Source organism: Canis aureus, chromosome 28 (assembly GCF_053574225.1).
Source record: "Canis aureus isolate CA01 chromosome 28, VMU_Caureus_v.1.0, whole genome shotgun sequence".
Classification (NCBI taxonomy): Eukaryota; Metazoa; Chordata; class Mammalia; order Carnivora; family Canidae; genus Canis; species Canis aureus.
The window spans coordinates 17,738,636-17,810,724 of NC_135638.1; the positions used below are offsets into that span (position 1 = coordinate 17,738,636).

At 33.4% G+C, this 72,089-nt stretch overlaps 1 long non-coding RNA gene across 1 annotated transcript; it reads right to left on the reverse strand.

Annotated features, from left to right (window-relative positions):
* Positions 1 to 21,852: 21,852 nt before the first annotated feature.
* Positions 21,853 to 24,745, reverse strand: LOC144300197 (uncharacterized). Its single transcript, XR_013366788.1, has 2 exons — positions 24,506 to 24,745; positions 21,853 to 22,616 (listed from the first exon to the last, which is right to left on the reverse strand). It is a non-coding gene; the product is annotated as an uncharacterized LOC144300197 (long non-coding RNA).
* Between the last annotated feature and the right edge of the window lie 47,344 nt (positions 24,746 to 72,089).

The following is a 72,089-nucleotide window of genomic DNA, read 5'->3' on the forward strand; positions in this document are numbered from 1 at the left end:
TACATCTCAGTCAAGCAGCATTGTAGAGATCAAACATTATTGTTTGCAAATCTGTTTACTCATGAATGTTACAGCTGAAATATCTCAGAAGATTACTAGTTCTAGCCCAAGGCTTCAAACAAATATAGTATTTGTATTTTTATTACGTAGAAATACTTGAGGACCAGGGAGTTGCAAAAAATAATTATAGCAACAAAAATAGCTACTAAACATATAGCCGATATTAATAATAATAGCATTAAAACAATAATAACTAACACATATACCTTCATAAATACATATCTTTATTTAATGCCATTTGGCATGAGTTTTCAAAGAAAAGATATTACCAGATAATTGCTTTAGCCAGATTCTGCATCTAATTTTTGTCAAGATACTTTGGATCTCTGCTCTTTAGAAATTTTGTTAAGCCAGTTTGTAGGGGGTTAATAAGGCAGCTGCAGCTAACGACAGGTTGTCACTTGAATAATTTGTCCTAGTGTATTCTAGTTCATGTCATTCTAGTTATGTCACCCACAAAACCTCTAACAAACTAGGCACCCTGCATGGATGCTGGACAAGAGCCTATCTCTAAACTAAAAGTGATCAGCAGACTCAATTGTTTACTCCAGAAGTGTTTGTTGAAACACTCCATAAGTCCATGATCGTATGTTATGTAAACTCACAAGAACTTTGCAAATAAATGATACGCCCACTTCACAAATGAGGAAGTTTAGGCTCAGTGAAAGGCAAGAGACTTACTGTTGGTCACAAACCCAGTGAGTGGCCACTAGCTTGTGGGACATAAGAACCCTCGGTTTTTCTGCAAGCCCATGCAACCTTCCATCACCATTGCCAATCATCCTCTGGAATTCTTTCCTCTATTAGTTATCTGATGATACAATCTTATAGTAATGAAACTTTGAGCCTAACACCTTTGTCAACAGGAGTATAAAAAGAAGATATTACAGGACTGATTAAAAATCTATGGATTACTATAAACAATTTTAGATGCTTTAAAAATGAAGAGTAAGAAACTCAAAATGACCAAAATATAATTTTTAGATGAGTAATAGAGTGACTTAAATAACATAATGTTATCACATTGCAAATAATAATAATACACACATATATACATATATATAAACATATACATGTAAATATACATACACATACATATTCTCACACACACATATATATTTTGCTCATTCCTTGAAACCTTATATATTTTTCTTCAAGATAAGATTTTTGTTGTACACATTGGGGATGAGAAAAGAAAAAAAACACCCATATATATATTGACTAGTATGATGCTAAAGAAAGAACCTAGATTTTAAATACCTTACTTTTCAAACTCTATACAAACTATTCAATTTCTAAAAAATGAGAAACCATCAGACAATCTCTTAACCTCTGGTAGTCTCCCTTTCCATATCCATAAAACTAAGATAATATTTAGATCTAGAAGATAATTGTGAAGCTTCTACATAGCACATAATAGGTGTTCAATAAAGAGTAGGTTTCCTTTTCCTTCTTCTTATTTTATCAGTTACCACATTGTTAAGAAGTGAACATTTTTTCTCTGCTTGTTTGGTGTAGGTCAGGAAAGGGGATCCATTCACGTTACCAGCTTAAGTCCTATCATGTTGTATTATCAGTAAAATTGACAAATAAGAAATTACCTTCTGAACTTTTGGACAAGGCCATCCAAAGTATTTTTTTTTTTTTTTATGATAGTCACACACACAGAGAGAGAGAGAGAGAGGCAGAGGCACAGGCAGAGGGAGAAGCAGGCTCCACGCACCGGGAGCCTGACATGGGATTCTATCCTGGGTCTCCAGGATCGCGCTATGGGCCAAAGGCAGGCGCTAAACCGCTGCGCCACCCAGGGATCCCCCATCCAAAGTATTAATTCTAAAAAGAGCAGATAGAAAACATTTGCAGGGAAGGAAGAAGGAAAGCTAAAAGAATGAGAGCCATTCTTTGCTAAAATTATGGCCAATGCCTGAAATTAAAGGAGTCTGGCATAGCCTCTCTTTCCATGGCAAAACCAGCAGCACACAGATCAGTGGAAAATTTTTCTCAGAAAGTGGAGACACCTATACAATTTAGTCACAATTTTTGTTTGACTATTTGGTCTTATGTTTACTTACAAGCCTGAATTTTTTGTTCAAGAGGAAAAGAAAATGGAAAAGCACAATTATTTATGTATTAATTAGTTCAAAATTATGCTGAGACTGTTATGTGGTAGGTATCACAAATGATATTAAAGAGTTGGCACACACCATCTACTAATTTTCATGGAGAATCTGGGAATAATTAAAAAAGAAGAGAATCCCAAACTAAGGGAAACATTCACGTATGGATGAACTGATTCTTTAATATTAGACACAACTTTTTATTTTTCTAAGAATTACATTTAAGGGATGCCTGGGTGGCTCAGCGGTTGAGCATCTGCCTTCAGCTCAAGGTGTGATCCCAGGTCCTGGATCCTGCATTGGGCTCCCTGAGAGGAAACTGCTTCTCCCTCTGCCAGTGTTTCTGCCTCTCTCTCTCTCTCTGGGTCTCTCATGAATAAGAAAATAAAATCTTAAAAAAAAAATTACACTTAAGCATATGTTCAGAATAAGGTTTATAGTTAATATATCATTCCCTAAATATTAATTCTTAAATCTCAATTTATAAACTCTACTCCACACATTCTCAGTTCATTTGCTTAGATTGTTAGAAACATGATTTCTATTAAGGTGAATGGAAAAAGTGTGGCTTCAAGCTCCAAACAATGCTTTGATAAATTACTCCTAAGTATTACAAGTCTTTCCAACTGCTGATATTAATATTTACCAAAAGCTAAATTTAGAAAATGTCCACAGATGTAAACAATTTTATCAGAATTTCCTTTATCTTTTTTTGTCGATCATTTGAAGAGTGTTTTCAAGTAAGTTAAATTTTTTCATAGGTCAAAAATTGCTCTTTTTTACAACTTAGCAATTTTCCTGTCCAAACAGGAAAAATATGTATACATAAAAACAATAGCAAATACTAATTTTATATAATCTAAAGACAAAAATTAAAATATATCAGAAACACATTCTCAAAAATTTATTACACTTGAAAAACTTTTCCAGAAATTGCATGGAATTTCTACATCTGAAAATAAAGACAGAAATTGTTTCGTATTCTTATGAAGATACTAGAATGTATTTTCAAGGGAGGATTTAAGGAATCGGTGCCTTCCCTTCTTAAGACGGAGATGCCTTAAAATAGGGAATTCAAGGTGATAAGTTAACATCAAGTAAGTTCCCATCATGATCGTGAATGTAGAGAATGACAAACGTTTATTGTACAATTTTAAAAGTTAATGATACGTTACTAATCCACAGTGTTTGTTCTGCTCATATCCATTTCCTCTTCAGGGCTAACCAAGTAGCACTTTTCAAGCAGACAATGGATCCCATTGTATAATTTAGTAATAGTAATGGCAACAACATTTTTTTTTTGTATTTATATAGTCCATTGCCATTTACAAGCATTTTCTTTTGGTTGCAGTTTTTCAAAGAATCCTTTCAAGAACAACTCAAGTCACTGCATATGGCTGCAGTTAGGTCATGTTCAGACTCCGGGGCAAACAGTGATACCTAGAATTGCATAACCTGAAAGCTGCACTTTCAGGCCCAGCCTCACCTTCCTGCTTTGCCCAACACTTCTATGTACTTCGATGTCCTGCTTCCACCTCTGCACTTCAGTAGCCCTTACTAGTATATGATTATGAACGTTGGCTAAATTTATATCTGTCTTACCAACCACACTGTATGATTCTTGAGTCTGGGTGCCACATATTTTTCTTAAGTATCCTATATATTTATTCTAGGAACATAGTAGACTTGAAAGTTTAGTAGAACAAATATAAATCCTTAATTTTCAGGTGAGGAAATAAAGACTAACGGGGACAAAAGACCCATTTCCAATACCAATTAATTGTTAGTCCTTTAGCTCTTTGAGATGTATAGCTGGCTGCTTTTCAACATGGAATTAGGGGCTCAGGCTCAGTTGCTTTGGCTCAGGTGATGATCCTGAAGTCCCAGGATCGAGCCCCAGGATCAAGTTCTGCTTCAGGCTCTCTGCTCAATGGGGGGTCTGCTTCTCTCTCTTCCTCTGCTCCCCCTACTCCAGTTCCTGTACTCTCTGTCTTGCTCACACTCTCTCTCAAATAAATAAATAAAATCCCTAAAAAATATATGGAATTAATTTCATGTGGAAACTGGATTCTTAGGATCCAATGAACTCAAATAATGTGACAAAAGAAAACAAATGTATGAATTTTATCAAATATTTATGCTATTTACGGGTATCCAACAATTTTGCAAACTTCAACTTTACACTTACCTTAGGTCATCAACTTTGGTCATTTGTTTGCTGTGGCATGTTGTAAGCTCTAAGATCAAATTCTCTGGGGTCACAACTTGGTTTTGACATTAACTGTTGGATCTTGGACAAACTACTTAACTTCTATGTGTCCCAATTTTCTCATATATAAAATATGAAAACTAATATTATCTTCTTCCTCAGATTGTTGTGAGGATTCCTTAAATTAATACATGAAATATTATACAAAATAGTATACTTGGCAAACAGAAAACTTTCAATAAATCCTAGCTATTATACTTACCATTTTTAATTTATTTTTCTCAGTTTCAATACTTCAGATGACCTTGGATTTGAACTACATCTGACTTTTCCAATTAGCTGTTGCTAAATATTCTCAGAAAGGTAGCCAACTATATCTAATGCTGACCCTAGAGAAATTCAGTATACTTGTGCCCAGTGGCAGGATTTTCTATTCTGAACATTTTTCTTTTTGAAAACTTGCAGTACGGGCTAATTTCAATCAGAGTTTTAGGAAGTTGTGTTTCCATTATTAAAGTAGAGGTGAAGGTGGAGAACTTTCATATCATTATAGGTGAATTGTTTGTATCCATGTTTCAAACTTACATCAGTAAAATCCCATTTAGTTTTAATTTGAACTATGTCACTTTAAAAGCTCATATGGATGCTTTAAGATTGTACTCAACTTTCTCTTTGCCTTGAAATTATTTTCTCAACTGGAAAGGTAATAAATAAATTCACCTGAGTCCACATAACATCTGTAATTTGAAATGGAAAAATAAAAGTCTGTATCTCCAAAGTTGTTACTAATAGCTCACTTGATAGCCATATTTTTATTTTCTTGTATCTTTTACTTCAATTTAGTCAAGATCATCTCATTTTGAAAGATATCAATTTATGTAAGTCCTTTTTTTTTTTTTGCCTTTATTAGTTTGAGACAACATGCAACATTATTTAAGTCAATTTTGTCTTTAAATTGAGTGTATATTAAGTAGATCAAGGTTACCAAAAGATTCTTGGACTACACATTATGTTTTTACCGTAGGTTTGCATTATATTTTGGAAGACATTAGGAGAGGCCTTAATCAATTTAAATATCCTAAATAGGGCAGCCTGGGTGACTCAGTGGTTTAGCACCACCTTCAGCCCAGGGTGTGATCCTGGATACCTGGGATGGAGTCCCACATCAGGCTCCCTGCATGGAGCCTGCTTCTCTCACTGCCTGTGTCTCTGCCTCTCTCTTTCTCTCTGTGTCTCTCATGAATAAATAAATAAAATCTTAAAAAAAAATCCTAAATGAAAGGTTAAAATAAAGTCATTCATCTAGATATATGATCTATATTACATGAACCAACTGGATTGTCTAAAATACCTGGTCGACTATTGGACTTCATCACTTGTTTAGCTATTTGACTTTACATGAGCCTATTCTTAAAGGGTGTTGATCACTTGAGGATATAAAAGAAATTTATTTTCGACAGAGTAAATAAAAATACAAGTTAGACATTCCATCCAATGGAATTTGTTGTAATCATAAGACAATGAGTTAAGTGTACAAGATCCTTTAATGATGAAGGGAACAGAATGTCATTGTCTTTTTTAGTATAATGAATATTTATTCGGAACTGTCAGGAATGCTTACTACCCACTATGTCATGTTCATTAAACATGTTCTACAGCAGTCTGTCAGGGAAAGAATCAAAAGATCGGCTAGAGAAAAATATGCTTCACAAGCAACAGAGATCATCATTAATTCAAAAACAGAATACTCCATTCAAAACAGTATTTTTTTTCCTGCTTCTTACCCAGCCCCCAACCTTCAAAATTCGGTAAGATGGTATCAAATATAAAATGTACAGTGGATACAATCCCAAATCTTCCCTTGATACATATTAGAAAATTGTAACAGGATGGCTACATTCCTGATAGTTGAAGGCTTTAGTACACAAGATACACAAAAAGAAAAAATATATATATTTTATACAGTAGTGATGGCTAAAAATAACTAATAATGAGGGAGCATTGCCCCAATCCAGTTCTCCAAATTATATCATCATCATCATCATCATAAAATATTGACAGGAATGGAAGAAGAAGGGGAAAAAAAGGAGGAAGAAGAGGAAAAAGGCAAGGAAAAAAGAAAGTATGTACTATTAAAATCTCTACAGCAGAATATAGACTGAGTTTCCATCATCTTATGACTCAATCTGTTGAAGAATAAATAATATGAAATAACCTATTTGAAAATTGAAATAAAAAGGAGAAAGCCACTCATAAATAAGTTTACATTTTCTTTTTCTTAAGTTTTTTTTTTTTTAAGTTTACATTTTCAAAGCAATTCTGTTAATCTTTAATTTTTATATCCTGAGCATGGTATATTTATAATTTACTACTTTAACCAGTTAGGTTCTATGCATACTGAAAAAGTCATTTCCTTTGCTTTCAAATTTATCTTTAATTTCTTTTTTTTTTTAAGATTTTATTTATTTATTTGTGTGTGTGAGAGAGAGAGCATAAGTGGGAGAAACAGACTCCTCAGTGAGCAGGGAATCCATCTCTGGTTCCATCACAGGACCCCGAGATCATGACCTGAGCCAAAGGCAAACATTTAACAGACTGAGCCACTCAGGTTCCCCAAAATTTATCTTTAACTTCTAAAAGAAAAATAAAAAAAGGTCTGTGAGATGTTCAAAAGCTACCAACTTAGGATGTTTTAAAAGTCAGAATGGGAGTCTTAGGAAGAGGTATGAAATAATTCCTATAGACCAAAGTAAACCATTCTTAGGGCTTTTTGGGAGTCAGAGAGTTGCATTTGTGAAAAGCTATTTAATAGCAGTAAAAAAGTATTAGTAACACTTCCTCTTCTTCTTTCCCCAGGGCTCACCCACATTTGTTGATTTTTTTTTTTTTTTCTGCCAAGAATGGCTACAATGCAGAAAATTAGAAGATGTAAGTGTTTAGGCCACTCACCAGTCATGAGGATGTGGACATTTTTTACAGAAGTTCACTTTTCTTGATCTGAAAGTGGAGACAATCATATTTTTCCTACTCACAAAAGCTAACTTCCAGGATGTTACGTTGATATAATACATGCAAATATACAAAAAATAATCTATAATTTGTATCAAAAATATGCAAGAAAAATATACTTCATAAATAAGGAAGGTCATTATCAATTCAAAACAGAATATTCCACTGGAAATAATAGTTTTTTTTTTCTCTCTTCCTCAACCACTCCTCTGATTATTTTTTCTTACTTTCCCTGGCATCACTCTACTCTCCCCAAACAAAAAAGAAAAAAGGAAGAAAGAAAAAAATAAGAAAGAAAAACAAAAAGAAAGAAGAAAGAACAAAAGAAAGAAAGAAAAGAAAAAAATGCTTTCCATATATGTTTTTGTTTTGTTTTTAGATTTTATTTATTTAGTTGAGAAAGAGAGAGAGAGAGCACATGAGTAGGGGAAGGGGCAGAGAGAGAAGCAGAGTCCCCACTGAGCAGGGAGCCAGACTCTGGCTTGATCCCAGGTTCCTGAGATCATGGCCTGAGCCAAAAGAAGCCATTAAATGACTGAGTCACACAGGTGCTCCTGCTTCATTTGTCTGAATAAATTTGTGATGTAACTGCTTGTTAAGATGATAATAAAAATGATGGGAGAAAAATATTTAGGAAACTGGTCTGAAAATTATAAACAGCTACCATATTTGAGCAGAAAGAAATAAAAATTCCTTCCATACAGAATTACTAACATGTAAGTTTTAATATTAAAAATAACAAGTATAAAACAAAACAAAGCAGAAGCCTCGAAAGGTAGTATATTTGTAATATCCTGCTCTAGAATAGTATTACTTAGCATTTCTGTATTGATATAGAATAATTATGATTACTGGATACAATGCTACATCAAAAATCCAAGAATAATTTCATAAAATACCAAAAGAATTGTTGAATATTCTAATGTCTATATTTGAGATCATTTCATTATAGTATAATTCTATAAACACAGGCAATCTATTTTTGGCATATAGAAATCTACATCGATTATTCCCTTAATTGGTAACTGATTTTCTAGCCCTGCCAGGTGACAGTATCCTGAACTTGATTATCTGATTTGGAAATAAGAGTTATCCAAATATCAAGTGGCCATGTAGCTAATATTGGTTAATTATTGAAAGAAAAAAAAACTCATGTAATTCCAGGAAAAGTCATCTTTATTTCTGCACCGCAGTTTGTCTAAAATTAGTCTTATTTTTCAGTTTTATCAATGTTCTTATTTCTTTCACTGTCTTTACCATTTTTTAGTTGTACATTTAAGAATTCTTGACATCACCTTGACTTTCTTTTCCTCTTCAGTTCCTGTCATTTTTCCTCTCACATATCTTTCAGATTTGCTTGCTCCACCTGTTCTCATGCCACCAGCTAATCTAGGTCCTTATCACTTCATAGCTGGATTACTATGATAGCCTCATAACTGATATGTCTGGTAAGTTTCTCTCTCCTCCAATCCATCTTGCATACTTGGACAGACTAATTTTGTAAGGGGCCAGTTTCATCATTTTACTTCCTTGGTCAAAAATTGAAAAGGGCTCCTCCTGTCTACCACATTGAGTCCAAATTCTTCTGCCTGCCTTTCTGTTTGTTTTATTATCTGACTCTTTCTTCCCCTTGCAAACTTATTTCATGTTATTATGCGAGAAAATCTGTCAAAAGTGTCTCCTCTTTGCCTTTTCCAAATCCAGTGATTAGTCTGTAAACTTGCCATGTGCCCCTACTCCCAAATCACATTCAGTAAAGAGGTTTTCTTGGCCTCTTTCATATCCAAATGCTAGTCATTTTTAAAGTCCAATCATTTCACACACTTCCTAGAATCCATTAGTTTATATTGATTTCTTATTCCTTTATTTGAAGTATTTATTGTCAGTTTCAATGCAGTCAGTATTTCACACATTAATAATTAATTTTTATTTCTGAAACTTTTTCCTTGGCCAAACACTATGCTTAATATTTTACAGACATAAACACATTCAATTTCACAGGTCTAGGAAGGAGAGACCCATAATGCCTAGTTTTGTGATTAGAGCCTGAAGGTTTCAGAAACAAGTGACCATGAAGATCCAATATTCTCATTATAAGAAATTTTTTTTGTGCCTACTTTAGGATTGACATATTTAGTAAATAAAAGTACAGTAGGAAACACATAAGTAGACTTTTATTTCTATTAAAAAATCAAATCAAATATTTTTTGTATAAGTATGTTCCATGCAGTATTTGAGATTTATTCATACAAAAATATTATTCATTCATTGTTTATCTGAAATTTAAATTTAACTGGCTTCTTGTATTTAATTTGACAATTCTAGTGTAAATCTGATGTGGAATTCAAGGATTTCATACTGAACAGTATCTTTTTCATACAATATTAAGAATATGGACAATATTAAGGCTTCTTTTCCCTCAGGCTTAGTTTAAACTCTTAGTAAAAGTAGAATGAGAAATTTGTACTCTGAAATTCCTCTAGATTGCTTAAAACATATGAATATTGGGCATAAATATAAAAATAAAAATATGTGATATTCAAAACAAGATCAAATTTTCTGGGACCAAAAATAAATAGAATTAAAATGCAAAGCAGTGAGTGAGGCTTAAGCCACATGTCCCTTAGACTGTTGATCAAGAAGCAGGATGAGAGAGCCAGATGACCAGCTCATGAAACACAGGGGAGGATAGATTCTAAACACAAGGTAGAGTCAGGAATTATGTTCTCTATTTGAAACTAGGGTTTAAGGTAGTCTTTTTCCACTCATGAAAAGAGGTTGAAAAAAAAGCCATTACAAAGTACATTTCAGATTATAGCCTATGTGATATTGATGCTTAGGGAGGTAGGTACATTAATATCTACTATTTCTAGTTTTACAGACATTTAGTCAGATACAAGTTATATGCTTGCCCATCCATTGCCCAGTTTCTAAATCAAAGAGAAAATGAAAATCAGGTTGTTTGTTTTAAATAAAAGAGAAGCATTATTTGAACTTCAAAAGTCAAATTGTAATAGATGATGATGGCTTTAAGTATGTCCAAATGATCCTTTTGAGCCCTTTACAATTATAATACAGATATATTAACCTATTTATTCTGTGTATTTGTTCTTGTCCACACATCACCTACTCTAAATGTGCCCACCTATGTGTTCCTGAGCATGAAGATTTCTATACAGAGGCTGGGTTTGATTAGTTGGTGCCGTGGCTCCTTTGTATTACATAAACAATGCAACTTATGGTACCTTATCTATTGTTCCTACTGACTCTTCAAAAGCAATATTTTTTTCCTACTTTATCATTTGTCTACTTACATTGTTTATGTTTTGAAATAATCTATGTATTCACATCTGACAGTTTTACTTTTTGAGTTCTGTCTTTGTTGTTAGGCTTAGAAAAACATCCCCCTCTTCCTAATATTATAAAAATATCTCCTCATATTTCTTCTAGTAGTTTCTTTTTGATATGAAAATTTGATTTAAAAGGGATTTAGTTTTTGGGATGCCTGGGGGGTTCAGAGGTTGAGCACCTGCATTCGACTCAGGGCGTGATCCCCGGGTCTGGGTTTCGAGTCCCACATCTGGCTCCCTGTGAGAAGCCTGCTTCTCCCTCTCCTTATGTCTCTGCCACCTCTCTCTCTTTCTTTCTCTCTCTCTCTCTCTCTCTCTCGTCTCTCATGAGTCATATAAAATAAAATATAAAATAAAATGAATTTACTTTTTTTAAGTAAATGCCCATAGCATTGTGATCCAGTTGTTTTAACCTCATTCATTCTACTGTCCATCTTTTCCCACTTATTTGAAAATTCATCTTTATCATACATCAAATTCTAATGGATATTTTAGTACTTTTCTGAGGTCAACCTATTTCAATGATTTTTTAAAAATTCATTTGCCACAATATTTTGATTGTGATTTTTTTTATTTGTCCAATCATTGATTTATTGTAACTAAAATTTTAAGCTTAAAGTTCTTTGGATTGTTTGCTTGTTTGTTTTGTTTTTAGTATACAGTTCTATGATATTTAGACACGCATAGTTCTGGTAATCACATGACAGACTGGATACAGAGGAATCCCAACATCTCAAAATATCTTTTCATGTTGTCCTTTGTGTATGTTTAAATTGTATTTCCCTAATGACTAATGGTGTTGAACATCTTTTCCTGTGCTCACTTGCCGTCATTATATCTTCCTCAGCATTCTGCTCAAATATTTTATTTATTTTTATTGTTTTTGCTCAAATATTTTAGTCATTTAACATATATTGATTGTTTTTCTGTTGAGTTTTGAAAGTTTTTTTTTAATATTCAAGATATAAGTTCTTTGTCTAATATATGATTTGAAAATATTTTCTCCCAGTCTGTGTCTTATCATTTTATGCTCTTAACAATGTCCTTTGTAGCTTCCTTTCAGCTGGAACCGCCATCTTCCAGTAATTCGCCAAAATGACCAACACAAAGGGAAAGAGGAGAGGTACCCGCTATATGTTCTCTAGGCCTTTTAGAAATCTATAAGAAAGGTGATATTGTGGACATCAAGGGAATGGGCACTGTTCAAAAAGGAATGCCCCACAAATGTTACCATGGCAAAACTGGAAGAGTCTACAATGTTACTCAGCATGCTGTTGGCATTGTTGTAAACAAACAAGTTAAGGGCAAGATTCTTGCCAAGAGAATTGATGTCCGCATTGAGCATATGAAACACTCAAAGAGCGGAGATAGCTTCCTGAAGGGTGTGAAGGAAAATGATCAGAAAAAGAAGGAAGCCAAAGAGAAAGGTACTTGGGTCCAACTGAAGTGCCAGCCTGCCCCACCCAGAGAAGCACACTTTGTGAGAACCAATGGAAAGGAGCTTGAACTGCTGGAAACCATTCCCTATGAATTCATGGCATGATAAATAACTGTAAAGAAAATAAAAGACCTCAGAATTAAAATAAAAAAAAAAAACAATGTCCTTTGTAGAGCAAAGATTTTTAATGAAATGCAGTTTATCCAGTTTTTTAATTTATTAATTGAATTTTTGCTCATACCTAAGACCACTTTGCTTGACTAAAAAGGCCACAAAGATTTTCTTCTATGGCTTTTTTCCCCCTAAAAATTTATATATTTACATTTTACATGTATGCTTTATATTTACATATGATCCACTTTGAGTTTAAATTTTGTATAGAGTGAGAGATGTAGATTGAAGTTGATTTTTTCCATATGGACCTTTTTGTTCCAGGATTTTTTTTTTTTAAGATTTTATTTATTAAGTAATCTCTACACCTACATGGGGCTTAAACTTACAACTCCGTGATCAAAAGTCACATGCTCTACTGACTGAGCCAGCCAGGCATCTCAGGATCATTTTTAAATGACCTTGTCTTTGTAGTCTGATTGCATGTCTTCCCTTGTCTTTTACTCATAAAAATTTATAGCCTATTCTTTACTGTTAATTATTCCAAATATGATTTTGAATTACTTGTTCAGTCTCATCCTACTCCTCGAAAATCTATTTAGAATTGTGATTAGAATTACATAAAATTACATTGATTAACTGAGGGAATTTATATTCTTAAAATAGAAATTTTGATACAGGTTAGTAAAATTTGATAGTTTTCTTCATGTAGATTTCTAAAATGTACTTAGTAATTTTATATATGTTGCTATTGTAATCTGCTATATTTTCCAAGTTATTATTTCTATTGTGTAGGAATGTAGATTTTGTAGGTTTATTTTTAATCTATTTTTCAGAACTTGTTATTTCTGAAAAGTTTTCCATTTATTCTCTAGGATCTCCCTAATATCCATTGTTTTATATATACATAAAAATTATTTGTCTCTTCTTTTCCCATGTCTGTATTTATCATTTCCTTTTATTCTGATTGCAATGATTAGAACTTCCAGTATTCTAAGAGCAAGCATCCTTAACCAGTTGTGATTTTAAGTGGGGATGCCAAATTTCATTGTAACATTTATTGCACTGTTGAGTCCAGACAGATAACCTTTAGGAATCATCTTCTATCCATGATTTAATAGGTATGCAGGGTTTTTATTTTTAATCAGGAATTGAGATTGTATATTATACCACTTTATGTTTTTTATAAAATAAAAGTATATTTTATACTTTATATGAGCCTTGTACAGAGTGCTACTTTCAGTACCCCTCTACAGTTATATTTTGTGTTATAGATATTTGATAGTTCTCATGGAACATAGCTAAGGTTTGAAGCAGTCTTTCCAGGGAAAATGCTTTAAGTTCCAAACAACTAATTGATATATTAATTAAAGAAAGCCTCTACTTTTAAAACAGAAATACTTCAAAGAATTTTTACACCTGTTTTATATCTCATCATGTATTTGTTATTATTTGTCATATTTCTTTGATGTTCTGATAAAGGTAATGCTGGAATTGATACTTATGTCATATATGCAGGCCGGCTTATGTAATCACTAGCAGCGCTAAGTTTTTCTGGTATCTTTTCTTTTATCCCCTCCCTTCCCCCAAGAAATCTAATTCATAGATATCCTGGACTCCATCCTCCTTGGCTAATATATTCCAATATTTGAGGCCATTCTTCAGTCACTGAATCAGATATCTGACCTTTCTGTTATTGCTCATTTCTTTCTTCCAATATCTCCCTTACTCTCCCCTAATATTACTTACTGTTCAGGTATAATGGTTTAATTACTAAACTCTACTGCCTCTCCTTCATCTGGTTCTTTTCTTTTTTTTTCCTAGCATTTTCCAAGTATAGTAAACAAGCTTAAAGATCAAAGACGAATACAATGTTAACTGAATCTGAACAAACTGTCTTAAAAAGCTACTCTGTAGGATTTCTACCCATCAGACTACTTACCAACAGGTGTTCAAAACTACCCTGAATTTGAGTGGACATCAAACCGCAATGAAGAAAAGCCTAGAAGAGATTCTCAGAATATATGCTCTAATTGTTTCTAAGTGTATTATTTTAGCCACTTTGGCAAATATTAATAACATATTTATTCAACTCATATTCTGGCCATCTAAGGATATTCATTCATGTCATTCCCACAACAAAACTTTGAGGCAGATACTATTAAAAACCCTCTTTATATGTCAAGTAGCTGGGATACTGAAAGGCTTAGTATTTGCAGTAGTTCACATAGCCAGTACATATTACAAGAAGTGTAGAACCAAAATTGTTTCATTCTAGAGGCTGTGAATGTAACCGTTAGGTTAGTGGCCTTCTGGTGATTTTGAAAGATCTTGAGTTATTCCTTGTGAAACTGGAGCCCTAGTGATGCCTAAAGTTAAATTGTGTGGAACTGGAATTGCTGGTAACTCTGTAGAATTATATATACAGGACCACTGGAGAGTCCTCACCAGCTCTTGGAAATTCTAAGATTACAACCCTATTTCCAGATTATATTTCAGCCTTAACCATTGAAAATGTTTAAACAGGAAGTGTAACATGAGTTAATCAATCCACAAAGGGAGAAAGAGGTTTCCCAAAACAATATGGAGGAAAATTGCCTTGAGTAGTTGGGGATAAAAGTACACCTCCTAAATTACTGAGCACTTCGTATTTGTCTCAAACTCAGCCATACAGAAGATGATCAGCCATCTAAGAACTAATATGTTTGACTCTCAACCTGAGAAACAGGCTTTGTAACAGCGAATTTATCAAAATCATATTCAAAGACCTGGCTCCATAAGACATCGAAAGATACAAAATGAGTTTGTTAGCTATATTTTTCTGTATCTCTGCTACATGGCAGGCGCTGTCTCATTGAACTCAATTATTTTTTAAAATGTTATTCTCATGGTATGGTTGGTGAATTTGATTTTAGTAAATTGGCTGTGATTGTGTCAAAGCATTCTCTAATCTAAATTGGGGAACTACTGTATTCCTTTCTCAGGCTCAGAATCATTTTATCAATTAAAATGAAGGTAAGTACCAAAATCTTCATTTTAAAGATGAGCAACCCAAGACTTCTAAGGTCTCATAGTTACTAAAAGGCAGAACCAAGTTGTAAACCTAGGTGTCCTTTGGTTCAAAACAAAACAAAAATAACTCTGAGATTCTCTGTTGTCCAAAGTAACATGGTGACATTTGAACAGCTCTCATTATATTCAGCATAGTCTCTTTTCCAAGATAGATTTCCTCCATTCTCTCAACCAATCATATGAAATAATTTCAAGACTTCTTCACAAGGCTGGCTATCTCCCTGTGAAGATTTGTCAAGATACTTTAAAGAAGATACCAATAACTGACCACTCTTGTCTGACCTACAGACAGTTGTGTCTCACATCTTACTCTTCCTGGGCTTCTATTTCCCACACATAGGTATACAAAAATTGTTCACGTATTTCACAGAGTTGATGTGAATTTCAATGAAATCACATGTTAAAACATTTTAAGTATACAATGCTATATAATTTGTATCATTAATATAAGAATAAGTACATTAAAGTTTAAAAATATTTCAAAAATTTGTAGTCATAAACCTTTCTCTTAAAAGACATAATATTCTTTCTTTTGATACACATTTTACATTCTTCAAAAGAACTCTATAGCATTTTCTAACTATTAGCTTAACATTTTGTATGGTGCACGGACCGAATGTATTTTGTACTATCTCTAATTTGCAAATAGAAAAAGACATGAAGTAGGAACCATTTGGTAAATTAATGAAACATTTAACAATTATACAGATTTTGTGACTCCAAATCAGTACATTAAGGCTTTTGATTCACTTATCTTTAATTCATGTGTAGTTCATTGATGCAAATGTTTTGGCTATAACATTTCTATTGAATCAAACATATGCTCCATTAAAGACTCCATGTGACCTTAGGGCCTTATCTGACTTTCTAACTTAACTCAAATGATATTAATGATGGAACACATTCTCATTTCCTGTAAATTTTTAGAACCTTTTCATCCTACTGCTTACGAAAATGATTGCTCAGTAACCACTGGTGGCAATTTTTAGTACAAAGTAAATCTGTGTGACATTTGTCTATCTAATTACATGATTAGCATAGAGACAATTTCTATGATTAATTTTATTTTTAATTTCAACTCTAAGATGCATAACAAATATATAGATAAAAATGACATCAATAAGCAACACCAAAAACTAAGTCATTATTACTAAAAGTACATATTGATATGTATATTTCCAGATATTTTTATGTATATGTATTTTATGCAGTTATGTTTTATTGTATACTTTCTTACCTAACTATAAATTGTGAACATTTACCAAATCAATAAATACATTTCTTCAAAATCATTTTTATTACTCTCTAGTATTTCAGCATATAAATGAAATTAAATTTTCTCAATCACTCTTTGTCGAAGGGCCTTTATATTATTTCTAAGTTTATTTATTAAGTGATACAATAGTAGTTATATCTGTGGCTAAATCTTTATTCCAGAATTTCACTGTTTCCTAAGGTTACAAAAAATGGAGTCGCAGAATTTTTAAGGTTTTAGATCTTTATTGTGAAAGCGATTCATGGAATGGTTCTATGGATTCCATGAATTGACGTTCCACAACTACTTGTCCTAAGATAACCGTGGCTGTGGTTATTTTTAAATTTAAATTAAATCTTTCCCAATTGACTAAAAGAGACATGGTGTCTTCTCAGAAATTGCATATCTGTCTAAACCGTATATATTTAATATGTGCATGGCTATTTTTAGATCTTCTCCTGCATGGTTCTTATTCATGTTCGTTCTTTATTCTAACTGGAATTTTTATGATTTTTTGTGATTTCAAGTGTTCTTTATAATTTAAGGATATCAGTCTTCTCTGTGTTTGGATTTTTAAGTTTATTTTTAAATTTATAATTTGCCATATGTAAATGTTCTTGGAATGTAGGGAGGCAAAATTTTATCTCTTCCCTTTTCTAGGGTTTTTCGGCTGTGCCTGAGAATTAAACTGTTGTGAAATGGATTAACAGGAGAAAAGTATGCAAGTTTATATAAGTTTTACACGACACAGGAGAGCTCATAAGGAACTGAAGCTCAAAGAAGTGGCAAAACCTAAATGCTTTTATATTAGATTGGATAAAGAGACACAGTTGTGAAAAAGAAACTAAAAAATATGGAGAGGCCAAAGGAAGATAAAAATTATTTTAACAAGGTCTGTTTGTGCAGAATTCTCTCAACTTTGACTCCCAATTGAATATTGCTTTTTTCCTGGTAAAGGAAGGGCATCTTTCACATGGGAATTTTTATCTCCTGTTTTCAGAAGAAAAGGGGAGATTAAACACTTTGCTTGCATTTGCTGTTTGCTTGTTTTTTAAGTGCCGTTAGCTCAAAATAATCCTTAATGCCATGGTGGACATATTTTGGAGTGACATGTTCTTCCACCTTTAGGTATATAATTTTTCTTTACTTCTCCTTATGGAAATATATTAAAAGTGTATATAACTCAATTGTTATTTAAGTTCATTGTTATTAAGTTATTGATTTCTGCCTTTGTTATAACTTTTTAACATCTCTTTATATGCATATGTATACTTTAATACTCATATGCATATATATTGCACTATATGCATATATATATAATACACATATTAACACTCTTATTCTCTTTAACAATTTTAATCTCTTAGGAATTTATTTTGACTTATGGTTCTCAAAATCATTCTCTAGCCATTTGATCCAAAATGTTTATGAAATAATGCATCCTTTTCTACTGGTTTGATCTGTAACATTTATCATATTTTTGTGTTTACCTAGATATATTTCTGAGGTTTCTCTTTTCATTCATTTTGCCTCTTTATTACATCAATATGACATCATTTTAAGTAAATAATATATTTTAATATCTAGTAGTATATATTTCTTATTACTCTACTTTTCTAAAATAAAGCAAAATTATTATGTCAAATTTCTAAAGGAAATCCCACTGGCATTTCATAGGGATAATATTATGGGTATTCATTAATTCCAAAAGAACCGGCATCATTATAATATGAAGTCTTCCAAACAAGGATATGGAATTTATCTCTCGTTATTCATGAATCTTTTATGACTCTCAGTAAAGTGTTTAAAGTCTGAACACAAGTGCATTCCTTAATTTTGATAAACATATCATGGTTGTATAAAATGTTAACATTAAGGAAGGTGGATAGAGGATATACCCGAACTCTGTGCTGTATTAGCAAATTGTCTGTAAACCTAAAGTTATTCTAAAATTTAAAAATTGTATTAAAACTATTACTTTTGGTTATTTCCATCCATTTAATGAGTATTTCAAACATGCTTTACTGGGCTTACAAGTGAATTTTATGATGATAGGAGCTAGTGAACTACCCACTAGCCACATAATCACTCAGTGCTTGCAGAAACCTGAATACCAACAAGAAAGTCTCAGTAAGAAACAGATGATCATAGCCAAAGAGGTTTCTTGGAATTCTTACTTTCCTTTCTCCTTGTCCTCCTCTTCTCTCAGGAATTTTCCAGCTGTATGTATGCTCAGGATGTGAGAAGGGTGGAAGAGTTGTCTCATCAACACACACAAGTGCACTGTGAACACCGTGCCCCAGATGTAATTAAAAGACATAGAGGCACTGGCTTGGGTCAGGCCTGCTCCATTTAAAAATAAATAAATAAGGGCAGCCCGGGTGGTTCAGCAGTTTAGCTCTGCCTTTAGCCCAGAGCCTGATCCTAGAGACCCATAATCAAGTCCCATGTAGGGCTTCCTGCATGGAGCCTGCTTTTCCCTCTGCCTATGTCTCTGCCTCTCTCTCTCTCTCCCTCTTTCTCTCTCTCTCTCTGTCTCTCATGAATAAATGAATAAAAATCTTTAAAAAAAAAGATAATTATCAGTAGCCAGCGCACAGGGCTAGCAGGCCCAGCAACACTAAACTGGACGAGTCAGCTTAGGTAAGTAATGTACATTAACGCTGATCCCTCCTTATCTAGACATTGATACTGCCATGTAGCTGCAAAAGGGGTAAGCTCTAGAAATCGCCCTGGAACTTAGTAGCTGTAAACTATGCACAAGTCACTCAACATGTCTAAGCCTCAGTTTCTTTGTCAGTGAAATTGTGTTCCTCTTTCACATTTCTGTGCCTCCCCACCCCTGTAGTTGTATTTTAACTTTGTCAAACTATATCATGACTTCTTGAAAAATACAATGAGAGCCAGTAATGAGGTAGCCAATTGTTCTAGATGCTGGAGGTACACTAGTTTCTCTTACACTCTCTAGACTGATTAACTTGATGGCAGGAGGCAATTTTAATTTATTTTGCTCTTACCAGTTCCCAGCACCAGCCAGCTCTACGAAGGACCCCAGGAATATTTAGCAAAGGTATTGCCTTGACAAGTGGAGCCTCATACATTGTAAAACTACTGAGGTGTCCCCACAAAGTGAGAGATACTCTGATCCCTTTTCCACTCTCTCTGAAGTCCTGAGACCTCAGAAAAATTCCATTTGTTGTTTGGGAGAGTATGAAGGACCACGTTTATGCCTGCAGAAAGCATGGAGCGGAGAAGGTAGGCTCTTCTCATCAGGTGCTGCCTTTTGTAACTTTCCTACACCTTCTGCCATCATGGAGAGAAATGCATTCATCCGGTTGACTTTCACAGCAGTAAAGTCTGATATGCTCTGAAGGATATGAATGTACCCGTGGGAACGTGTCTGGGGAATGAAAGTATTTGCCTATTGTGAGCTTCATACAATATTATCTAGAGTAAGATCATGTTTGCCTTAGGTCACCTGAGTGGCTCAGCAGTTGAGGTCTGCCTTTGGCTCAGGCCCTGATCCTGAGGTCCTGGGATCGAGTTCCACATTTGGCTTCCTGCAGGGAGCCTGCTTCTCCCTTGGCATATATCTCTGCCTCTCTCTCTATCTCTCATGAATAAATAAGTAAAATCTTTAGAAAAAAAAGAGCATGTTTGCCTAGCTCTCAGGAAATTCAGATGAAAGGGACGGTGCTACTCCAACATCTGAATGAAATACAGGACACCCTCTAGGTTTGTAGACTTAGGATTCCCAGTTTTCAGTATTTATTATCAACACGACAGGTGCTCCATTGATTGATGCTCCTCTGGCTTGCTTCAGCCCCACTAGCTTCATTCTCTTGGCTAGTCTAGTTATATAAATGACCCAGGTCTGGGAACACAAGCTCTTTGTTAAAAGAGGGGTTAGCAAATTAAAGAAAGGTGCTAAAGACAAACCAGTCCCTAATATAGGCTTCTTCTCTGATATAATCAGAAGAACTAAAAGATTTAGGGGGAAGCAAAAGAAGACCTGTGGGTGGTCTTGGGTCAAAATCCACAACTTTTATGTTTGCCCAATTCTAGGAATCTTTATACATTTCATTATTCAAGAGAGAATATTCTTGAGCATTGATTTACACACTCAGAAAATGAGTTTCTATGAGATTTGACATGGAGTAATTTGAACAGGAAAATAAAAATATGATTAAGGTCTAACTTTCAGGATTCATCTTCACATCCATGTTATTATGAAGAGCTAATGTTGGTAATACCACAATCACAAAAAAAAAAAAAAAGAAATCTAAAACGTGTTAACAACTATCTGAAGAAATCCCTGATCTTCATATTCCCCTGCATCAGAAACCAAATATTGTGTTTAAGGACACAGAATTAATATGCACAAAAATATATTGTGGAATCTTTGTTGCACATGTCCAGATTCCCTCTACCATGCAAAACCTGTGGTTACCAGTTATTCTTAAAATTAAATAGGGTATAGCATAAATGAGAAGCCAGCAACAATCTGGGGATGTATAATTAACCACTAGAAAAGTGTAATGGACATTATTTTAGGTTTGCCTAAGAGCCAGGTTATAGCCAAACGTAATTCTTGGTCAGTGATGAAATGCAGGCTGTTGTGACTCTGCTTTTCAGAGGAGGCACTTGGACAAATGGAAAAGGCAATCAAAGATTTGTGAGCCATGCTTAGCCCATTTATTTTTGACAGGGTGTTTTCTGATAGTATGTGTGCTTGTGCACACATATATATTTGTGCATTTGGTTATCAAGGTACTATCCAAACTATGCAAACAGTGATTTATTTTTTTCTTTGAAAACAAAATTAAGCAAGTGCTACTAAAAAATTAATAACTGCTGGCCCTTTATCTAACCTTCGGTTCTGGTACGCGTTCTTGTAGTCCTTTCTTAAGAGACTCCGTAAGGAATTATAAATAAAGTTTTATATTAAAAATGACTTTAGAAAATATAGAGTAATTCTGCTAAAGCAAACTTCTCAAACCCAAATCATAACCTCGATCGTATTAAATTGCTTAGGAGGTTTCACAGAAAATCGACTTTATTTTTAAAGAGCTAAAAAATTCTAAATCAAAGGATATAAATTGCAGTTTGTTATATCAGATCTTTCAAGACTGCGTTACTTCCAACACACATTTCTAATACATAGGAAGTCATGAAAAGAGCAGATTAATTTCCAGTTAAAATATTTACTGAGGAAACGACTGAGTCATCTATTCTTTTTCTTCTCCCTTTCTTTTCCTTTTGCAATGTTTCCTCATTGACCCTAAAGAGGATTTTAAGCTGAAACATGCATTTAGTGAGGAGGTATGTTCTTAGTTTTGAAATGTTGATAAGTAGAAGCTCATTTATACCTTTTTCTCTTATTGACAAGTTAATTTACCTTTTATTCTTAACCACCTCCCAGCTCATTTTATATTGCGGCTTTGTGGTTTATAAAAGAAAAACTGTCTCTTGTAACTTTAGAAGTAACTGATATTTATAACATGGAGACGTGAAAGGTCTCCATAACTTCTAGTCTTTTATGTTAGGAAGTAGGTTTAGTTTTACCTGAAATAGTTTTATCTGAAAAAGACTCAAAGTGTTTTCTCAGTGTTGGGTAAAGACAAAGCCCTTCTAGTGTGTAGCTAACAAGATCTTTTGTACAGAGGCTTTTGCTTACAATCTCGTCTCTTGATATAAATACTTATTTGGCATCAGGATGAGCATTCCACAGCATGGTTTCCCAGTAACCCTCCAACCATGTCACATGTGGGGGCGTGCTTCAAAAAGTCCGTAAAGCATTTCTTCTGACCTTGCCTCAGTAGATTAACTTCAGTTAATCAGATTAACTCCAAATCTACATTGGAGGATCTTGATATTTTAAGTATGGCTTAAAAGAAATAAGGACAAGAACTACAAAGGAGTGGTCCAAGAAGCTGAAATGCAGAATCATCCGTGGGTTCAAATTCACCATAAACCCGGAAGGGTGATGATCACTCTAGAAGCAAAAGAGGAAACAAATTCAAGGTAAATTGCGGACATTTTTTTTTTTTTAATTGGGTCTTCTCAGATCCCTTGGAAATGTAAATTGTGGACACATTTTATGTGCAGGATATTTTTTCCTATTCTGATTCACGATGGATATTAACCTCCGCATTATACCGTGAGACATTTGTGATAACACTCTTAAACACAGTGTAACTCTTAATCCATACCAAATCATCAGTGAATTTGGGTTGTGGTACTATGTGTGCTAGCTGGGCCTCAGAGAAGGCTCTTCTCCATTCATCTGGGAACAATAAATTCATATACATGCTCAAGACTGTGATCCTCTACAGTGAGTTTTCTGTGGCCCTGTTTTGTGACAGGAAGTTCCCTAAGAATTTCCATATGCTCCCATCCTTTAATTATCAATCCTGAAAATTCATTTTACTTTATTAGGGTTGTAGTTTGGGGGCAGTAGAAAGTCTTAGCTGTAATTCTCCTCACCATCAAATAATCTTATCATCAGTAGACTTTAAACTACTGTGTTAGAATTTTTGGCTTAAGAGACTCATGCAGATATTTGACCTGCTACAAAATGGAACTGATACTCCTTTCCATCAAGCTTTAACCGGTAGCAGTCATTATTGTACTTTTTGATAGCACTTTTTGAAAATTCATCTTGCCTGTGTAGAGGACAACTTTTCAGCTTTCAAGGTCCAATTTCTTTCTCTCCTAGTCACCCACCTTGTCTGCCCTCACTGTAACTGATGACTCTGTCCTCTGCACCACATCTTAGCCATCTGTGGAGCAATACTGGGGAACTTTTAACACAAATTACAACTACTGGTTTATTTATTTCCTTCTCCTGTTAGATAATGAGCACATTGAATGCAGTACATTCAGTTCCTAGAACACAGCATCAAATCAATGTCCTTAGAATGAATTTATTAATGAAACATGTTTATTTATTAGGCATGATTAATGGAGAGAAACTAAAATATGAAACACACCATTTAAAAAAATCTTTCAAAATTTAGATCATTGTAGAAGTTGATGTGAAATTGACAACTTATACCTTCTAAAAATCACAAAATAAAAATAACTTTAGTCATCATGTTAACAGGTAAAGAAACTGAGATGAAAGTATCCATTGTTTTATTCTATTATTTTAGTTTGTGAACTTATAAGTATTTGAATATATTCTGAATTGTGGGGTTTTTTTCTAATTTTTAGGCAAATGTATTAGATTTCAGCTAAGCATTAATAGCAATGACAAACAATAAAACTTTAAATTGGGAAGCATTAAAGATAATCATAACAAATTATTTCCTTGACACTTATGAAAGTAAGTTTTCATAACAGCATTTTAAAAAATCCTATAATGTTAGTTCTCATTGTAATGTAAGTTACTTCAGAAAGATGTGCTTTGGTCTGGCACTTGCAAATGATTGAAAGAGAAAAATAATGAATACATGATCAGATTTTGCACTGGGGCCTATTTATACGGGAATCAAATAAAAGGCTTCCCAGCACCATTTGGTTCCTTTGTACAAATACCAAGTTACCTAAACACTGGCACAGAGGACAGAAATAACTGTGTATTTACTCTGTAATTATATGATACTCAACCTTATAATTAAAGGAACAACAGTTGCCATGTACACAAAGTAAGTGCACTATAAAATAAAGCAATTACTGAAGTAAACTATATAATTAAAAATCTCTTAAGGCAGCAACAAGGCTTGCCCAGCTAATTCTGTAAGCACCAAGATAGTTACTCCATATGCATTATCCTGTAGTTTACAATGAGTAGAAAATATATCTTTTTCAGATCATGTTCTCTGGAAAAGGACACAAACAAGCTAAAACCTTTTAATTTGTTCCCAGATCTGGTACACCCACCTGGTTGAGGAAAAGGCTGAAGTGAGTAGAGCATTTTGAACACTAATGTCCAAATCTATTTTTGACAGTAATTGATGATTCAAAGCAGACCTGTCCGTTGACTTTAGGAGAAACAGCATCTCTTTTCAAAGGCTCATCCCCATAAGTCCTGTTATTTCTCCAGAGAAACTCCAAAGATAGTTGGGGAGATATTCCCTTTTAGAGACCAACAGATGTTTAACTGTCAATCCTCCATTCCAAATAGGTCTGTATGAAAGAATTGAATAAAGACCAAGGACAATCTTATACACCAACTTTCACAATGGTTTTCCCAGCAACAGTTTATGTTTCTACACTTATTTTTATTTACCTTTTTATAATTACTTTTAATTACACCCTCTTTTGGGGAGAATAAAATTTTATAAGGCCTTCCTGATTTCATATCACAGATAATGCCAAGGGGCCATCAAGAATGATTCCCAAGGGACGCCTGGATGGCTCAGCGGTTGAGCACTTGCCTTCAGCCCAGGGCGTGATCCTGGAGTCCCAGGATCGAGTCCCACATCAGACTCCCCACAGGGAGCCTGCTTCTCCCTCTGCCTATGTCTCTGCCTCTCTCCCTTTCTCTCTCTCTCTCTCCGTCTTTCATGAATAAACCCAAAAAATCTTAAAAAAAAAAAAAAAAAAAGAATGACTCCCAAATTTCTGATCTTTGCAGCTGAATGGATGGAAGAGCCATTCACTGATAAAAACTACTAGAAGATGAGAAGCTTAATTTTGGACATATTGGTTTTGAGATTATTTTGGAATTTATGGGTAATACTTCAATTATGTAGGTGAGTATACATGCATGAACTCTGAAAAGACATCAAGAGCTCTACAGAGGACAATTGAAGTCCTGAGGATGCATAAGCTTATCCAACGAAAGAGCACATTGTAATAAAAGGTTGAGCAACACTAACAGGGAAAGGCATGGTAGAAGAGAATGAAGTAACAGTGAAACTCAAGGGGCACCTGGGTGGCTCAGTTGGTTAAGCAACAGACTCTTGATTTTGGCTAAGGTGGTGACCTCAGCATTGTGAGGTCGAGTTTCAGGTAGGACTCCGTGCTCAGTGCAGAGTACGCTTGGGATTCCCCATCTTCCTCAGACCCTCCCCCTGCCTTGCTCTCTCTTTCTCTAAAATAAATAAATCAAATCTTAAACAAACAAACAGGGGCTCCGCTCCTGGGTGGCTCAGTCAGTTAAGTGTCTGCCTTCAGCTCAGGTCCTGGGATGGAGCCCCATGGTGGGCTATCTGCTCAGCCTACCCCTTTCCCCCTACTTATGCTTGTGCGCCCTCTCTCTCTCTCTTTCTCTCTCTGAAATAACAAATAAAATCATAAACACAAAAAACAAAACCAAAAAAATGGAAGAGAAAAGACCAGTCTTGTAGGAAGAAACAGGAGAAAATTTTGTCAAAATGCCAAGGAAAGACCACTTTTCTAATAGGCAGGAATAGTCAAGACTGTTAAATGCCACAGAGGCATGAAGGGATAAGAGATTGAAAATACCCTTTGGATTGAATATCATAGAAGGCATTGATGGCTATCAATGGTGACTTCCAGAGTCACCAATGATACTGGAGTTATACAATATTTATGTGAATCTGAGGTCTTTTTTAAAAAAGTCAAAAAAATGACTACAGAACAAAACTACTTTATTGATAGCTATCCATTTAGCAATAGATCACTAATAAAATAGGTGATACAGATACTATTACTTCTGTAATGCTTTCAAAGGACTTATTTAACAGCACATATTGGGAAAAAAAAGGAGTACATATGTATTCATGACTCTGTGACACATTGTCTTTGAATCACAACTTTTAGATCTACTTTAATTCTTTTAATGGCCTTTTTTTTTTTACAAATAAGCAGAAATCGTTATTTTTTTTTAAAAATTAGTATATTTACCTATTTTCCATTCTGACTCCATGTGGAAAGGCAGATGAATCAAAATATGAATGAATGCTTCTTTCCTCTGAAGTTTTTGAAACCCTGTCCTTTTTTGTACCATTTTGGTTGTTGTTATTTTCCTGTTTTAACTAGTAGATTCCTGTTTCCTTTTCTGATATCCAATAGGTATGTAATAGCAGCTCTTTCTCTTTTTCTAGGATTCTATTCCAGTAAGAGTTGTTGGGAACGGGGTGTGTGTCCCATCAGAAGAGATGTTACTTAATTCCTGGCATCTTGTTCTACCATTATGATTCCTCCATGCAAGGAGGAGAAAGACAGTTAATGAGTTAGGGAGAAGAAATCCTCCCATTTCCTTCCGACAGGTATCCCCCTCAGTTTGTCAAGGGACCACCAGAAAACAGACATACTGCTTTGCTACTCCATGTTGCTAATTTTACAGAGGCACTTGGGCAGGCCTGTGTTTGTCTAGCACCAATTGCATTTAGGTGTATAGATTTGTCTAACTTGGGGAAGAATTATTAGAAAGTACTGCTCACACTAGGCCTATACTTTTCAATATCACCTTTATAAAGGTGGCCTATGTTCAAGTCTCTTCTAGCCATCTTTCAGCAGTTTCCACCTTTAGGCAGGGAAAAAAGCATTATTCACTGTGTCCTTTAAAAATGCCAGCAAGTATAAACTCGAAGTGGAATCTGAAGTCCTCGCTGAGTTGCCAAACTCCTCCTTCCAACTATGCTTCAGCAAGTCATTAAATAAATATTAAATCTTCTTTAACTTGCCAAATTTTAGGTAGTTAAAAAAAAAAAGATCTTCGGGGTACCTTGGTGGCTCAGTCTGCCTTTAGCTCAGGTCATGATCCTGGGATCTTGAGATTGAGCCCTAAGTCAGCCTCCCTGCTTGATGGGGAGTCTGCTTCTCCTTCTACTTCTGCCCCTACTCTTTCTCTCTCTCTCATAAATAAATAAATAAATAAATAAATAAATAAATAAATAAATAAATAATCTTTTTTTTTAAGCCTTATTCTCGATATGTATCTTGGGGAATTTTTCACTACATACTTTTAAAGCAGATGCTTTCTCTTTGACTACAACATTTCAAATACAATAAAACAAAGAATATAGTTATAACCTTAGGGTTTCAAAAAAGCTAATAATTTAGACTTTGAATGTTCTTTTAAGTTTTGTGGCTTACTCTTATTTGCAAACACAACTAAAGCTGTGCTAAGAGTGACTGAAATTATCATTAGCAGAAATGAATGAGAGAAGGGGGAAGAAGGAGATGCCAGTTTCAAGTACTTGATCCTCATCCACCATATATCACTCTCTCAGCCTCAGAGCCCACAAGTCCAGCTCAGCCCAGTGGACGGCACATTAAGGGTTGGCCTGCCCAAGGAAAGCATTCTATTCTGGTTCCCATTCTCTGCCTTCTCTCTCCATCCAACCTCAGTGACATTTTTCAGCTCCAGAAAATGCTATCTCTATCTAATGGGATAGAAATATATTGGTAATGCTACCAGTAAAGGTAGCATTAGCTAGACAAAAAGAAGAAGGATAATAGGGCAAAAAGAATAAAAATTAGGTTATTTTATTAAGGAATACAAATCATTTCTTCTCACATATAAAAAATATAATGTGACTGAGAAAAGATATATTATTAAAATATTTTATTTATTTTTAATATTTTTAAAAATATTTTATTTATTTATTCATGAGAGACACAGAGAGAGAGAGTCAGAGACATAGGCAGAGGGAGAAGCAGGCTCCATGCAGGGAGCCTGATGTGGGATTCAATCCCAGGACTCTGGGATCATGCCCTGAGCCAAAGGCAGATGCTCAACTGCTGAGCCACCCTGGCGTCCCTAAAGAATAATTTTAAAATAAAGAATTATAAAGGATTTAAAAATATCAGATTCAAAAAAAAAATATCAAACTCAATTCTGACTAATTAATTAGGGAGAGAGTATTGGGAGATATAGTTTTAAAACAAATATTAGGGCACCTGGGTGACTCAGGTAAGCATTCAACTCTTGGTTTCTGCTCAGGTCATGATCTCAGGGTCATGAGACTAAGCACCTCCTCCCCCCTCCCCCCCCCCACCCCCCACCCCTTATCCCCACCAGCTGCCTGTGAGGCTCCCTGCTGTGCAGGGAGAGCTTGAGATTCTTTCCCTTTGCCCCTCCCCCCATATGCTCTCTCTCTCTATCAAATAAATAAATCTTTAAAAAAATAAAATAAAACACAAATGTTTGCAGACTCTATATTCAGGAAGCTAGATCCCATTTCTTACAATTCTTGACCACCTATACTAAAGTGGATTTTCTTACATATAATATAATACATTACATATATAATATATACAAGTACTTATTCTTTAGGGAAAGATATAGCATGGGATTAAAAAATATTTAAAAAACAATTACAGTTACTACAAGCATATTCTTTCCTTTGAATTTGTGTGTAAAATATTTCTTAAGTTTCAGTAAATGGACCTATTATGTTTTAGCTTTACAGAAAAAGTTAAAGATCTCATTTGAAATAAAATGGTACAAGTGTATTTGTTAAATATCTAGTTCACACTGGCCCTAGTTCTAGGTGGGTTACAGAGGTGATTACTATACAGTCTGTGTCCTCAGGAAACTTGCATTTTATAGGAAGTAGTTTACATATGTACACACACATACAGGCACACACAAATAATAGGAAGAAAAAGGAGTGTCATTAGTTTTACAAATGGTTGCAAGATTTAGGATAGTAGAATGTGACTTTCACTGTGGAAATCAGAAAAGAAATATCTCAAAGGAGGAAAAATCTCACATTGCCAAATGGCACAGACAGATCAAATCAGAAGGAAAAGAAAATTATCCAAGGAATTTGTCAAGAAGACATTGGTGAGCTAAGCTGGATCAAATGCAGTGATGTCTCTGGGAGTGTCAGAGATAAACTAGGCCAAAATGTTAACATCTATAAAAGGTGGGAAAAAAAAGCTATAGAGACTGACTAGGGAAAGAGGATGAAAGTGTAAAGGTAGGCAAAGGAAACCAGATTTACTTGGTGGAGAATGGGTTATCATAGGAAGCTGATGCAAAAAATGATCTCCATTTTTATATGTCTTTTTAAAATTTTTTTCAGCTTTATTGGGATATAGCTGGCACAAAACATTGTTTAAGTTTAAGCTGTATAATGTAATGATTTGATACACATATATATTGTGAAGCAATTACCACAATAAAGTTAATTAACACATCCTTCATCTTACATAGTTACCATTTTATTGTGTTATTCTTATTGTGAGTATATTGAATATTTACTTTCTTTGCAACTTTTAGATAAACAATACTTTCTTGTTAACTATAGTCACTATCTGTTACATCTTTTTCCAGTTTCTTGTATAATCCTAGATTTTATTTAAGATCTTTTTTTCTTGATGTAGGCCTTTATCGTTGAAAAGATGGTCTTAGCTCTATTGTCCTGCCTTTGATTCTTTATCAAATGGGGTGACTATATTCTGTGGGTCTATTTCTGGACTCTCTATCCTATTTCATTGATCTATTTGTTTATTCTATCATGGACTATTCTGTCTTGATTATTGTTGATTTATAGTAAGTCTTGATGTTGTGTAGTATCCATCCTCCAACTTTTTTCTACTTCAAAATTGTGTTGACTGTTTTGGGTTTTTTGTCTCTCCATATAAACTTGAGAATAATTTTGTTGATATCAAACTAAGATGCTAAGATTTTGATTACGATTACACTGAATTTATAGAACAAATTGGGAAGAAGTCGTATCTTGACAATATCGAGTATTTCTATTCATGCACATGGAATATCTCACTATTTATTTAGTTCTTTGATTTTATTTATCAAAGTTTTGTTGTTTTCCTCATATAAATCTTGTACATATTTTGTTAGATTATTTTGTTAAATTTTACCTAAATGTTTCATTTTGGGTGTTATAATATTTATAAGAATGTTATGTTTCAAATTTCACTTGTTTGTTGCTGGCATAGAGGAAAGTGATTGGCTTTTGTGGATTAACCCTGTATCTTGCTACTTTGCTCTATTCATTTATTAGTTCTAAGAGTTACTTGTTAATTATTTCAGATCTTCTACATAGATGATAATGTCATCTGTAAACAGTTTTATTTCCTTCTTCCCACTCTATATACGCTTTATTTTCCTTTCTTGTCTTAATGCATTAGCTAAGACTTTCAGTATGATGTTGAAAAGGAGTGGTGAGAGGGGACATCCTCTCCTTGTTCCTGATCTTACTGGGAAAACTAGTTTCTCACTATTAAGTCTGACATTCTATGTAGGCTTTTTTGTAAGCTTTATCAAATTGAGGAAGAGCCCCGCTAGTCCTAATTTACTGAGAATTCCTATTACGAATTGATATTAGATTTTGTCAAATATTTTTCTGCATCTAATGATATGATAATGTTACTATAATTATTTTTTTAGCTGGTTGATATGATAAGTTACATTAATTGATTTTCAAATGTTCAACCGGGCTTGCATACCTGGATAAGTCCTATTTGGTTGTGGTGTATAATTCTTCTGCATTGTGGAACTTGATTTTTTAATGTTTCATTAAGGATTTTTGCATCTGTGTTCCTGAGAGATATTGGTCTAGAGTTTTCTTATAAGGTTTGTTTTTGGTATTAGGGCAATGCTGACAGAAGGAGTGAGGGTCTTCCCTCTGCTTTTAACCTTGAAAGTGATTGTAGAGAATTGTTATTTTTTCCCTTAATTTTTTGGTGGAACTTATCAGTAAATCCACTTGGGCTTGATGATTTCTGCTTTGGAAGTTTATTAATTATTGATTCAATTTCTTTAATAGATATAAGGTCATTGAGACTATTCTTGTGTGAGTTTTGGCAAATTGTGTTTTTCAAGGAATTGGTCCATTACATTTAGTTTATTAAATTTGTGGACCTAGAGCTTTTTATAATATTCCTTTATTATTCTTTTAATGTCCATGTGATCTTTAGTGACATCCTCCCTTTCTTTTCTGATGTTAGTAATTTTTTTTCTCTTTTTCTTAGTTAACCTGATTAGAGGCTTATTGATTTTATGGATGTTCCAACAAACAGCTTTTTGTTTTGTTGCTCTTCTCTATCGATTTCTTGTTCTTTATTTCATTGGTCTCTACCCTAATTATTATTTTTTTCTGCTTACTTTTGATTTAATTTGTTCTCTTTTTCTAATTTCCTAAGGTGAAAACTTACTGATTTTAGGTTTCTTTCTTTTTCCCTTTCTTTCTTTCTTTCTTCTTTCTTTCTTTCTTTCTTTCTTTCTTTCTCTTTCTTTCTTTTCTTTCTTTCTTTCTTTCTTTCTTTCTTTCTTTCTTTCTTTCTTTCCTTCCTTCCTTCTTTCTTTCTTCTTTCTTTCAGAGAGCTTGAGTGTGGGGGAGAGCAGGGAGAGAACTTCTGAAATGTACTGACTACTGGACCTGTCCTACTGGACTTGTCCATTTCTGAAAGAAGGGTGTTAAAGTTTCAACTATAAAAATGGATCTAGGGGATCCCTGGGTGGCTCAGCGGTTTAGCACCTGCCTTCAGCCCAGGGCCTGATCCTTGAGTCCCTGGGGATGGAGTCCCGAGTCGGGCTCCCTGCATGGAGCCTGCTTCTCCCTCTGCCTGTGTCTCTGCCTCTCTCTGTGTATCTCTCGTGAATAAATAAATAAAATCTTAAAAAAAAATACGAAGAAAAATGGATCTATCTATTTCTCCTTGCAGTTTTGTTATGCACAGTTTGACTCTCTGTTGTTAGGATATCAATTTTTTTCAAAATAAATTATCTATCTTCCTTGCAAGACTGAACAGTCCTGAGGTTACTTTCTCATTATCACATGTTCAGTTCCTGGGATTGTAAGTTAGCACAAAGTATATACTCAATAAACAGTTTTCAAATGAATTAATAAAAATGTTTCCTATCTAGTGATTATACTTTCAGAAATGAGTTGCCATGGAGAATAAAAAAAGATTTGCAACACTCCCACCTGCATATTATCTTCAGTCAGTATTGATCACATTTTGGACATGTAATTTAGGCTTCCTTTAGGTGGGAAGTAGGAGCTAGCATCCAAATATTAGTACTTAAAATTGAGTGCTTACTGTTTTTCTGGTTAGACTCTTTTATATCCATTGTCATACTTTTAACGGTCTTATAAAATATGGAATATTGTCACCCTTATTTAATAGATGAGTAACAGGAGCTTAGAAAGGTTAAACGATGTTTCCAAGGTTAACAGTTATTAAGCAAAGATCTTGGATATTGAACCAGATGTTCAATTCCCAAAGCACTGCTCTAGACAACTAAAAATAAGGGTATCAGAAATTAGATCTGTTCTAGTAACTTCATGTTTGCTGGTCGACATGTATGAGTAACCCAGTTAGTTAATAAGCAAAAAAATTTCCTCATTCTTGGGCAGCTATGGCCTCTTTAACAATGAAAAAAAATGCTAGGATAAATCCTTTTGTGACAGGAGAATGGTTCTCTGACTTAGCTGTTCCATAAGTTTGGATTTCTAGTACATTGGGTAATCTTAAAGTGGGACTCTTGGGCACTTGAGTTGGAATTACCTGGATTATCTAGGCAAAATGTGTTTTGAGCTCTCAGAGACTTAATTACAGGAGCAATTGTACAACTCTCCACTTCAGTTTGGCCCTTTAGATACAGCAACCGAGTAATTGAGATGGTTTTGTAAAATTGTGGTTTCTCAGTTTTACTGTTACTTCCTATAAATTGAAGCCCCACTATCACCATCCTTTATTTTCTAACATGATAATGTTGATAAGGGTTATGGCTAGTGTCCAAGTGTGGCTTTAAACACCAATGAACACCTAATAGCTTTTTCATCTCTATAAACACCGAAGGAGAAATAATTTATTAATGAAATCAAAATTAATAAAAATACTTTATTACAATAGAGAAGTCTATTGCAAAAAATATCAAGAAATATAAGACATATATTCAGATTGTGTAATCATGAGATAATATTTATCATTTTTAGAAGCATTGAAATATCCAGTCACATGTATGTATGTATATATTTGTACATTCAAATATATGTCATTCTTAAAGTTTTCCTGCAGAAACTTTATAATTGCCATTAAGCAGTGTAGCAGAACAAAATGCATCAGGAAAAAAATTTAAATATACTGGATATGTAAGTAATCAAGAAAAAGTTTTTAAAAAATGGAAATGACCCAACAACAACAAAAAAGTTAGAGCTTGAATAAAATTGTCAATATGTTTGGCCTTTTTGCTTTTAATCATGACTTGTGCAGTTCTCCTCAAGCTCCTTCTTTGATATCATATAGATTTTCAGATGCCAGTGAAAGCAGTACTTGGTTTGTGTCACATACTGTGACTAAATTTGAAAGAAATTATGCTCAGTCCAAGAAAGAGACCTTAGCTGTAGTGACTGGAGTAATGAAATTGCCCAAATAAATTCTTGGAAGAGAAATTACCTTGACAACTGCCCATAAGCTCTTATTTGAAATCTTAAAACCCTAGATTGGGTAGCATCTGGAGCAGCTGCCAAAGTGCTGCAATGAACTTTAATACTGTCATATATTCAATATAAATATTTTCTGGAATACTCTAATGCAGATGTCTTTCCAAGGCTATCCTGAGAAATGTTATCACTGAGTCTAATCTAAAACATTTTAAAACCTCTTCTCTTTAAAAATTACAAATAAAAGGATAGAGTATATTACCAAGGAAATAAGATTTTAAAACAATTCTTATTTATAAAAGTGATTAGAACTCAGTTCTGATTATGATGGGAAAAACCACTTAATCATTTACAAAATATAATCATGATTATTTATTGACTGTTTTTAAGATTACTAACTACCATCTCTGTACTAATTGCTGTGTTTAATCCTCCATGAGATTATATGCTAATCATTTAAAGATGATTTACCATGCATATCTTAAAATCTAATTTCTCTATCCTCTTTGTGTGTTTAAGTGTATAAAATATGTGCTCTGGTCAGAAGTTGTCGGTTGAGTTTTTGCTGCTATTGTTCGACTTGGACAACTTGGCACCCTTCAGAGTATCCTCATTCATAACTGTAAATATATGTAAATTGTATATGATAAATAGAGTGAATTAAAAAATATACAAATTATTTTTATTTTTCATTACATTGGGAACCTAGAATTATCTGTAGGTTAAATTTCCTATCACACTAGGAGCTATCACAGTATATTACAAAAGATGGTTATTTTTTATTTTAATTTTTCTTCATGAATTACAAATGAAAGTCTGAAAAAACTCACCAATATTATCAATTAGTGTAAGAATTTTTGTTTTATACTTATCTGAAAAAGAAGAGGAGACAAATTCAGTGTCATGAGTACACAAAAGGATGGCCAAAGGGTCAATGACAGAGGAAAATACTCTGCCATGATTTCCTAACTTGAAACATATGGTGTCCAATCCTGATTCTCAGCCTGACTAGTTTGCCAGTCATTTTTTATTTAAAAAGTATTCACTGGTGGTAAGGTCAGAGTTATGGCTGCATATTTGCCCTCAGAATAGTTAGAGTTTGGTTTCTGAGTAGGAAATGTAGGAGTCTAAAATCTCAAAGACCTGAAGATAAAATAAAAGTCAAACTAAAGGCATTTCAGCTTGTTTGAAATATCAGTAATGTTTCATGTTGCTAAAAATAGACTTTATGTTTCAGAGTAAGCAACCACCTCATCCCTATACAAGAAAAGGCTTCTACACTGACTTCTGGTTTGTCTGCATGTATAAGCTGTAATCCTGTTCTTGTTTGTGTATCTCCCAGCTCATCCAGTTCTCTACAGAGTTATGAACTTGACCCATGGTCATTACTTGAAGCAAAATGGTTTGAATGAAAGTGCATGTGTCCACTTCACAACTAAGTACATCTTCTCCCTTCCGTTTATCTTCTTTGAACTCCTCTCCAATATTTCCTCCAGTGGTTGTGGTACAGAATTCTGATCAGTTAATCTATGGTGTAGTTGCTGAAATAAAAATCAGTATACCTCACTAAAAATTCTTTAAATATCAGAACACCAATTTCATGACATTTTAAAGAGAGATAATATTTAAAATGAACAAGAATCATTGGAAATGGGACTGCATGAGTGATAGAATAATGAATCTATTGTTTTCTCCTCCTGTTTAATTATTACCCATAAAAATAAGCTAAAAACTGATACAAAATATTTAAGCTAGGGCTAACTTGTGATAAATAATCCCTTTATGAGGAAGGAATGACAAAATAGACTGTCATTCTTAGGAAATATCTGCAGGAGTTGTTATATTATCGCCATTTATAGGTACACTTGATTTAACAAAACTAAAAAAATACAGTTTTCTACATTTTGCATGATATAAAGTAGTTTAAACATTTTCTACAAGAAAAAAATAATCCTCAGTAAAGTGTTTCTGAAAACAAAATAGATGTCTATTTCAAGTACTCTAAATATTTGCTCCTAATAACATTTCCTAAAACTATTCCTTTCCTGAGTGTAGCACTCTTAATTTTATAAGTATTTAGTAAGTAAATTGTCTAATCAAGTAATCACTTGCAAATTATATATTAAGCAGATAGACTGAATGCATAGTTGATCTAAAATATTTTTATTTTGATACATTTGTAAAATTGGTTAAAATTCTTACTACTGTCACTATAATCACCAGAGAAGACAACATATTTTGTCATGAATGATACCACAATACTTATAACTATGAAGCTTATGAAATTAATATAGCTATTTATTCTTAAGTTCTTTAATTATAGCTTAACCACATCAGATTATTAATCGCAGACAATAATCATTTCAACCATTTGGATATATTATGGGACTCTTAAGTAAACCTTTTCAGCTGGTTAATGATTGCTCTTAACCTATCAAATGTATTTTCAAAATACAATTATTTGACCATTCAGCAACAGATTCTGTACATAAATTCAGTCACCTGAACCATCAACCCCTATACATCTTATACGGTCCATTGGAAGATGGTTAAAAAATAAAATGATGTCAAGAAGGGTATGACATGGTGAACTCATGGTTTAAATCATCTTGGCTTCCTTGTATCTATGTGATTTGATTTGAACTTGGTGAAGTTGTCTATTAGAGAATGGCTAAGTCTCAACAAATTTAGTTATAATGTAAATGTCATAAAAGCAATTTCATAAAATAGCAATTCCAGTTCACTTATTAACATAAAAATACTATACAGAAAAAATACCTCAAATGCGAGATATTAGTAAAATTAAATGCACAGAGCTATTAAAATATTGTTTAAATAATGTAAAATGTTATCAATTATAAATGTATATTTAGTACTAAAATCTTTTTATAGAGAGAGTATAATAATATCAAGCAGGGTATTAATTTCCCATTGTCTATTTTGAAGCTTAGAGTTGCCCAATCACTACTTTCAAATTGCTGGAAATTATAGTTTTTAAAAAATTTAAATAAGATGCAAAATGTTAAACTAACTAAAGAAATTTTTTTTGTTCTGTCTGTAGAAAAGAAACCACAGAACTCATACATCACACAGCTGTTTTACTTTGATGATGGAGTTGTAGTCAAAACAGCAGTTCATAAATCTTTGTCCTTATAAAAAACCCTTTGTAGTATAATGATGTTATACTTGACCTAAATCCTTATTTCAAAAAAATGGTAATATTTTAATATATGTCCTGAAATACCTGTTAGTTTTTTATATATGTATTCTTTAAAGTATTAGAACATTTAACAAGGTAATTAAAAATTTGATTAAAATATTTTGTGAATTTAATGTACAATTAGAAGATTGAGAAATAATAGGTGTCTCAAGCCTACTTTATTTTCCTAATCTTTTTGTTTGTAATTTCCTAATTTCTCAGTTGATTGTTTTAGGAAGAAACTTCAAAGATTGAGCTGACATCTTTGAAGCATCATCTGGGAAACTGAATCTGAATAGCCTTTTTTTACAAAGCACTGAATATAGGATCTCACAAGGCTCAAAAAGAAAATGACCTGGCCTCTGCTCCTTTGCACAATAAGGGTCAGGCTCAGTTTTGCATTTACAATATAGCCACCTTTGTAATTCTTCTGCATGCTATGGCACATTTAGTTATTATAATAAGTTCACTGACAGTGAGCTTGCAACTTAAATTCTAAGTGAAAAAAATTAACATTTGTCAATTTGAAGTATGCATCTCATCAAAATCTGAGCTCATTCATAAAAGAGTTGTTTTTTTCCTTGTGGCCAACCCATTTCTCTTATCAAGAATAAGCTTTTAAGTAGATAAAGAGAAAACCGTTTAAAATAGATCAGGAAACAGAATTGGCACTTCTTGTGTTGAAGAAATAAAGGAATGAGTCCTTGGTCCAATATTCATTTCTTGAATAAATTTCAATACAGGCTGTCTTGACATAAGCATCCACATTCCACTGACCTTTATTTTGTAGTCTAGAGAGACTGGGACCACACAGAATTGGTGCTGTTATAGCTAACTGTACTTAAACTTTGTGTCTGATCAACTTAAGTGTATTGGATTTGAAAACAGTTAGTCAATTGTTTCTAGTCCCTAGGTGGTGGTTTATGGTAATGTTTGCATCAATACTAACAAAAGCCATACCACAGTACAAAGTACATCAAGGAAATGAAAGACAAGGCTGCCTGTTGTCAGTTCTGTCTACAATAAAGGCAGGATTCAGAGCTGGGGCAGAGATCGTTAGAGAAACACAAAAATGAATGAACCACAAAAATCGTAGGACTGATGGTTCACATCAAAGGTTTGGGGACTGGCTAATGGGCAAGGTTGCACACAGGCCACAAGACATATACCCAGGACTCATTTGGCCATACAGAAAGGTCACCAAAAAGAAGGGTAAAGGTTCGTAAGATAGCATGAAGCAGTCTTCTGGAGAAACTACATAAAGAGAAGGAAGAAAAGGAAGCCAGCGTTAACAGTACTATGTAAAAGACAACCACTTCAAATAGCATTTTTGGTGAACAGATCTATTTATATTTTTACTTCTGACAGCAAAATTCCTAATATTGAGAATTAGAACATGAAGCTTTTATATTTGCTGGGGTTTTTTCTGTCCCCAGAAGATAAATACAATGCATAAAGTGTGGATTCAGTGAAGTTTAAATACTTTGAACCTTACTACATCAAATAAAATGGTCCAGAATGTTTCTTAATTTTAAAGAATCATATATCTGAAGAACAGCTGGTGTATGTGTAAGCAGATGTGTATAAATAGGACAATAATGATAACAGAATTGATTTTGATATTTTTCTCGCTTTGTCTGAATCAGCTTATCATGTATAATTTTAAAAGCACAATTAAAGGAACTAAATGCTACAATAATATGACATAGTCATACAATGGCATCTATTAATGTAAGAATGTAGTTATCCTTTATTTGAAGCCTACCCTCCAGATACCTGCTGTGCTGCTAGATGCTAGAATGTCAAAGAAAAATAAGTGAAAGCATATCTCATCATGGGGTAAATTGCCTGTTGAAAAGAAATGTACTTAGTTTCTCATTTGAATGCTGCTTTCAGTTAAAAAAAATAGGAGGGATTGTTATCAAGGTAAGGACTAATCTTTCCTGACCCAAAAGAGAGAGAGAGAGAGAGAGAGAAAGAGAGGAGAGAGGGAGAGAGAAAGAGAAGGAGAAAGAAAGAAAAAAAAATGTTCATTTGAACAAAAGCTGCAGCAATCTAGGGGAAAAAAAAGGCCAACATGGTATTTTAGGGCTATTTTTAAGCTTTTAGTATCAATTAATACAAAGTAAAATCTACTTCCTATTGAAGAGACATACAAAATCACTGATTTTTATTACAAAAAGAAAAAATTCTGTTGAAGAGTTGTATGTGATTTTCATAATACTATTTAATCACATATAGCTGATAGTCATTTATAATCTGTGAGATATATGCCAAACTATACCTTATTATTTAAATGACACACATTAGTCATACTTCAAATGGATAGGCATCCCCTCGAGTCCTATAGATAAGGATTTAGTGTATCAAGATGTGTATTTACACAGGTAAAGCATTTTTGCAAAGCACATTTGCATTGAAACAATTATCCAGTACTTTGCAAATAATATTGGATCATTTCACTTGAAATACATTTGCTCTTTCTGTTTCCTAGTGTATTTTCAAATAAAGAAATAATACTGATCATTTCTGTAAATTAAAACTCAAAACCCACCCTTACCACTTAAAGTAAATATTAGTTTAATATGAATAGATTAGTAACAAATTATCATAGGAGGAAAAATCTTTTTAAAGCAATGTCAATGCTTAAATAATTATTACCAAATTTTCTTGACCTGTTTTATAAACTGCAAAGCACCAATTCCCTTGGGAGGTCTGCAACGTAATTTACCCAACAAATTTTTCATTGATTCGCAAATAATTTTTTTGTAATTTGCTAATTTTCAATTTGCCTCTAAAATACCATATTTTTTAAAGCTCACAAGTTTGGCATTGTGAGCCAGAAACATTTATCCTTTTTTAAAAACAACAATCCACTTACTAATAACCTGAGCCCCATGTTGTTCAGGGATGAACATAACAATATTCATTTCTCCATAGAACAGTTTTTATATGATGTTCGTAAGTTCCATGGCATTGTATTTTTGTGATTTCCAGTGCTATCATTTAAAATAGTTTTACAAAGAGGAAAAGGCAACATATTTCTGAAACAAGTTTACTGAAGTATGCTTACAATAATGAGATATAATTTGAAGCTCCTATGTAAAATTTTATTAGACAAAAAAATTATTCAGAGAACATATATAACAAATAAAGAAACAAATAAAACCCAATGCATTTGCAATAACAAAATGAGTTTGGCTGGATTTTTAAAAAAATCCAAGGACGTTTGAGCGTTAGCTGTCATTATGGTCCAGTTCACTGTTTATTTCCTTGGTATGCATCTCCTGACCTGTATATAAAATTCATAGTTTCAAAAGTGACATGTGCAAGCCTTGGACAACTGGGGAAAAGGCATATTTCCTGACCTTGTAACCATAGCAACCACTTGCTGATTGGTAGCAGGCAGGCTTTCCATCCTTTACCACTGAAGGCAAGTATGTGAGGTTGTTGGCTTTGTTTGTGACTCTGGCTTTATTTACATGCAAACAGGAATAGCAGACTTGAAATCATTGTTTTCTGCTAAGCATACTATCATAGAATTAGGGGGGAAAGCCTTAATTTCATAGCTTTATAATAATGTTACAATTACAATGAAATCAGAACACATTTTTCTACCGAAGCTGTGTATAGAAGCTTAACTTAGGATCTTGTTCTATTTAGCTTTACACCCCACCATCAATCCTCTACCCCAAGAACAGAAAAAATATGTATGGATAGCAACATGTAACTTTTAAAAAGATTCTACAAAATCAGTATCATACTTTATTTGATGATAAGATTTACATGTAAGGGAAAAAAATAAACTCCTTTAAATTATGCTAATGACAGAGTCTATTTCCATAAATGACATTAAGTGGTAATTAGCCAAGCATTTATGTATTGTTTGCATCCCTGAGAAGCTAAGCCATTTAGAATTCCCTTCTGGAATGACCTAATAGAAACTTCTTTGGATGACTTTGCTTCATATGCACTATATTTGTCTTTGGAGAGCACAGACCTTCCTTTTCATTTTCTTTGCCCCAACTATTCCACTTTGTTCTCATAACCAGCTTCTCACCCTCCTGTGATATAAATGAAAAATGGAATTTTGTTAAAATCACTTTGGTGAATAATCTGTTCATGGATTCAGGGGGATGAACCAGGCACACACTGAATCCACTCTAACCCTCCAATTGGATCTCCCCTCCCATGTCAAAGTTATGTGTTGTGATAGAGAAGCCATATGAAAATTCGTCTTAGCAAATCCTGGCTTGAGTGCAGAATAATGAAAGGATACAAACTGAGACTTCAACATTATATTAAAATATATTTATATGCCACAGCCTAAAAACCAAATGCTCTAATTTTTATATAAGTATATTATACGATTTCTGTTTATTAATAAATTTTGTCAGAAACCACTCAATGAAATAAATCCCATGATTTATAAAACTAGCATTTTCCTGAACTTACCTATTAACATAGACTCACATACTATTTTACTGAGATGTTCTACTCTTGTTTATGAAGCAAGCATATTTTCATAAATGCATACAAATTTAAAACATATTTTACAATATGAATAAACATTCAAAAATATTTCTGATGAAATCAGGTCAAATTTCAAGTAGAGTAGATCTCTAATAAAATACACTTACACATGATTTTTACTTATAGAGTTGGAGTATGAAAATTTCATTTTCCATAATATTAAGATAAAGATAAAATGAGCAAAAACTCAAAATGAAATTATTTTTTAAAACCATTATGCTAGTGGTTTTATCTTCTTAGTAAATATGCACAGAGTTTGAGCCTCAATAAATGCTCTGTAACATATAATACATATTAAAAAATGATTTAAGAATTCACTATACATGTTCACAGTCTCTCTGGGACCTACTTAACAATTCTTCCTTATAAAGCTGTCACCCTTAGCCTTACTTGTTTTTTTGTTTTGTTTTGTTTTGATTTTTGTTTTTCTCATGGAAAGGTCATATTCTGATTTATTTGTATTTTTTAGGTATCCTTCAAAGTGACAGGATGGTGGGTTTTTTTGCTTAATAAAAGATAGTTTAAATTAATACTAATAATTTTATAACAAAACCCTGTAATTTTTTCATAACCTTTCAAAGATGTGCATACTTTTAAGATGTTAATACTTTAGCTTCATATTATTGTATTTCTATGATATAAAAGAAAAATGGTTGCCTTAATATAAACATTAAAAACATAGAGCTTAGTACTAGTGCTTAGCTAAGATGGGGAAAGGATTTTTTTCATTTTTGTACATAATGGTAGTATTCAGACATAATTCGATTTTAGTATATTCCTGTAAAGTTCTTTTCCTGCCCTGATGTACTATATAAAACATTTCTTAACTCATTAATGTCAAGTATAAATTAGTTTTATATTGGAATTTTAACAGTCTAGCCTCCACGGGCAACATAAAAACTGGACCACTGTCAGACATGGTGTTAGGCTGCATGCAAATTTAAACCAGGTATCATTTATCATCAAAGAAAACACAAGATATATTCAACTTTCCAGTGTCCAGACCACGGTCTCCAGGACCACAAATGATTTTGTTCATCTTTACTCTTAAAATATCAACGGTTTTTGCTGAACACACACAGAGCCATTTCAACAATCATATTTTAATGTGCTCCCTGGATTTCACCAAATCGGAGTATGACTAATAGTCAGTGTTCAAATGTCTAAGATACATTTTTTCATATATATATATATATATATATATATGCTCTGAATATCTGAACAGGCACGTTGTATTGTATTAATATCATAATTCAAAGGGAAATTTATTAACCCTCCAGTATTCCCATCATTGCTAAAAGTTGCAAATTCTAGGTGGCAGAACTTAGACAGTAATATCAAATTTTAATAACAATTCCTCTTCTTCCGTCAGGGCTACATTGGAGAAAAGCATAAATTGCTGTGACTGACCATTGGTTGTTGGAGAGGCAATCTGACTTCTCCACACCCTTATTTCAGTGTATCTGCCCTGTCCCTCAGCTGTATTAATGATAGCATGAAAGGTCACATGATAAACGAGTGACAAAAATATCAAAACATATTAGCCTGTAGCTTTGTTATCAGTGTATGACAGAGATGACAGAAAATTGTATTTTTTCCCCTGAATAATTTTGCGTTACATTTTGCTGGCTAGGCAGAGTGAATTAGGGAGAAATTCCTGCCTCTGACTGTTTGTCTCCTTTTCTGACATACTTGAAGTAATAATATACATTAATAATAGGGGCTGTTCTCAGAGAAGGGATAAGAATTCAAGATCCAACAGCCTCCGTTCTATCACCTGCCCTCCTTGTTTTTATTCTAGCAGAAACAAATTTTCTCTCCAAATATGCAGAGAACTGAGCATGATTAACGTTAGTGATAATAGGCTATGGTGTAATATAGACCCAGCAACTGAATCATAGAACAATTTAAGAAAAAAAAAAAAAAAAAGAATCTGAAAAGCAACCTGAAGGCTCCATGACATGATATTTCAAACTGTACTATTTTATATTTAGAGAGAAGCATGTCCACTAATTAAATAAAGGCAATCTCAATAATGTCTGATCTATCTCGTTGGGATGTGGACTCAGTAATTACAAATTACAAGCAGAATTTATACCTGCTGGTTTACAGACTGTCAGGGATTGTAGACCCTGGGGAGATGAGGTTTGCAATCTTTGAGAAGAGATTATAGAAATTGGCCAGGGCTTAATGTCCTGCAGAGCTAGGGTGTAGTCTCCAGGGGTAGGTTAAGTCCTGTCTTGTCTGAGCTACCCTTTCCTCGGTAAATGACAACATGGCCAACTCAGTCTTATGCATCTCTTAAAAGGCATCTGTCTGTATTGAATTAATTGACTATTACTGGAATATTAATGTAATTAGACTTCTTCTGGAAGGCTATTCGATGCATGCCATCGTGGAATATTTATACGGGCATATTTGACTTTAAATTTTAAAAACACTTCAAATTTACAGAGATTAAGTATTTTGATGTTATCATTTAAGAATACATTTAAAAGAAAGGTATTCTTATGTTAGTGAATCTGAACCAGGCTTTGGGCAAAATGTGGGTGATACAATAGTAGTTAAGGGCAACTACCTGACCTCAAGGAGCTTAAACTCTAATGAAGTAGACAAACAAAACAGTCATTATAATGTAATGATAAATCAAGTCTTGAGAGAGAGGGACATCAGGAGTAGAGGACAATGCTTACCTACCTGGCCCTGCCTAATAGCTTCAGAGAAAGCCGATTTAAGGACTCAGCAGCTGATATTCTTGGTGTAAAGCCAAAGCTCAGAGATCCCCTCATATTTCAGAGAAAAGGAATTTTCTCTTAAATATGTCCATTTTTAATGTGACAGGTTGATATTCAATTCCAGTGAAAATAGATTATCCCAGAAAATGACCTAGAAAATTTCTTTGAAATAATGTTGACCTTTTGAAAACAAAATAACAACACAAAAGGAGAAAAGCTAAAATGAAACTCCACAAATGGCTTAAGTTTTTGAATTCGTGTATTCCTCTAGCACTTCCAGTGTTCTAAATAGGGACACTTGTTAAAATTGGAGAAACACATGACTAAAATCCTCAACCTTGAGGGAACAGAATCTGAGAAGGATGACAGTTATGCAGACAGATACAGTTTTATAAGCAGCCCCACCACAGCTGTTTTTTTCCAACGAACAATACTACCATAGAAAAGTTCAATAACACAGAGGACAGATTTGAAAGAGGTGAGATATTACTGGCCATCAAAGGAGGAGATAGAAGTTAGTCATTCAGAAAAATAAGTATGGATCTGGGCAGGAAGCTACCCTACAAAGACTGGGGGTGTAATGTGGGTGTACAAATGCTTATCAGGTTTGGGAAATGGTATTTAATTCTATTTGCAGGTATGGCTCACTGGCGAGAATTAAAATGGATGAGACCAAAATAGTAGTTTATCATTTACTATGGGTTAAGCTACAAATAACAGGAAAACCACTAACAGTGGCTTAACCCATAAATTTAAAAAGTTTATTATTTGCTCAACTGGCAGTCCAGAGTTACTTTGGGGGTTTGCTGATGTCATCAGGAATCCAAGCACTTCCCATCCTTCCCTTCCAATATGAAAGTGTTGATTTTCATCATTGGGTTTGTCACCTTGTGGTCGAATGGTTGCCACTGCAATTTCAGACATTGTGCCCTTAAACTGATTAAAGCTGAAAGGTCAGGAAGGGAACAAATAAGGATCTCTTCACCTACCTCTCTCTCTTTATCATGGGGGAAATTCCTGTCCAGAGGACCCTCAGGGTTTCTTTGCCCAAGACTGAATCCCCTGATCTCCTCTATTTGCAGTGGAAGAAGGAAAAAGATGTATCTGCCTTTCACAGAAGGGAGAGGTTGAGAGAAAAAAAGAGTTAGAGATGGCTGTTAGAATGGCAGCACCCCATGTATGTCCATGGGTGGGCTTGTAGATGGGATTGGAATCACTGAGACTGTGAGATGCAGTGGAAAGAGCACAAGGAGAGAGCTTTGAGTTAAAACCTCACTGTACTAGTTATTAGTGTAAAAGCAATGTATGTAAAGTATGAGGTGCTGTAACTAGTACATTATTTAGATTGCCAGCACATACTTTGTTTCTTTTATTTCTTCCTTTCCCTTTCTCCCTCTATCCCTTATATCCTTCTTCCTCCCTTTCTCTCCCCCTTTCTTTCTTTCAACAACAGGCAGCCACTGAAGCTTGTTAAGTAAGTTAAAAGGATCAAATCCAGTGGCTCTGAAGAGAGAGATTACCCGGAGAAGGGACTAGATGCTATTGTAATAATTTAAGAGATGCAGAGAACCTAGACCAGGGCTATGATGATGATGACAGTCAGAAACAACAGTAAGTGATCTTTTAGAGAAACAAAAAACAACAACATGCACCAAGTGATTTGTTCTTTATTCTGGAGTTAAGAAGAGGGACATATGAAGGGTGAAGATATTTTTAGTGGATATGGGATCAATCAAGAGAGAGTGCAGAGGTTTTAGTGGGAGAATTATGGCAAATTTACTTATCAGTTTCTGTTGAGTTTGATATATCAGTCTGATCTCCCCCAAGGAACTGTCTAATTGAAAGCTGGAACTATTGTTAGAACTATTGGACTGAACCAGTTGAGAACCATGGAAGACAGGTGAGAAGAGAGAAGGATGGGAAAAGTAGCTGGAAGTATATATATATATATATATATATATATATATATATATATATATATTTTTTTTTTTTTTTAAGAGAAATACAGCATAGAGGTGGAGAGGGGCAGAAGGAGAGGGAGAGAGAATTCTAATCAGGCTCCATGCTCTATGCTCAGCGCTGAGCATGAATTCCACTCAGAGCTCGATCTCACAACCCTGAGATCATGACCTGAGCCAAAAATCAAGAATCAGAGGCTTAATGGACTGAGCCACCCAAGTGCCCCAAAATAGAATTTTGAGAATAGTTCAGAGGAAGGAGAATTACAGGGAACAGGGAAATAGATAAAATGGAATTGCAGAAACTCAGGGAGATAGACATTTTGAGTCCATTCTAAGGAGAAGGAAACTGGAACTAAAAGTTTTTTTTATTCAATTTGGCAACTAAGACATCATTTTTTGACCTCTGAATGAACAATTTTTCCACAATGATGTGGGCCAGTCAAACTTTAGTGGGCTGCCATGTGAAAGGGAGACGCAGAGAAGAGAGGAAAACCTGACAAAACCAGACATAAGGTGATTTAGATCAAAATGATAACATTGCCAAAAACAAAATTTAACATAATTTTTCATTAGTTAATATCAGCAAAATATTATTTATAAAGCTATTTACTCTTATGCATATAATTATTATATTTATTTTAGAGCTTATTCTTCCTTCATTTAGCATTCCTAAAGATAAGCATTAATTTATTATGTTCACTAAATAATTATATACTTTCTCAGCTGTGTAGCCTTGTGTTCACTGATAGCATAAATTAGGCTTAATAATTCAAATAACTATTTTTTATCATTAGAAATATATACTTCAAGACTTGTTTACCTAATAGATAGTGTCTAAATTATCTCTTAATCTTCCAATAACTCAGCAATAGTCACTGAAATATAATTACATCCTAATTAACCATTTAAAGAATATGTATTTCTCTGAAAAATTATGGAACATTTATAGACATACAGAAAATAGAATAATTTTACCTACAAGTTGCTTTTTTTTTTTTAATTTTTAATACAATCCATTTAGCAGTGTAGGCAAGGTTACCTTAAAGGACATTTTTTTTTTTTTCTGATTATATCAAATTAGATCTTTTAAAATTACTGGTACAATAATTTTCTCTACCTTTATTCTTCCTATCCATTATTTATGTAGTATAATTGGGGTACATGATATCATATAATTTACAATCTAAATTATATTAAAGCCATGGCTAAATCATGTATTTAAATTCTTATCCAATAATACTGAATACTAATTCCTTGAGTTTTCCATGGGGATGAGAGGTTAAATTTCAATGCATGGGCAATTCATAATGGCTATGCTTCAGATCTGATCTCTGAGGAATTTCTCAATTTCTGATTGTAGTTCACACATCACGATGGTCGAAATAAATGTGATTACAGACAGCTTTCTAAATATTAGGTGGTACTTATTTTTAAGGATACTATTTAATACACAAACATGCAAGTTATATATATATATATGTATATATATATATATACACATACATCTATACAACATTTGAATATTTGTTTATGCATGTGTATAAATGCGTTGTGTGCACACCTGTAGGGAGAGAACATTGTGTAATTAAAAAAGACTTTTTAAGTTGTTTGATAGAAAACCTTACATGTTTTTTTAATGGAAATACTGTTTTTCAATAATTACTATTAATTTAGCAGTGCTGATTCAAGAAATGCTAATCATTTATTGGAATATCTTCTCTAACAGACACAAGATATTTATACATTATACTAGTTAGTAATCAAATATTCAAATTCTCCACTACCCCTGACACCAAAATAACAACAATTTAGGCAAAATAGATGTTTCTTTCTCACATGTAACAGACCATGAGTCAGTGTCATACATTCTTAATATTCAAAGTATGGTCCTTGGGCTAACAACATAAGCATTTTCTGGGAGCTTGTTGGAAATGAAGTATCTCAAGTCCCACCAAGATGTTCTGAAATAAAATCTGAATTTCTACAGGATATGCAGGTGACTTGTATGCATATTAAAGTTTGTGAATGCTTGACTTGGATAATATTCCAGATGGATATGGTGTCTCGGTGAGGCAGGGGTCCAAGTTCTTATCTTGTTGCTTTTGTTCTCAAACCAGAGCTTCCACTTATAATACAAGATCTGCATTTCCTGCAACCCAAAAGGGTGCAAGAAAAAGGGAGGGCATTTTATTTGTTATCATGACAAGACCTGAAGCTTTAGACAATACAACTGCCGATATTCCACTGAATAGAACATAGTAGCACAACTACTATGCAACAGCAAAGGAGAAATTGACTAGATGTCCATGTGGCTCATTAAATCTGGGCATTCATTACTAAATTAGGAAGGATGGGATGCAAATATTTGTTAAGCAAAAGTCTGGTTCTGCTATTCATATCCTATCTGATTTAGTCCTTACGAAAGGTATTTTTGTGTCACTCACAGATGAAAGAACTGAAAGTCAGAGATGGTTAGTTATTTACAGCAAGTTACTCTTCCTTCTGTGTTACAAGGTCAGCCTGATTCCAAAATTCATAAGATTCATCACCACATTATACTGATATATGACACAGCTTATTGATGTGCTTCATTAGAATTATGAAACTTCCCTGTAATAACCAGAATTAAAATTTTACATTCAGAGTTTTGATGAACAAACAACAGTGACACTGTGTTAGTACATTGTTAAAGAAAAATTATTCATGACATTTATTAAAGATGATAAGGTAGATTTTATTCAGGGCCATTGTAATAGATGTAAGCACCGGGATGCCTGGGTGGCTCAGCGGTTGGGCGTCTGCCTTTGGCCCAGGACATGACCCTGGGATCTGGGATCGAGTCCCGCATTAGGCTCCTTGCGGGGAGCCTGTTTCTCCCTCTATCTCTCTGTATCTCTCATGAATAAATAAATAAAATATTTTTTTAAAAATATGTAAGCACCTAAAACTGCTATCAAATTTTTCGGTAGGGGAGAGAATGGGCTCCATGCTGAATACATGAGCCAGATGGAATTTATGGCCAATGAACAGGGTGAGGATTATGGATAGAAAATTACTAAGAGAAAACATCAGTGGTGAGGGGGAGTCTGGCTGAACCACTCTTTTTCAGCCTGAAGAAATCCCTTTAGTATTCGTCCATTGCATGTATATTTATAATAAATTCCCCCTATATTTTGCTGGATCTATGTTTAAAGGTTGAGGGACTTTTTTTGGTTTTGTTGTTGTTGTTTTTTAATTTTAGCATTTAAATAGTGATATTCTGGTATCTCTGGACTCTTTTTTTTTTTCCCCTAGGAAGTTAACTTTTATTCTCATCATTTTCCCCCACCATATAATATGCATTTTTCCTCTAGCTGTTTTTAATGTATTCTCTTTATTTTTGGTTTTCAACAGTTTGAAAAGAGATGCTTAGATATGTTTTTATTTGTGTGTATCCTGTTAATAATCTGTGGGTTTCTTGGAAATAGGGGTTTTGTTGTCAAATATAGGAGTGGAATGTCCAATATTTCTCCCTCATTTCCTCTTTTCTTTCCTTCTAGAATTCCAATTATGCTAGCACACTCAGTAATATCTTAGAAGTCATTCAGATTCTGATAAATTCTTTTAATCTTTGCTCTAGGTGCTTTATAGTTTACGTTTTATAAAACATATACACTTTGACCTGTTTTCAAGTCACTGAGCCTTTCTTCTGAAGTTTACAAACTTCCATTAAGTCCATCAAATGAATTTTTTATTTTATATATAATATATATGTGTTTTATATATTTATTAGTTCTGGTATTTCCATTTGATTCTGTTTAGAGCTCTCACATCTTTTCTTGAAATTTATAATCTTCTTATTCATTACATTACCATTTTTATTGGTAATTTTTAAAATATATTTTAATACTCATTTAAAAATCTTTACTCTTTTCAACATATGGTCTTTCACCAGTTGCTTCAATATAAGCCAACTGTTTTCATTATTTCTTGATTATTTTTTAAATTATCTTTATTTGGCTTTAAACAATCTTGATTATTTCTTAAATAATAATCTTGATGCATAGTTTGTGTGTCATTCTCAGAACTAGCAATTTTTTAATCATATACTTTGTAATATAGATGATGATGCATCATAAAGACTCTGGATTCCATTTTCTTCTCCTGAAGAGTGTTAAGATGTTTTTCTCAGTAATCAATTAAATCACTAAATCAACTAAATCCTGACACTTTATCAAGGCAGGTCTATTTTCCCTTTGTCCTTAGTCCAAAGGAATATTCCTTAGTCCTGGACTTGATCCTTACTCTGGATCAAGTTCTTCTGGAGGTTTAATTGAGAGCCTAAATTGTTAACTTGGGAGAAGTTGTACATCAGGCTATTTCTACAGTAAAGAGAATTTGCTGAAATTTTTGCTCTACTCTTTTTCTCTTCAAGCGATGGCTTTTTCATCATGCTTGCACAGTTTAGGCATCAATCAGATATTAAATGGCAATCCATAGCTAAATTTTAAGGAATTCCTTCTCTGTTGCTTTTTTTCTTGGATTTTATCACTTAATTTCCAGGCACTCCAAATTTCAAATTCTGATTCCTCCACAAAGCAGGCTGCCACTTTCTGTTTTAGCTCTATTCACTACTACGTGAATAAGAGTATCTTTAAGGAAAACCAGTATCTTTAAGAAAAGATAAGACAAGAGTATCTTTAAGGAAAAACCAGTCAAATGTGGGTGTTTCCTAGAGTTCTGCTTTCTGTTACATAGTTGCCCATCTCTACTTTCTGCATGACTTCAAAAAGTTATTAGTTAAAATTGGTATTTCCAATTGGAAAGAGTGTTAGTCCAATTAATGCTTCTATGCCACTACTAGAAGCAGAATATACATTTCCTTTTTCAAGTACTTTTCTTTCCTAACAAATTTATCAGTAGGATGTTACAAATATTGTTTCTAGAACTACTTTTTATGCTGGGATGAGGAATTTGGAGAAAATATTTTTTTTTATTTTCATGATACATTGGATTAGCATATTGATACATTTTTCCACTCTTCATCAAAGAATACGATGCTGTATTAGAGACATATGAGAAAAATAATTAAAAATTAGATATTTAATTAGGATTCCACTCTCTATGTGTAGTAGAGTTATTTATAGCTATAATAATTCATTTGTTAGTTTTCTTTAATATTTAATTTCTGATCAATTTAAATAACCTAGTATGTGCCTATAGATGGAACATTTGATGTAATTAAATGTATATAACATTTGGAATATGATTTACCTAAATCTTAATTCCAAATTTATCTTTATGAGCTCAATGACACTAAATATTTTTAACCAGCTTAACCTTCAGCTTCCTTTTCTATAAAAATAGAGATCATAATATCTGTTATATATTAAATAATATTAATCTAAATGAGCCTTGTTAACCTAATGTACACTGAGTTCATCATCATTACCATTTTTGCACTTCAATAATATATATAGACATAAACATATGTAGAATTATGGAAATATATTTACTGTAAATACACATTGTACATTTTCTCTCCATTTTAATTCTAAACTTTGTGTGGAATCTTAGAGAACTAGCATAGTTCAAAACTTCTTGAAAAAGAATAAAATTGAGGACTGATACTTCAAAATTCAAAATTTACTACAAATCCACTGCAATTGAGCCAGGCTGATACTGACATGAGGACACACACATATGCCAATAGAATAAAGAATCTAAAAATAATTTTTCACATTTATGGTTCATTGATTATGACAAGGATATGAATACAATACATTGGTCGAAGCAACAAATGGCACTGTGACAGCTAGATCCCTACATGTAAAAAATGAATTTCCATCCTTAACCTCATAAAACATACAAAAATTAACTGAAAACAGTTTATGGATCTAAATGTAAGTTCAAGAAAACTACACAATTCCTAGAAGAAAGTATAAAAATAAATGTTCATAACCTTGAGTTAGGTAATGGCTGATTTGATATAACACTAAAAGTACAAACAACAACAACAAAATTTAAACAGAGTCCATAAAAATTAAAAATTTTTATGTGGCAAGTAACACCATCAGAAAGCCCACAGAATAAGAGAAAATATTGCCACTCATTTATCTGACAAGAGATTTGTATCAATACTATTAAAGAAATCTTCCACCTCTATACTGAAGAGAAAAATAACCCAATCAAAAATGGACAAAGGATTTGAATTAACATTTTTCAAAGGAAGGTGCATGAATGACCAATAAACACACAAAAAATTGCTTGACATAAGCTATTAGGAAATGTAAATGATATACCACTTCAAACACATCAAGATAGATAAAATAAAGAGTCAATAAAATAACAAATGTTTATAAGGATGTGGAAAAGTTAGAATCTTCATACATTGTTGATAGAAAAATAAAATAGTGCTACTGCTTTGGAAAACAATTTAGCAGCCCTTCAAATGTCTAATGTAGAGTTACCATTTGGCCAGAAATTCCACTTTTAGGTTTTGTTTTGTTTTGTTTAAAGATTTTATTTATTTATTCATGAGAGACACAGAGAGGCAGAGACATAGGCAGAGGGAGAAACAGGCCTCCATCCTGATGCAGGCCTCAATCTCAGGACCCCAGGATCATGACCTGAGCAGAAGACAGACACTCGACCACTGAGCCACACAGGCATCCCAACACTTTTAAGTTTATACATAAAAGAAATGAGAACATATGTCTATGCAAAACCTTATACAAAAATGTTTATAGCAGCATTATTTATCATAGCCAAAAAATCAAAATAACCCACACGTCCCTCAAGTGAGAAATGTATAAATAATATGCAGTGTATTGATACAATGGAATAAAAAGAATGAAGCCCTGATACATATTACAACATAGATGAACTTTGAAGCCAATGTGCTAAGTAACAGAAAAGTAAGGGAAACATATATTGATGACTCCATTTATGTGAAATACGCAAAATAAGAAAATCCACAGAGAGAAAGTAGATTACTGGTTGCCTAGGGCTCAGGTGGCAGGTAGAGCTGGAGCTGGAAAATAGAAAAGAACAGGAATGGAGAGTGACTGCTAGTGTGTATGGAGTTTCATTTGGGGTAAAGGAAATCACCTAAAATTAGATTTTGAGGAAGGTTGCATGACTCTGGGAACATGCTAAAAGCCACTGAGCTGTACAAGTAAAATGGGTGTATTTTATGGTATATGAAATGTATCTCAATAAAATTGTAAAGACAATTTTACAAGACATGCCATGCCAGTTGTTCCTTAGATTTTAATATGTTTGACAGTAATAAAATTCAAGCTTTCTGTTTATTTTGTTTTAATGTTGGCAAGATGTTTTATTGCCAAAAAATCGTTCCTGATTCAAATGAAGTACAAACTTTACCAAAGGCCTACCAAACTTGCATATGCTTTTATGTTTTATATCCTTCCTGTTCCTGTCCAGAAACAAAGTTTAATTTAATTGTAATCATGAATTAGAACATTGTTTGCATTTTGTCTTCATTATTTTTTAAAGGATAATGACATTTGGGCTTTGTGACTAATTCAAAGTATTTTTCAAGTACAAATCATTAGTACCATTTGTGTATGAGTAAATCCAATAATGATTCCTCTCAAAAATTTTTTCAAAAGTAGTTGGACAAAACTATGCAGTATTATAGAATGCTGAAATGATTTAAAAACAAAAAGAAGATGTGAAAACTCTATCTGAAAACATGAATATGGCAGGAGAGTAAATCATAACCAGAAGAAAAAGATAAAAGACCCATTTCTGTCTCCTGACTCCCTTTCTATCGACAGAGATGAGCCAACATCCTGTCCATATCATGTTTTTCTTATATCTGAAATCACAGAATTTTCACAGAGGGCAAGATTGCTTTGCTCTTGAAAAATTTCAATACTAATATATTTAAGTATGTTTTCAAGCATTAAATCATAACCATAAGTGAATTTTGAATGTAAAGTGAGTGTATAATTCTTTCTTTTGAATTGAGTCATAAAATTCTCCTAAAAAATTTAAACTAGTTTTTTAAAAGAATTATGTAAAATTTCTAGTTAATGATATTTTTTCTACATACCTTTGGTAAACTGGGAACTAAGTAAATATATATCAAATGAATTTATCTAATTTCAATTACAAAAATTATTTAAAATGGAGAATTAAAACATTTTATATGGATGAAGAATTGAATTGTGAAGATAAAGTCTAAAATAGGAAATTGTTGACTACAGATAAGAGGTTATATTTAATCCATATTATATACAAATTAAAAATAAATTTAAAATATTTTTTACTTGAAATTTAAGATCTGTGTTTATAAATTACTGAATTTAAGGCACATTTTCTAAAGTAGACATAAACAATGCAACACTATCTGAAATCCGTTCCTACATGTCGAAAAATAATATGTGAAATATACTCCAGACTTTCATTTTTGGGATCTCAGCGTAGGACAGAAATCAATTATTTGTGAAAAGTAAACATTCATTAATGAATGCTAGAATGGTCTTCCGAAATTCACATGCAAAATTTACAAAAGCCAATCTGCTAGGGAAAAAAGGCATTAAAAATATTTTATATTTAAGATCTCAAATTATTAAAATGATACCAAGACTCATATCATACATGTTGATTATCTTTCCTCAGCATACATAGCCCTATACATTATAGTTTATTTCTCTATGCAAACATGTTTCTTCATAAACCAGCTTGTTGGTGATTTCCAACTTTGGAGTTAAATACCACATTTTATAATTTTTGTCTTCAACATTGTATATTTTTTCATTGTCAACTTTTTAATATTTTGATTGCTCACACATTGTTACATTTATTATTTAACATGAAAATTGTATTCGTCTCCTACTAATTTCTTTAATCTTCATGTAAAATCCACATCAGTATGGACAATTTTATAAACTATCAGGGAGTTCCTGGGCTTCCTTGATCATCATATTGGGTGACAATGATCGAGATGAATGGAGAGAATTTAAGCCATATTATTGAAAACCCTGCATTGCTTCCTTGAGAACAATAATGACACACTGTGTGGAATTTCATAAACCTGACAGTCACTTCAACTGCTTCTCACTTACTTTCCCCGGGTATAATAATATGAGGTATGTAGGTGAACATAGTGAAAATAAATAAAAGTTCAGTGTTCTTTTTACCTGTTTAGCCAATTTTCAGCAAGACTCTAGTTCCCAAGAGTCACTTCACACCAAATTCTCCTATTGATTTGTGTTCTTGAAGTAGATTCTGAAGATAAGATATGCAATCATTTAATGTATGCACAGATCCATGGTTTAACCACTCTCTACTACCACACACAGCATTTTGTCAGTGCTTTTCTCATTTCAGAGGGATTTCAGAGAAACTGGCCTGCACAATTCAACTCGATTTTGAAATCCAGATGAATGTGTTGTGATTTCTTCTGAAACATGTATGTTTATCCTCTTAAATTTGTCACTGAAACCTGGGAAAAATAAGGTAAGGGTATCCTTTTCTCTCTTTTCTCAACTCTCATTTTTTCCTCCAAAATAGTTTCTTTACCTGACGAGTTCTCCAAGGCTAAGTCAAGCTGTGAGTTGACTCCTCAAAGTACTTCTAAAATTTGGATGACACTTTGCAAAGTGCTGAGAAGAGAGGGGCATCAGCCAGTTTTGGACATATCAACTCCCTCCTAAAATAAAAACTTAGATTATCTTACCTAAAATAAAGGAGAAACATGAAAAGTTTGTTTTTAATTTCAGTCTTAAATGTAAGTTTTAGATTTCATATGGTATTAGCATTAGTTTAGAATTTAAGTCTAAGGTGGTATGTGATGTGTGGTTGAGGCTTCAAAAAGTCTTAATGTAGCAATGAAAGACAGGAGGGGCTGATGGCAAAGGAACCTTCTGAAGGTTCTTTTCATCATCATTTAAACAATAAGCACTGAGCACCTAGTAAATACAAGATACTAGTGACACAACAATGAAGAAAAGCATCCACCTTACATGGGACTCACTGCCTGCAAACACTGAAAAAAAATTAAGAACCTGGAAATGTTGGCATTATTATTGTGACTTTCCTTTCCTGCATGCAGTTACAGTGAATCTGAGATGTCCTAAATGCACATGATACCACGAGGGAGTTAAGAGTAGATCTACACGGCCTAGTAAAATTACAGCAGTGCCTCAAAGATTTTCCTTTTTAAAATGTTCTTATCTGGGGTGCCTGGGTGGCTCAGTCAGTTAAGCATCTGCCTTCAGCTCAGGTCATGATCCCAGAGTCCGGGATCAGGTCCCATGTCATTGTGCTCCCTGCTCAGCAGGAAGTCTCCTTCTTCCTCTGCCTTTCCTCCTTCCTCATTTTCTCTCTCTCGTCTCAAATAAATGACATCTTTAAAAAGAATCTTTTATAATTTTATCCCCCAATAAATTGTTTAGTCTTTAACCACCAGTATGACAAATAATTTTAATGGGTATTAACTAAAACAATAATAATGACTATATTAATTATATTGTTTATTTAAATATGAGAATGGGTGACAGATTTCACCTGATAATCAATATAATTAAAAAATATATTTTTTAGCCAACAAAATGTAATAAAGTTTCAACTATGTTCTCTAGACTATGACAGAAAAATCAGAAGCTATTTAAAGAAATCAATTCTTACAAAATATTCTTTAATTATAAACTACACTTATAAGAAATGACTATCCAGTTTATTCTGTTCTATTCTCCTTTAATTGAATCCAATGAAAGTTATATAAAAGCCAGTCATTTCTTCTTATATTAGTACATTAATTCTAAAACCGGTAAAAGATATATGCTCAGAGAATTATTTGATACTGCCTGAAGTGATACCAGAAGAAGGATATATATACATAAATGTGGATCTATTTTTATGAAAAAAATACTTTTATATGGAATATTTATGCTACAATTGAATGTTAAGGATAGCAACTGTGGAGAATGAAGAAAAATGTAATCAAATTCAATGTAAATATAACAAATCAACAACACAGAATGTTCTAGAAACTGTGAGGGGTTAAATGGCATGGACTTTTCCTTGAGAGGTACAGGATAAATATAATTAGTGTTTATATTAATGAAACAGGTGACATAATAGTAAGGTATATAATTACCAGGTGCCATAACATCACAGAAACAAAAAGAAAAACTTAAAAATATAATTTAAAAGACAAGTCAGCTAAATCTTTTTATACCATAAATTCTACATACTCAGAAGCAAAAAAAAAAAAAAAAAAAAAAAGGATTAAGAGTAAAGGGGCAATAGTGTCCTAAAGTAGAATCTGGGTAATATACTGCTATAGCTTCAAAGGATAACTCCTCTGACACAGAGTATGTATACAAGAAATATAAAGAACTGTTGGAATAAATAAGCAATTGAACGAAGCAGATAGGTGCTTCAGTCAGTTAAGTGATTTTAGGAAAAAGTGAATTTTACTTATAAGGTCCACTTATCTCTGAAAGTGTTAACAATTTGGTTAAAAGAAGTGAAAATGTTCCAGAAAAGGAACTTGTTCATTTAAGAGAAACAGACTTTTGGAATAAGTCTCTTACTTTTATTTTAGGACACATTGCATAAGACCAAAGATGTCGAATAAACACAAGGGCTTTGACCAGTTTCTAATATGTAGAACAGAAAATAAAAATAGATATATTAAAACCCACAGGCATACACAGACACACACACAGAGACGGTTTTCCGAAAGCATTATTTCACGGTTACAGAGAAAAGAATCTTTAGTCAAAACTCACCATAAGGAATTTCATAAACTCTTGCAGTCTTCTGTATGAGCATACTATGGACAAAGATGTTTGATGGCATGGTGAAGTAGGTGGCCCCATCCAGACAGTCCATACTCAAGAGGAAGAAGAGGAAAAGAATAAAAGGATCAGTGAGCAAAATCCCATAATATTTGGGAGCAAGTAGAATGAGAGGCTGAAATAAAAGTGAGCTGTGTGTAGAAAAGGTAGACTTGAAGAACTGCAAGGCAAGTGTACAAAACTGGATTGTGTGACCTAAGAAAAAAGTTTGGCACACTCATTTTCATTTCATAAGCCCATGAGACAAAGAGAAAAATGATCCTACTGCTAAATAACATTTTAACAACCTGAGCACTTTAAGCTAGATCGAGAATGCCAAATTTAACCAAAATAGTTTCCAACTATTTTGAAATAGTCTGACATTTGAAAACTGTAGAACAATTCCAAAAAAAAAAAAAAAATTACTCTGTGGCTTCAGCACTTACTGGTATCAAAATATTCCTAGTGAAATATCTACTTTTTATTAAGAAAACACATTTCAAGTTTCCCTGGATCTATTCTAATATTTCAAAGAGGGGCAATCTACCAGCCCCTGCCAAGATCCAAAGCTAGAAAGCATCTGGGGCAACCTCTAATTTTACATCTATTTTCAATACCTGTTTAGTGATCAGCTCTGTAAATTCTCTTTCCAAAATGTCTTTTGAATCTGGACATCCTTGGTGTTCCTACCATTTCCTCCCTTTTAGCTTTCATTTTTTCATCTGTGCTTATGCTGCAGTGTCTTTTTTTTTTTTTTTTTTATGCTGCAGTTTCAACCTCTAAAATAGACCTTCCACGACTACTTTTCTGCCTCTCTGTTAGCACCTACTTGGTCCAGGCCCCATCATCTCTATCCTAAAACACAGCAACCACTTCCTGATCATGCTACTACTACTGGAGTTTCTCTCTCTCTCTCTCTCTCTCTCTCTCTCTTAATAAGAATCTGATATATCACTTGCAGGCCTCTGGCTTAAGGTCCTTTGATGTCTTCCTCTTGATTTTCAGATATGAGCAGTATGAGCACCAATGCCATAAATTGTCTTGTCCCACCTACCGTTATAAACTTATCCAGAATCATTCTCCCCTCTTTCTCAATATGCTTCAAGTCCATTTGGGCATTCCTTCTTCCCCACCCATGACCCAATCTCTTTTTGGTTACAGAGTTTCTGTGTTTGTTGGTATGATGGTTTAAGCCCTTTCTTCATGACTTCTGACAGAGCTGCTTCCTTCATCCTTCAGGTCTCAGGTCAAATGTCACTTACGGTTCTGCTGACCACCTGCTCCAAAGTGGTGAAACTCTTCTGCCTGCCTAGCTGGATAGGCTTTACCATATCTCCTTAATTATTATATTGTAGTTGGTATACAAGATTTTCAAACATGTATTGGAGCAGTCATCTAGAGGATGCGACCACCAGTGGACCTGTGAGTTGGATTGGGACAGTCAGAGGTTTCTAATGCCTTTCTCCCTGCACCACTCTCCCCCTACCCCCTCCTCTGTGCTTAGAAGGTGATGCCATCCTAGTCTCACACTAGAGGCCATTTCAAGGACACAGCCTTGATAGAGTAACATGGTGTGGAGACCATCTGGACTGAGAACATGGCTAAACCCAGTTAAGGTCTTTGTATAAGCTTTTAAGATTCTGGTATGTGGGCAAGGAGTCCCATTCATCTTACAGTTGCCCAAGACAAGCCTCCTCTGCAAGTTCCCTTATTAAAACTGCTACTTACCAATCTGTCACCCCCTGCCTCTTCTTTGGTCTTTCTTTGCAGGTGAGGAATTTCAGATTTTATCTCCCCAGGGAACTTCCAAAGTTGTGACCAGCAACATTCCATTACTATTATTTTCAAAGTAACAAAGACACATCAATTTACATTTCAAATAATTTATGGTGAAAAGTAATAGGACCCTGCTCCACTTTCATCTCCAGTATCAACCCCTCTCAATCTGCTTCTTTCGGTCTTTAGCTCCGTATTTGCAAATAGTCTGTTAATTCTATTACTTCTTGATTTTTTTTTTTTTTTTTTTTTGCTTTAGAGGAGATCATTTGACTTCTTAAAATTGAAAATAAAAAATTAGATCTCTTACATTTACCAAATCCTTCTAACTCTTATCCTCAAAAATTTGGCTTAAATCAGTCATCATGTTTATATTATCATTATATACATCATATACACAGTTAAGTCATGTAGTGTACAATGATTACATTTAATTTTTATAATATTTTTTGCTTAGTCTAGAGTTGATTGCTTTATCTTTTCATCTACATTAATATTCTAAGAATCATGACCAAGTAATCTACAGACTTCACCAGAAGTATGTATTTCATCTTGATATATACAGATGTATTTGTTTTATTTTCAGGTGGAGACACCACTCTGGTGTCCTATATTTTTCCGTTTATTCAGCATTTTTACTTCATCTTATTCATAGGTGCCCCTGTTTTGAAAAAAAAGAGAGATAACTTGCCTTCTTAAGACTATACCTTCCCATTAGAACACAAGTTCCAGTAGAGTAGAGACTCGGTCTTGCTCACTAGTGCTTTGCAAATGAACAGTACCCAGCACCTAGTAGCCAATCAGTAAATATTTGTCTAGTGAACTCAGATTCTTGCTACTAGATCTTGCCTTGACACCAGGCTACCCTGTGTAATATTGCTCTGGTTCTCCACTGTCTACGGTTATGCTTTTGTTCTATAACCTGGCCTGCAAAGCTGCAACTCCTCTATCAATCTATCATCCTCTTCCGAATCACTCTGCGATCTTCACTTCCATCACACTGCTATTCAGGTCACTTTTTCAGCACATTTATTTACCTTTGGCAATGTTTTGCTCTGTTCTAACATTGATTCTTTATGGTGCAGGTTACATGAAACCATATTCTTTAGGACTTTTCCAGATCTTTACCTAGAGTTCATCCTTTTTCTTCTGTTCATGCCTTTTAACATGGCTACTCAAATTGTGTCCACAGAACACTACCATTGGCATCACCTGGAAATTTGTTTTGAATGCAGAATCTGGGCCCTAAAACAGACTCATTGTCTCAGAATTTACATTTTAGGAATATTCTCAAGTGATTTATATGCCTGCTGGCACAGAGAAACATGTTCTAGAGAATCTCTGTAGTTCATGTACTGTTTGCTACCAATTCCCCACCTGTATACTGTGATGTACTGAAAGGAAAATTCTTATGGATCCAAATGTTCCTAATATTAGCTTAGGTTTCTGGCATATAGTAGTTTTTCAGTATATATTTCTGGAAGGAAGGAAGGAAGGAAGGAAGGAAGGAAGGAAGGAAGGAAGGAAGGAAGGAAGGAAGGAAGGAAAGGAAGGAAAGGAAGAAAAAAGCAAAGAAGGGAAGAGAAGAAATCCTTTCAAACTCAAGCTCAGGCAGCTGTTTTAACCCTAAAATTTGCCTGTAGGCTGCAGAAAGACTGGAGGAATGCCAAAGATTGCTGGCAGCCCAGCAGAAGCTAAGAGGAGGCAAAGAAAGATTCTCCTACAAGTTTGAGAGGGAAATAGCTTTGCCAACACCTTGATTTCAGATATCTAGCCTCCAGAACTGTGAGACAATAAATTTCTGCGGTTTCAAGCTATGATTCTGTGGTTCTTTGTTCTAATAGCCCTAGGAAACTAATACAAATTCTAAGGCCAATTTCCCATCTAAATGTAGTAGCTCTGTGAGGTGATGAACAATCTCCTTGCTTTGATTATTTTTCCATGGTACTGTTCCAATTCTAGGACTTTGGCATAAACTGCTGGAACTATTAAATGATTCATTAAACACCACGCCAAACAAAACTTTTGGTATTTTGGTACATTTTAATGTGACCAGTGGAGAGATTTATTGTCCATTAAGCAATATTACATATCATTTCACATTTTATTTTAAAATTGTCTTCTTCCATGGAGTTGTTTAACTGATATTATTTTGTTAGAACTAAGTTTTGTATGTCCAGACTTTAGCTGCTTGAAAATAAAAATTGAAACAGCCAACCAAAAAATAAATGGAGGCACAAAACCATCTTCAGTGGCCTGCTGTTAAGTCTAGAAATATCTTATTCTGTCAGTGTGATTTCATAGCAGGATGAAAAATGTCAAAAGTGAGGATGACAAATCAGTCTAGTGAGGAAAAATGACTCTTGGACAAGAGATGTCATTTGTCATGATTGCCATTTGACTGCACTTTCCCCCTCTTCTCTTTCATATGAATGCAATTTTGCCATTAGTTTTAAATTATCTTAACTGCACAATGGCTTGATCATGAGAATTGTGTTCCCTTTCAAAGAGTTTTGTAAAATAATGAAGTTTCAAAATTGAACTTATATTTGTGCATTTCAAGGACTTTTTAAAAATCATTAATGCATAATTTATCAAATATTACCATTTTTTAAAAACAAGGGGTCCTGTTTTCCAAGATATAGGTAGCACCATGGCTTTAAAAAAATTTTTTTTTCAAAACTGACACAGCTGAGCACAGCTCTCTGAGCCACTGCATAATACGGATGGTAATTAAGCCACAGCTTCAAGGTTGCATGGGCACAAGACAATTCAGCCTAATGAAGTATCGATCTACTGCAGTCGAGGTAAAACAAGTTGACATTCATTTAGAGGTAGCAATGTGAATATACCACAATGCCACCAAAGAAATAAAGGGAACAAACAATGAGGCTGAATTTTAATCTTGCAAACACAATTAAGAATCTTATTTATAGCATGCTGCTATCACTTAAACTAAAGCTAATTGCATACTTACTGCCCTGACATAAGATACTTAAATCAGCAGAAATTATATATCCTTAGCATAATGGCAAAAAGAAAGAGAAAAAGTGCAGGAAGTTTAGTGCTTCAATTAGAGACAAAACTAGTACCTTAGAAAACTATACTGATGAAAGTCTTTGAAATCAAATTGCTCATCCAGTTGTTTTGCATAATTAAGTTTATCGTAAGGTGCTATGAAGAGCGACTCCAGAAAGTAAAATCCAACCCAAATTAAGTAAACTTTTATTGAAAGTAGACTGGTTTCCCTTCAATATTTACCATTTCATATGCAAAATGATAGACACTGATATTCAGTTGAATATAATTTATAATCATTGTTTTTTTTAATTCACTGAATTTCCCCCTTAAGTGGATTTTAAAAGGTTGTATCCAATTTATATAAGCTAAAAATGAAAGTTCACCCATTTCTCCCACCCCCCTCTTTCAACTACCATTATGTTCTTTGTATCTATGAGCTTTTTTTTTTTTTGGATTGCATACATTAGAGAGATTTACAGTATTTGTCTTTCTCAGTTTCACTTATTTCATTTAGAAAGCATAATGCCCTCTAAGTCCATAAATGTTGTCATAAATGGCAAAATTTTATTATTTTTGCAATGAAAAATACCCCACTTGTTATGTCTTGTTGATAATAGCCATTCTAACAGGTGTGAGACAGTATCTCATTGTGGTTTTGATTTTGCATTTCCTTGATGATGGATCAGTGATTTGAGCACATTTTCACATACCCATTAGCCATTTGTATGTCTTCTTTGGAAAACATTTGTTGAGATTTAACCATTTTTTTATTGGATTGTTTTGTGTAACTGAGTTGTATAAGTTCTTTATATATTTTGGATATTAGCTCTTCATTAGATATATGATTTACAAATATTTTCTGTCATTAAGTAGGTCTTTTCATTGTCTTAATAGTTTCTTTTACTGTGCAGAAGCTTTGTAGTTTGATGTAGTCCCACTTGTTTATTTTTGGATTTATTGATCTTACTTTTGGTGTCAGATTGAAAATATCATCACCCAGACTTACATCAAGCCTATGTTTTCTTCTAGGAGTTTTATAGTTTCAGGTTTTATTCCTATGTCATAAAGTAATTAGCCATATATGTGCAGGTTTATTTCTGGATTCTCTATTACGTTTCTTTGATCTATGTGTCTGTTCTATGTCAATGCCACACTGTTTTAATTATGATAATTTTGTAATATAGTTTGAAATCGGGAATGTGATACCTCCAGCTTTACTCTTCTTTCTTAAGATTGCTTTGACTATTCAGGGTGTTCTGTGGTTCCATACAAATTTTAGGATTGTTTGTTTTATTTCTGTGAAAAATATCATTGAAATTTTAATAGGGATTTTGAATGAATCTGTATATTGCTTTGGGTATATGGACATTTTATGTATTTATTTTCTCTTTAAATTTTAATTCTATTATAGTTAACATACAGTGTTATATTAGTTTCAAGTGTATGATATAGTAATTCAACAGTTGCTTGTACCAATGGTATGGACATTTTAACAATATTAATTCTTCTAATCTGTGAGCATGGAATATCTTTCCATTTGTTTGTGTTTTCTTCAATTTCCTTATTATCATCTTGTTTTCAATATACAGCTCTTTTACCTGTTTCATTAAATTTATTCATAGGTATTTTATTCTTTTTATGCAATTATAACTAAATATTTATTGAAATGGCCTTATTTTCCCAGAAACAAATTTCCAGGGACTATATTAACAATTACATATAGGAAGACCAGGATTTTTAACCATTAATATTTAAGTCTGCCTTTCAAATAAGCACTAAAATTGAAGTTGACTAGTAGGTAAAGCTATCACATGATATAATTTTAAGTTGTCACTAGTATAAAGAATTGTGAAGATATATTGTATTTATTTTGACCAAGTATCAATTTTTATGATATGATACTAAATATTATTTTAAAAGAATAATTACATAATATTTATAAAATATTTGGGAATTTTATAACAATTCCTTAGGATTTATAATTTAATATATATTTAAAAATATAATTAAGCATTAGGAATAATTATATTAAGCACTTATCTTTAATTATGAAATATTCTTAAAAATTAACATGCTTTCTACTCAACAATCTGTTGGCATATTAAGAAGCATTTTTTAAAAAGAAGCTTTTAAAATTCTATCATATATTATTGCTTTAGTATTTCCTTAATAGTTTTATTTATTTTAATTTTAAATAAATTGGAAGCTGAAATATGTTGTCAATACTCTAACGGTAGTCACAAAATTATTTATAATCTAGTATCTGAAAAAGCTCACTTTTGACAAATGGAGTCATTGACTTACAACACTGTTGTAGGCTACTTACTTCAGTGAAGAGGTCAGCTTTACATCTTTCAAGAAGGCATACTTATTACATATTCTATCTAGAGAGATCATTCAAAAACTTCACATAGGAATTAGAACTCAAAATGCATTTATGCTAATCAACTGACTCAAAGTTACTGAAATTATATAGCTTTCAAAAGTTCTATTTTCTCATGAAAATTACTCCTAAATTAAAGAGTACTAATGTGTCTAATTACATTACAGACCTCAGGCAGTTGGATATTTCCCTTAAAATACTGATAACCAGATCAGATCTTAAGATTCACAGAAATTGCCCTGCTTGTTACAGGAAGAAGGGTATATCTTGACTGATTTTTTAAAAATTCAATAATAAACTATTAGGGCTTTCATATTTCAGGCTTATCACATAATTTTGAATTTTGTTTTTCTTTTGAGTTACCTATAAATTTTAAAAACCTCTTTATTATATCTTATCAGGTAAGTATAAACAATATTATTTGTGTTAGCAATATTTGAGCATTATATGAAAACCATGCTGTGATTCCTTCCTATCACTATATGAATTAGTTACTACATACAGAGCAAAACAAACTTAATTTTACAATTAAATTGTCTCCTAGCTTCCATCACACTATCCTCTATTATTGATAACTGGGTTAAAAAAGAAAAAAATAACATCGTACTGACATGTATTTCTACAACTATGAAAACAACACAAATAACAGATGGTACATAAGAATATATTTCGAAATTAGCTTTTAGTTTTTTGTTTTCTTTATTTCTCCCATTATGCTTCATAGACTTTTTTGCTTATTAAGGATTCAGTAAATATTTGTTAATTTAGGGACTCCTGGGTGGTTCAGTGGTTGAGTGCCTTTGGCTCAGGGTGTGATCCTGGGGTCCTGGGATTGAGTCCCACATCAGGCCCCCTGCAGAGAACCTGCTTCTCTCTCTGCCCATGTCTCTGCATCTCTCTGCCATCTGTAATAAATAAATAAATAAATAAATAAAACATTTAAAAAATTTTATTAATTTGCATTTTCTATTTAATATATGTAAAAGCCAATTATGTCAACTGAATTCTAAACTCAATGTAGTAAAGCTTAAAAGTAATTATAGTCTTTGCAAATGAAAGTTTCATTTAGTAGGAGGTGGTAAAATATTGCATGGTAATACTTATTTCCCTACTGACTATGGTATTTACCTAGTCTTATGTCTCCTGGAAATTAGTGGGACTTCTGTTGTTGTTGTCTTTTGTTTTTCCTTTTTAATAATCAGATCTTAGACCACATTAAATGGCATAATACATGACCCTTGAGGTTGATGTTCTTAAATTCTTAAGGCAAAATATGAATATGATTTTTATGGCTAGCTAATTAAGAGAAAGAGACAAAACAAATGCTACTTGTGTGTGCATGTGTTTGGATTGTAACATACACTGATATGCATTTTGGCACATTAATAGATGAAAGTAGATGTATGTTTAGGTACTCAAGTTTGCAATGGCTAACAAGATATATCCTCATGTACACTGGTTAATTTCACTTTGTTCCTTTGTCCCATAAATTTCCTAGAATTACAGTAATAACATTGTATTGGTGCTACTAGAGTCCAGAAATATGTTAAAAATGAATCTTCATAAATATGCAAGACTCATGATGTAATGATGAACTGATATAGGGCACTGGAGTTTTATAAAATAAATGTTACAAAAATATAGTCCACACTGATACATTACTATATGATTAAATAATATACTTAGTCATATACTGTGTTTTAAATAGTCAGGGAATAATATACAGCACTTTTTTGGTATAAGCAATGCTGTTTACAAATATGATGTACTGGAATCATTAGTTTTCAATTGTTCACAAATTAACATCCTCACTTTAATAACCATTTGTATAATTAATTGATTTACATGCATATTCACGAACCACTGTAAACAATCCTCTTTAAAAAAGAAGACATTCTTATTGTGTGTTTGGGCAAAAAAGTACTGAGAAAAATTCATCTTTTTTCCTGAGTCAATATTGAGTAAACAGAGTCACACCTACCATTCTATTTAACATACATATGTGAGAAATTGCAACAATCAAACGATCATGGGACAGCAATAAGAAGGGAAACCTATGAGATAAAAAGGAGATAGAGTGGAAGAGAATATTGTAGTTATGCAATTCACGCAAGTATTAATGCCTCATTTTAAAACTTCTCCAAAATATAAGCTGAAAATATAAAGGTGTTGAGACAGTAAGAAATACTATGTAAATCTTTGTAATCATAATCATTTAGATGATCTTATCAATATTTTCTGTAACATTGGGTTTTATTGAAGAATTTCTGTAAGAGTGTGAAGATAATCTGATTTTATTGTTATGAAAATTGTATGTGGCAAAAAGAAAAAATATAAAAGGAAATTGGATTAAAAAACTCCTACTTCCAATTTTTGTTCCAGTCTACATTTTAACTGTAACTTTTGCATTTTTCCAGATACTTCCCATGCAGTATACACATAAATCAATTCTCTTTTAATCTTTCTCATAGAAATACGAATATATGATTTCCCAGTTTTGTATTACCCTCTTGTTTCACCTAACAATACCATATTTTATCCCCTCTAAGACACCATCTATCAAAAGATGTACCATTAGTTTATATTCCAATGAGAAAGAAAAATGTTTCTACTTAAACTATAATGCATATTTTTTATCTTTTAGGATACTATTTTCAGAAAAAATACATGCATCCTTTCAGTTTTAACTGAACATATATTTATAAAGACTAACCATCTTGTGCATCCATTAAAAAAGGAAAATTCAAGTAAAATACGTTGGGTAAGATTCACTGAAGTTTCATGTTCAAAAACCAACCACTTGAAATCACTTTTCAATTTGTAGTCATCAAAGTCTGTATTTTGTCTCATAATATTAATGTTCTATCAAGCCCTTGATTTAGCAGTATTCTTTTTTTTTTTTTTTTAAAGATTTTATTTATTTATTCATGACAGTCACAGAGAGAGAGAGAGAGGCAGAGACACAGGCAGAGGGAGAAGCAGGCTCCATGCACCGGGAGCCCGACATGGGATTCGATCCCGGGTCTCCAGGATCGCGCCCTGGGCCAAAGGCAGGCGCCAAACCGCTGCGCCACCCAGGGATCCCGATTTAGCAGTATTCTTAAAAGAAGCCATGAAAATATACAAAACCCAATGGCCTTTGGTAAGTTCTGAATGCTTGTGTCCCTCCAAAATTTGTATATAGAAATCCTAATCCTCAAGGTGATGGTATTAGGAGATGGGGCTTTGGAAAGGTGATTAGGTCATGAAGGTGGAACCATCATCGTTGAAATTAGTGCCCTTGTAAAAGAGATCTCAGAGAGCTGACTCATCCCTTTGCCAAGTAAGATTATAGGTAGAAGACAGCCATTTACGAACCAGGAAGCAGGTCTCATCAGATACAGAACATAATCATGTGCCACTCTGCTCTCAGATTTCTAGCCTCAAGAACTGTGAAAAATAAATTTCTGCTGTTTATAAGCCACTGAACCTGTGATATTTTGTTATAGCAGCCCAAGTGGGGGACAGCCCACTTCCTGAATGTTCCAAAACATGTCAAGTTCACTAACCAAGCCCTGAGAGATGAAGTGAGTACTTTATTAATTTCTAGAAACCAAATAGTTGTCTCTGGAACTTTCTTCAAGTCAGTTTACAACCATTGCACAAATTTGAGTCTGATGTTTTGTTGTGCAGGAAATAAAACTGCCCCTAGAAATCGGATTATGAGATTATCTAGACTTCAAATATGTTAATATATGTAAAAATGTGTCTTAAAAATCAATGAAATATGGTACATTTTGGAGATTTGCCCCATTCAGCACATGCATTTTGACTTTACTTTTTACCTTTTTGATGGTGGAATAATAATGCATTTATATAAACAGTTTGGTTGATATAACCAAACACCTACTGCTAGATTTTTAGTTTCCCTCAATTCTTCTTTTTTCTTTCTGTTTTATTTCCTTCTTCTCCTTTATTGTTTTGGTTTATTTGCCTTGTAAGTTTTGTGCATGTGTGCATGTATATCTAGTAAATAAAAATCCTAGAAGTAAAAATATTTGAAATTTGTTTAAAAAAATTATCTCCCTCAAGGATTAATGTTCTACATATTAGAGCTACTTCTTTCCTGTACTCACACTAATATTATGCATTTCAACCTTTTAAATTTTCAAAACTCTGAAAGGTGTTCTATGTGAATAATGAAGAGTACTCCTTATAGTTGTCTGATCTTGCAGGTCTGCATCAAATTTATTGATATTTTCAACCTTATATTGCAGGAATTGTGTGGTGTTTAGAGAAACAATCTACTGTCTAATATTTTTTTCAATCATATACGGTTTTAAAACGTTAAAGTTTCAGATTTTTAAGTGGAATATATATTTTTTAATGTAAATATATGTATAACTGCTTACAAGAGACTTATCTTAGACCTAAAGACACCTCCAGATTGAAAGTACAGGATAGAGAACCATCTATCATGCTAATGGATGTCAAAAGAAACCCAGAGTAGTCATACTTATTTCAAACTAGATTTTAAAACAAAGACTGTGACAAGAGATGAAGAAGGGCATAATATCATAATAAAGGGCTCTATACAACAAGAAGATCTAACAATCACAAATATTTACACCCTAACTTGAGTTTACCCAAAGTATAAATCAATTCATAGCAAACATAAAGAAACTCATTGATAAAAATAAAATAATAGTAGGGGACTTTAATACCCCATTTACAACAGTGGAAAGATCACCTAAGCAGAAAATCAACAAGGAAGCAATGACTTTGAATGACATGGCAGACCAGATAGATGTAACAGATATATTCATCCTGAAGCAGCAGGATATATGTTCTTTTCAGGTGCTCATGAGACATTCTCTAGAATAGATTTAAATACTGGGTTACAAATCAGGACTCAACAAGTAAAAAATGATGAAGATCATACCATGCATATTTTCACACCACAACACTATGAAACTTAAAGTTAATAACAAGAAAAAAATTGGAAAGACCATCAGTACATGGAGGTTAGAGAACATCCTACTAAAGAATGAATATTAAAGAAGAAATAGGGCAGCCCCAGTGGTACAGCAGTTTAGCGCTTCCTGCAGCCCAGGGCATGATCCTGGAGACCCAGGATCAAGTCCCACGTCAGGCTCCCTGCATGGAGCCTACAACTCCCTTTGCCTGTGTCTCTGCCTCTCTCTCTCTCTCTCTGTGTGTGTGTCTTGATGAATAAATAAATAAAATCTTAATAAAGAAAGAAAAAATAAAAAAATACATGGAAGTAAATTAAAATGAAAATATGACAATTGAGAACCTTTGGGATGCACAAAAGGTGGTTATAAGAGACAAATATATAGCAATACAGGCCTACCTCAAGAAGTAAGAAAAATCTCAAATACACAACCTAACTTTATACCTAACAAAGCCAGTAAAAGAACAACAAATAAAGCTGAGATCCATCAGAAGAAGGTAAATAATAAAGATTAGAGCAGAAATAAATTATATAGCAGCATCTCAGTGACTAACCAGTTAAATGTGTCTTCTGTCTTTTACGAATAAATAAATAAAAATCTTAAAAAATAGAAATGGAAGGAAAATTTCCAAGCTCATTCTACAATGCTAGCATTACCTTGATTCCAAAACCAGAAAAAGGCCACACTAAAAAAGAGAATTTCAGGGCAATATCCTTATAAACATGGATGCAAAAATTCTCAACAAGATACTAGCAAATAAAATCCAAGAGTATATTAAAAGAATTATTCACCACAATCAGGTGGGATTTATTCCTGGATTTAAAGCGTGGTTCAATATTCTCAAATCAATCAAAGTGACATACCACATGATTAAAAGAAAGGATAAGAACCACATGATCCTTTCAAAAGATGCGCCCCAAAAATCATTTGACAATTTACAGCATCCATTCTTGATAAAAACCCTCAACAAAGTAGGAATATAGGGAATATACCTCAACATCATAAAAACCATATATGAGAGATCCACAGCTAATATCATCCTTAATGGGGAAAACCTGAAAGCTTTCCCTCTATGATCAGGAACAAGACAGGGATGGCCACTCTCACCATTGTTATGCAACATAGTACTGGAAATCCTAGACTCAGCAATCAAACAACAAAAATAGAAGGCATCCAAATTGGCAAAGAGGTCTAACTTTCATTAGTTGCAGATAATGTAATACTCTATGTAGAAAATCCAAAAGACTCCATCAAAAAATTGCTAGAACTGATACACAAATTCAGTAAAGTCAGAGATACAATATAAATGTACAGAAATCTGTTACACTTCTATACACCAATAATGAAGAAGCAGAAAGAGAAATCAAGGAATCAATCCTATTTACAATTGCACCAAAAGCCATAATACCTGTAAATAAACCTAACCCAAGTGGTAAAAGATCTGTATGCTGAATCTATAGAACATTTATGAAAGAAATGAAAAACATTCCATGTTCATGGAAGAACAAATATTGTTAAGATGTCTATATTACCCAATACCATCTACACATTTAATGTAATCCCTATCAAAATGCCAACAGCATTTTTCACAGAGCTAGAACAATCTGAAAATTTGTATGGAACCATAAAAGATCCTGAATAGCCGAAGCAATCACAAAAAAGAAAAGTAAATCTGGAGGCATCACAATTTGGGACTTCAAGTTATATTACAAAGCTGTAGTGATCAAGACAGTATGGTACAGGCATAGAAATAGACACATAGGTCAATGGAAGAGAATAGAAAACCCAAAATGGACCCAAAGCTATGCAGTCAACAAATCTTTGACAAAGCAAC